This window comes from Andrographis paniculata, unplaced genomic scaffold (genome assembly GCF_009805555.1).
Source record: "Andrographis paniculata isolate CXL003 unplaced genomic scaffold, ASM980555v1 Contig52END, whole genome shotgun sequence".
In the NCBI taxonomy this organism is placed as follows: domain Eukaryota; kingdom Viridiplantae; phylum Streptophyta; class Magnoliopsida; order Lamiales; family Acanthaceae; genus Andrographis; species Andrographis paniculata.
In genome coordinates, this window is record NW_026137587.1 from 888,464 (window position 1) to 960,552 (window position 72,089).

The following is a 72,089-nucleotide window of genomic DNA, read 5'->3' on the forward strand; positions in this document are numbered from 1 at the left end:
CTAATGTTCACGTAGCTAACGTAATTTCATTTCTAATTCCGTCTCTAATGTCATTAATAAGGGAAAAAAGTAAATTTAGAAACAAAAAAGTTTTATTACGAAAATGATTTTTTCTTGTATTGTATGTGCAAATAATGTCGGTAACATAAAAAAAATAATATTTTATATTAATATTAAATTTGTTTGAGAGAATATATGTATATTATATATATTGACAATTGTATATTATGGGGTGTACAAAGTCGACATTATAAGGAAAAATTAATGGAGAAGCCCACCCCTTTATTATAAATGGCGTAAAAGAAAATGTGAGTTTGTTTACGGATTTTAATTTAAATAGTAAATTTTTGAATTTGAATAGTTGATTAATATGATATAAAAAAAAATAAAAATTATGATGTGATTTTTTTAATTGAAAAAACAATTAATGTAAATGTTGTCATTCAAAATATTTTTCTGCATCTTATCCAAATGAATTGTCGAAAATTGGGTGAGTCCTCCCACTCCCTCAAGAAAGGTCTGGAACCCGTCCCGGCAAAAATAAAATTGAAGAGAGAAGCAAGAAACAATACAAAATGAAAGGGAAATAACAAGAAAGCAATCAAAAGCGTGGAAAATGATGAAAGAAAATCAAAGCCGTGGAAGTAAAGTAAAATGATGAAAGAAAGCAAGAATGTAAAATATAAACAGGAAGGAAATAAATTGCTAAGAAAAAATTGATGATGATGTCTACGTCCTCCCCTTGCTAGAAAGTCAATATATATGTTTATACTACTTCTAATCTAATATAAGATTACTTAGCATTTTGCTTTATCCACAATCTACAACTATTCCAAAAAGTTATCAAAATTAAATAACTGATCCGATTAGATTCCCCTTCGTCCTAGCTGCAGTCTCGAATTTGGGCTTCCGATTGGGCTGCTTCAACTTGGGCTTCCTATCAAACTCATGCTCACACAATTGGATCGAATCACTTCCAATGCCATTGTTCTCCGACCGACACATCGCCGCCAATTTCCACCGGTCATTCGCTTACGATTTCCTTGTAATGTGCAAACAACATTCTTTTTAGGTAAACATGTCAGCAGCTTTCATCCGGACGTATGCATGCGAACACCTTTTGTATGCATACATCCTCCAGACGGTATGCACCGCGGGTTAACTTGGCTTTGTTGGTAGCCAAGACTTCGAGCTAACCCGGGCACTTTGTCATAATCCCATGCAAACAGTCCCAAAATTTCTTGATCAATTCGATAAGGAGATTTCTAGAGGTGACATCCAACAAGGCGTTGACTCAAGTAGTCCTGGGATTCGCCTCGCTTCCTAAATTAATTTCATCGAGTAAATCCTGCACCTGCAATGTCGGAACAATCCTACAAATGGGATTCAGGGACTGCTCGTCGTATTTCAGCTTGATAGGCCTCAGATGAGGTGATTGGGTCTTCCCAAGGCCGTGGACTTTGTGCATATTACCGGGAAGATTCATAGTTTCCGTTCCAGAACGGATTAGTCCCCTGTGATTATTCCTGATCTTAGCAGATTTCGGGGTGCCATTATATCATGGAACGCACTGCCAGTAACTAAAACCTCGCTGATCAGATTCTCGTCCAGCGCAATAGTGAAGAATAAAGGATTTAAATGGTGCGCTTCACTCTCTATTGGCTTCTGAAAAATTATGGACTTGGGGGTAATATCCTTGGCAGGGCTATTTTCCTTTATCTATACAACGGGGTAGTCTTTTTCCATTATGATGTCACTCTACAGTGATTGGGGCTGATCGCAATGGGCAATGAAGTAGACAGGCAAAAATTCAACCGTATTTACTATAAAATCACCATGGAACTGAAGTGCGCGGTCGAGGTCATGATTAGAGGCAATAATATTCCAACTAGCTCAGAAAATTATCCTCGTCAAGGACATCAACCTTTGGTTCCTCCCCAGATATCTTCGAATCCAGCATAATCATTGGTGCTCCCTTTATCTTTATTCGGGGTAGCTAGCGAGGTGCTCGTTTCAGCTTGGTGGATCAGCCTCCATTCCCTGTGCTCATTCAGAAGTAAATGTAGGTCGGTGGGAGCTGTTTCCATATTAACAACGAGCTGAGAATCGGCAATAGTTCGCGCATCGCTGCCCTGCTGCTTCGAACTCCATTTGTTTTGATCATTTAGGCGATGCCGGGGACTGTTTTGGCCGTATGCCCACCCCATTTTTTAGTCGGAAATCATCTAGGATCCTTGCGTAATGGCTCCACAAAAGCGATGACCACAGGTAGTCCGTCGAGATTGGGTTCCAAACCTTGTTCACTTGCCAATCTCGCTGCTTGATGCCAACATTGGCGGCGCCTTTTTTGGGATCGGGAAAGCTCCTGAATTTTTTTAAGGAACCTGTTAATTTCCCAACTCCCATCAGCTTGAGCCCTCTTGGGTTGCCGAGTCAGATAAAGAGTGATAACGACTTGGTGTACGGACGAAACTTTCCAAATTTTTCTATTCTCCTCAAAATTTACTTGGTGTTTAAGGGTTCCAACTTCCAACCTGTCCCATACAGGAGCTCAGCATGGGGGACAGCAGGCCCATCCGAAACGTTCGACAATGGGTTTGCATGGCGCCGGAGGTTTTTGAGTTTTCTTCTCCACCAGGGGCTTCAGCTGCCTCTCTTTCTTATGGTGGATTCCGACCACGTTCATAGGGCCAAGTAATAGGTCAATGTCGATCTTCACTTCTGGCCGATCGGCGAGGCGTAATCGGTCTTCTTTGATTGCCTTTTTGCACCATTTTTCAGAATTCAATGCAATTTCTAACGGTATAGCCAAAAATTCCATGCTATTTACAGAATCTTTCCTTTTATTTATTTTTAGAAAGAACTTTGTGTCCGTCCTTCAATTGGAGCTGTTTATCTTTCAACAAATAGTAAAAAATCTGCTCCGTTTTGGCAATATCATGCAAGTACTCCCCCTTTCGGTTGCCCTTCTTTTTATGGAAGGCTTTGATACTGGGTATATATATTCCATTCCTTGCACAATTTCTGTGAGACACACATCATCAGCATCATCATCATAATTCGGCTCACCATCGTTGTTGTCGGGAGTTGTTTCTTCTTTCAAGCCATGGGGTGGACAAGCACTAGGCCTGAAATGCTGATTCCGAGCAACCTGTATGTCATGAAGGATCTATTCTCCAGTGTGTTGCAATTGAGAAGACACCTTGACCATGGCCGCAATGTAGTGCGATGCGGCCGGTAGTGGTAGAATCGGCGGTGGACATGTGCGTTGTTGCGTGTCTTTCATGATCGCTTTGTGGTTGATTCGAATAAGCTTGATTGGAGGATTTGTGGGCTTCTCTGCTGGTCCACAACCTTGAGGAGCCTGCAGAGGGCCTTCGGAAATCTGTAAGCCAGCATTTGGCGGCTGTGCAATCAAAAGAGCCGGTGCCTGCGCTGGCTGCGCAAATACCGGCTGCTGGGTGTCCCCCATACGCGCTGTAAGAACGGATTTCCTCGGGCATGTCTGCTGATGTAGGGGTCTCCAAAGCGACACTGAATCCGGTTAAAAATTATGCAACTAGTTGCGCCGAAGATGAACTCGTCACCGTGCCTGGGAAGCCCGCAGAATTGTGCGTCCCTTGCGGAAATGCACTCCTCAGCTGTCAAAGCACCCCCATGCCCATATCGAGAGTATTGGGGCAATTGGGAACCATGTAGGTGCCCTGCCGAATGTCCGAAAGTAGACCGAATGCGGTGGAGGCGACCAACCACTCCAAGTGATCACTGATCTTTGCTCCCAGACAAATTGAGGCTGTCATCATTGGTGGAAAAAACAATCTGCGGGGCTGCCAGAACAACCGCCGATTCGGGTAAAGGCGCCGTCGGTGCGAACAATGGGTTTTGTTGTCCATGAATAAGTTGTTCTTTGCCCCCGGCGCTTTGACTTCTCTTCAGCGAGTCGTCCATCCTCGTTCAGCGCTGAAGCAGGCTGCTCTTCCTCCGAAACCCAATTCATCTTCGTTGCATATTGTCGGACCAAGAATATCTGAGAAGTACTTTGTCAACAACATCGTTGGATCTCGGAAAACGGACTGCGCTTCCATTGAAATAATATCTTTAATATTTGGTACCAGAACTAGCGGATATGCTTGCCGGCCTCCATCGAAGTAGAGGTAGAGGTCTCCGTATACGACATGTTCTTCAATGTTGTCGGTGGTTGTTAGCCAACGCTGTGTTTCACCTTTGGATTCTTAGCTATTCTTGAAATTTACGGAATCGCTCAACCATGGGTTTGTAAGTTTATGAATATAGATGAATACGATGGGTTCCACTGGGCGTGCCAATCTATTGTCTTTCAAAATATTTTTTGAGAGCTTATCTAAGCAAACAGGCCAAAAATCGGGTGAGTCCACTGGCTCCCTCAAGAAAAGGTCCAAAACCATGTTCGCAAAAATAAAATTGAAGGGTGAAACAAGAAACGAAACAAAGTGAAGGGAAAATAACAAGAAAGCAATCTAAAGCAGGGAAAATAATGAAAGAAAAGCAACGCCGAGGAAGTAAACTAAAGTAAACTGCTAAAAGAAGGCAATAATGTAAAATAGAAATGGGAAGGAAAATAAATTGCTAAGAAAATTTTGATGATGATGTCTATGTCCTCCCCTTGCTAGAAATCATAAATATATATTCATACTACTTTTAATCTAATCTAAATTAGTTAGGGTTTTGCTTTATCCAAAATCTAATAGTATGCTAACTATTGGAAAACCGATTAATTATTTAATCGATTGATTGAATTTATAATTTCCTGAACCGGTTATTCGGTGAGTTAAAATGTATATGGATTGTCTGGTGGTTGTTAATAGTATGGTTTAGACACAAGAGCGCTGCCACCTGCCCGGACAAGATATTGACACAAGTTACGAGCATGAGTTTTGTACCAGGCTCAAAGGTTCTGGTGATAGTGGTGGGCTTACGTTTGAGTTAGGTGAATGCTAGACTTTAAAAAGTGTATTACTCTCTGAAGATAAATCGAAACAACAAAATATATTTTTTAAGCCCAAAAAAATATATATATTTTTGTATAACAAAAACACTACTAGAAATACATAGAATTATCTCGAAAAAATTGTCTTGAAATCAATATAGATACGAGAAAATTTGTTGAAACTCTCGGTAATTGTCTCAAAATTTTTTCCGTGGCCGTTTGATCGTGACAATTTGCGAAGTCATAGAAAGTCGAGACAAATTGTCTTGTTAGATTGACCGATAAAATATTGTGACAATATATTGTCTCGAAAATACTCGCAAACTTTTTCGAGACTATATTTTATCTCGAACAATCATGACAATATCCAAGAAACTATATTTTGTGTCAACAATTGTTTGTATCTCGAAAATCCGGGACAATATCCAAGACAATATATTGTCTCGAATACCCTTGACAATATTCAAGATTATATTTTTCTCTCAAACAAATGTGATAATTTTTTTTTACGTTATAATTTGTATCAAACAACTGTACAAATATCCAAAACTTTCTACTAGTTCGTTTAAAATAATTCTAACATAATGCAATATTATGTTTTATACAATATAATTAATTAATATATTTGTTGGCCTTTTTTATATGACATTTCTATCAAAATTTCGTGCATATCATCGATTAAAACAAAATTACTATCACAAATTATCACATCGTATTTCACATAAGCACACAATAATCAAACTATAATTTTCATAATAATACGTATATATAAAAAAAAAAAAAAAGTTGAAAATTATGTCCCCATCCACAGTGAAGTTCTTCAATCTTTCGTTCTCATCAAAGCTACATCTCCTCCGATAAGAAATATTATTTGTACTGACTAATCTTCTGACCCAAAATTGATAGAGCTACCGAGATCCGTGCTGATATTCTTTCGTGTTCTTTCTTTCCTTCCACTAATCTGATAGTGATAGAGTTGCGTTCAAATAATATTTGCACAAGAAAATCATACATTATTGTCATATGTTTTCAAACAACTATTTTTTTTAAAAGTAGAAAAATAAATCACAGATAGAATTGTACAAATTTCTATCCAAATAAGATAAACATATCTATCTAACTAATTTCAAAACTATCTAAACAATATAAAGAGACTGTTACAAATTTTGGGGGAAAATAATGAGATTGTGTTATTGATCTTCAAAATAAGAGGCCTATATATAGGCAATACAAAACGGACTTGATATACTCAAATCTAAGTAATCTAATATATGGATAAGATCAAATCTAGATATAAATCTACTAAATCTGAAACTGAATATCTAAAATACCTCAACATCCCCTCAAACTCAAGTGGTATAACAGAAACCAACTTGAGTTTGATAAAAAATCTGAATATAAACGCAAAAACTAAAACACAAATAAAAATAATAGTTGACTCTACATTGGAACCGGAAACGAGATGACTTTCTACCCCGGAGCAAAAAATGAGATGACTCCACCGGAGCTGAAAACGAAATGACTCTCCACCGGAGCTGAAAATAAGATGACTCCACCGTTGCCAAAAATAAGATGACTCCACCGGAGCCGAAAAATGAGATGACTCCACCGGAGCCTAAAACGACATGACTCCACTGAAACCGAAAACGACATGATTTCACCGGAGCCAAAAAATCACATGACTCCACCAGAGCCGAAAATGAGATGACTCCACCGGAGCCAAAAACGAGATGACTCCACCGGAGCCGAAAAACGAGATGACGCTCCATCGGAGCTGAAAACGAGATGACTCTCCACCGGAGTCGAAAACCATATGACTACTGAAGCCGAAAACAGAAAAATCGCAAACATCGGACAGATCATATCGCACGCAGGCAACAGACAAAGAGCGGACATATGGCAGATCATAGACAGATTTCCGGCAACAAATAAGCAACGAAAGATGGCAGATCGCATGCAGGCAATAGACAGACAACGACAACTGGCAGATCGCATGCAGCAACAGACAGACAACGACAGATGACAGATCGCATGCAGTTACAGATGGCAAATCGCACGCAACAACATACAGACAACGGACATACGGCAGATTATTTCAGATTGCTCGCAGGCAACAGACAAGCAGCAAAGATTTCAGATTGCACACAGGCAACAGACAAGCAGCGGATAGATGGTAGATTGGAGACGAGACGAGACAGATTTGCAAAAAGACAACTTGCAAAGGCATGATCTCAAAATCACAAGACCTCCGGGTACAATCTAGGTTGAATGTACCCGGAGAAACACGGGTTGGTACGCTATATCTATGGCATGAGAAAAATAGGCTCTGATACCATGTTAGAATTTTTGGGGGAAAATACTGAGATTGTGTTATTGATTTTCAAAATAACAGGCATATATATAGGCCATACAAAACAGACTCGATATACTCAAATATAAGTAATCTAATATATGGATAAAATCAAATCTAGATATAAATCTACTAAATCTAAAACTGAATATCTAAAATATCTCAACAGATACATTTATAAAAACAATACATCTAAACAAATGATTATATACAAATTAAAGAATAAATACAATGCAAATTTAAGTAAACGTGAATGTAAGTGAGTAAATGTGAATGTGGGGGAGAAAAATTATATTGTGGAGTAAAAACTTAGATTAGTGGGAAGTTTTCTAGTCAAAGTTGTTGTAGTTTTTATATTTTCATATTTATTATAAGATATTCGTTATTGTTTTGATTATATTTTAATTTAATTTTTTTATTTTAGATAAATAGATTTAATTAAAAAATAATTATAATGTTAATAAAAATTATTGATTATACTTCCGGTTAACAATGATTGAAAAATAAATATTTTAGTGACTTATTTAAAGATAATTCATATATTGAAAATATTTTTTTTTCGACTTATTTCGAGACAATTCAAACTTTCAAAATATTGTATGTTAGTTATTTTAAGATAATTTCTACTTTTGAACATATTTCGTGACTAGCTTTTAAGATAATTCAAACTCTCGAACTATTTTTTGTTACTTATTTTAAAATAACTTTTACTTTCGAACTATTTTTTTAGATTTATTTTGACACAATTTATGGTCTCGGAATATGTTTCGTGACTTGTTTTCAATTCATACTTTAGAAATATTTTATGTGATTTATTTTGAGACAATTTTTACTCTCAGTGGTTTTTCGAGAATAATATGCAACAATAAATTGTCACGAAACAAATTTTTAGATTATGGGTGCGTTTGGCAATTAGCTGATAGCTTTTAACTGTTAGCTGATTCAATTAGCTGTTAGCTGTTAGCTGATTCAATTAGCTGGTTTGACTAGCTGATTCAATTAGCGGTTTGTATTAAAGTGTTTGCTCGACATTAGCTGTTTATACATAAAATACTAATAAGGACATTGATATGTTATTTTTTTAAATATTTAATTTTGTTCATTTTGGTTTGAAATTTATGAGAATTTTTGTTATTAATTATTGAAAATTATAAAAATATTATAAAATATTTATTTTTATTTTTATTATTTAGATCTGAGAAAATTATTTTTACTAAAAAATAATAATTTTTTATTGAAATTATGTAAAATATAAAATAATAAATTTTCCGTATATATATATATATTTTTATGTTAATTGTTATTTTAATATATATAAATAAATTAATAACCTTTGTTTTTTTATTTGATTTAGTTTTAAATTATATATTTTACAAATAAAATAATTTATATCTAATAATTAATAAAAGTAATTATTTTAAATTTACAAAAAAAATAAAAATATAATTTAATAAATTAAATATATTAAAAATAATTAATAAATACTGCTATAAAAATATATTTATATGTAAAAAATAAATAATTAAGTTTTAAGGGTAAATAAAGAATAAGCAAAATTAAAACGAAAAAGTCTTTCAAAACGCTGGGTAGATGAATTTTTCAGAAATTAGTTTTTTTGCTCTAAAAAGCTATTTCAAAAAGCTAATTTACCAAACACCTAAATTAGCTTTTTGACTGGTCAAACAGTTAAAAGTTGTTCAATAAGCTAAAAGCTCTAAACGCTGTTTCCCAAATACCCCCTTATGATTGAGAGAATTTATCGCGGTAATGTCTCAAATCATTGTTGAGACAATAATTTGTCTTGAACAAAGATTTTGTGACAGAAGATTGTGTCAGAATTTTTTCCGAGACAATTTTTCAAGATAAATGACTACTTTTGTGGTAGTTATAGCCAAAAAGTTGTAGTTACGTGTATATACATATATATATATATGATAAATGACTATTTGAAATTCGAAAATTCAAATATGTATTATGACTGGAATGAAGTTTGGGGTTTATGGCCCGATGTTACTGGAATTTCATTATGTCGGATATTAGTTTTGGCTCACGCATTTAATGCCATACAATTTTGACTCGGGGTTGAGTGTCTATAAAAGGCCTGATTACGATTTGAGTGTTCTAATTTATGGAATTAGAGATTATAATATATAATACAAATGCTATAAAAAGATTTGTAAATTTCAATTAGAAAAGTAAACACTCAAATTAAATGAGAAGTTTGTGTGGGGGCAAAAACAACTAAATTAGTGTTCCTTTACAAAAAAAAAAAAAAAACAAAAACAAAAAAAGTCATTGGAATTAATCACTTTTATGTGTGATTTAAAATATGTGCAAATTTGAATTGAAAAAGAAAAATATTTTTATCATGTTTATTAATGATTGCATGAAATATTATTACATTTTACATATTAAGTCTATCTCACACATTTATTCAAGCAGGTACTTATAGTATGGTGCCTGAATAATTGGTGAGGAGATTAGTTTCAAACCAAAGAGAACAACTCCTCCACATTCAAACTAGGTACAAAATAACTTCAATAAAGCTTATAATAATACTCCAACAGACCATTAATCAGCAAAGCAAGCAGCAATTACAAAACAAAAGTCTGAAATCCCACTCCCCCCACCCCCCCCCTATCCCCCCGAAAAAAAAAAAAAAAAGGAAAGAAAGAAAAACTGCTCTAGTAAATCTCTAACAGCATGAACAGCAGACCTCATGGCTTCAAATTGATGAGAATGTCGGGCTTGTCATAAATTTATGCATTATTATCCGCATGGAAAGGGAGCTCAACCAAACAATTATACCAAAATTTCTTCAGCTGAGGGCCATGCTTGGGATATTCACATTTTCCCAGCTGGTTGGCGATTTTTACAGGCTTCTACTTACCAAACTTAACCCCCTCTAAAGTCAAGATGGGCTTTCCATCAAAATAATACGTTATTATTCACATAGAAAGAGATCCAAACCCAATAATTATGCAAAAATTTCATCGGGTGTGGTCCGTGCTTTTTGTGTTCACATTTTTGCAGCTGTCGTGCAGTTTTTACACGCTGTCACTTACCAGACATAGCTCCATCCCCACTCTCTCTCTCTCACACAATATATATGTATATATGTAATATGTGTATCCTTATTGTCAAAAAAGAAAGGAAGAAGCGCTCTTAAAAAAAATAATTTGAAACGGCTTTATGGAAACAACATAAAGTTATTTTGCGTTACGAAGAGGAAAACTGGTCTGCAGAGGCTACAGAACTATGAAAGAAGATCCAATGTATAAATATACCTCTGAGGATAGGCATCTATATTAAAGCCTTTTGTTTTTTATTCTGAGTTTCACTTTGCTTGTCATTATGTGTAGAGGAAAAGTGGTTGGAATGGGGTTGGAAAAGGGCTCCCAGATAGTCCAGAAATTTCAAATCTTGGGATGCTCCTGTGAGATGTTCCCACCATGATTTTTCTATTTTAGTTGTATATCTTGGTTTATGGTTTTAATCGGAATTTTTCTGATGTGTTGTATGTGAGTTTTTCGGAAGAGATAACCAGATTTTCAGTATTGGCTGATCTGCCTTTTGATGTCATAATGTTTTTGACGCGTTCAGATTTAGGCTTGTTTGGTTTTGTTAGGATCGGGACTCTATTTGAGGTGTGAAAGTTTCCCATTAAACAGGGCATCAATGATGCACTCTCTGTCTGTGTTAGCAATGCATTAATTATGCATTTTCTGGTTGGGACGTGCATCAGCGATGCATTCTCTGGTCATTCCCTCGATCAGTGATGATTTTTTTCACATTGTAGCCAAATTTAGATTGTTTTCGATAGTGATGATTACGTTCGGTGGGGCTTGCCTCGGCTTTCAGAGAATCTGGTGGCATTTATTAGTTGTAGTTGCTTCCAGCGAATCCACCAGAATTAATCCATTTAAAAATGTTTTACATTGGGGAGATTTACCTTGTTTGGCGTTTGAACGGGTTCTAAAATCTTCAGTGGAATTTATCATAGCTTATTAAGGCACATGTCGTTAGTTTTATAAGTCAAATATAGTCTAATAAATGACGAAAGCAAGCTATTATTTTCGTTACATATACAGTATTCCATGGCAGTTAGGTTGGATTCAAGAATGTTTTGTGGCTTTTATTATAATTGGTTAGGGCTAATGCAATAACCATTGTAATTGGTCGCATAGTAGTATAATATGAAGCAAGGGGAAAATTGCAAAATATATTATAAGAGTGTCCATAATTATCACTATGTTTTTACATATTTTGGTTGATGTGTTTGCGGACTATTCTTTCTAAAACTCTTGCAACTTTTATACTTGTGACATACATGAGGAGCACTTGCCAGAACATCCTCCATTTTCTAGTGAGAGCCGGACATGGCATTCTGTAATTATTTATTGTACATATATATAGATAAATATATAATATGTTATTTTTAATTATTTTAAATAGCAATTTAATCCATACAATTAAATTATTACTTGTAAGACTAAGGTTTTTTATTTTGTTTTTAATAGTAAATTTTGAATTGAAATTGTTGTTTTATGTGATATAAATATGTATTGATGTGTGTTTTTAATGTAAAATTAAATTTTAGTGTAATAAAATAAATAAAAAATGCGTTTGATTTGATTTTTTTTTAGGGAAATAAAAGTTGGAAGAGTAAAATCTGATATAAAATCCCCAAATAAACAAAGTCTTAAATTTTTCATTACTATTAGTGGACTTGGTGAATTAACTATAAAGCAACACATAGATATGAATTCGGGTAAAGTAATCATGTTGAAAAGTTAAATTGCAAATATATAGATTTTTTTTTTATTCGTAAAAAGAAATATTAGGAATAGAAAATGTTGGATTTTTTGTCCTTATGGTCCACCCCAATTATGATACAAGATACACACTCGTTTCGCAGCCCGAGCACATTTGGGCCTGGCCTTTGTCCCGACTTCACCGACCGCCCGACTACGTCCCGACTTAGCGACCTGTCCCAACTTCACCGACCGCTCGACTACGTCCCGACTTAGCGACCTGTCCCAACTTCACCGACCGCTCGACTACGTCCCGACTTAGCGACCTGTCCCGACTTGGACCGTCCGCCCGACTTAGTCCCGACTCGGACCGTCCGCCCGACTTAGTCTGACTTCGACCGTCCACCCGACTTCGTCCCGACTTGGACCATCCTAATACATACCCACTGTCCGACCTTATACCTCCCGACCTTGACCCACGTCCTGATCCGACCCGACTAGGATCCGCGTCTTTTTAAGTCACGCCCCTGGTCGTCTGATCTAGGGTTTTGATCCTGTCCGTCTATCCGATCTTATCTGTATATATATACCTGGGGTGAGAGAGGCGCCGTCATTCGAGATATTACTCACTCTCTCTCAAAAAAGCTCACCCTCTCTAGCCTCTCTCTCTCTCGACCTTTCTCTCACTCTCCTGTCCGACGGTGGTTCACGGCGGTTTTTGTGCAGTGTCTTTCCTCCTGTTCTGTGGAGTTCCTTTGGCACTTGTTTCCCCCTGTTTTGTGTTGTTCGTAGCCGAAAGGGGCTCGTTCAACTGTAGGCTTGTGGTTTCTGTTTCCTGTATGCCTTTTACTTTTCTGTGGGGGTTTTTGTGGTTGTGTGTCGTGGTATTGTGGCCGGTGTGCTTGTGTTAGTCGCGATTCGAGTGTGTATGTGTATATTTTGTGTTTCGAGTGGTTAGGGGCTGAGCCTAGCCAAAACTAGTTAAAAGTTTTGTTCGATTTTCTTAATAAAAGTTTAGATCCGTTCCGCATTTTTAATAACAAGTGGTATCAGAGCTCAGTGTGTCTTTTTTTTAGAAAATCGTTTGTCCTTCTCGGTTTTAGTTAGTTTTGGTGTAAATAGTGTAGATCTGAAAGGATCTGGTTGAATCGGACTTACTTTTCAGTGTTCGGTTCTTTTCCTTTTAGATCTGTTTGAAACCGGCCAAGATAACAGTCGATCTGTGCTTTTTTAGCCTCGGTCGAGTGAGATCTGTGAATAGATAGTCTTAATCGCTTCAGATCTGTATAGTCTGTGTTAGTTGAGCTAAGTTTCAGTTAGTTTGTTACTAAACCGTTGTATTTTTTTTAAACGGTTTTGTTTTCAAACTTTCTTTGTTAAACAAAGTATAAGTCAGGATAGTTGCCTCTGTGTGGTTTTAGATCTGTTAAAAATCGTTTGGATCTCTTTACTGTGGAGTCTAACTCAAAAGTTTTGAAAATTAGTGATAAAATCTGTAAGCCAGTCTGTATTTTGCATTGTTGTGTCGGATCTTTAGAGAACACTGTTTTGGTGTTAATTTCGGTGATTCTAACTTTTAGTTAGAAGAGAAACAAATTTTTAGTATTTTTGTTTCTTGAGATTAACCATTGCTAACCCCTATTCTCCAAAAAAGGAAAATAGGCCATTTTTGTTGTTCTCTGTTCCTACCTTTTTTGTAGGAATATTAATTTTTGTTGCTGTGCTTCAAGGGTAATCTCTAAAACTCATCTTTTACAATTACTGCTTTGTGTATGGTTTACTGCTTTGTGTATGGTTTATTGCTTTGGTGAATATTATTACTGTTGTTGTGAATGGTTAATTACTGCATTTAATTTCTCGCCGAAATCATTTGTAAAGGCTATTGTGAAACCAGGTTACTAAACTCTGATCCTCACATCAGTGAGTGATTCTCGAGTACCTCGGTTGAATAGTCACGAGTGTATGTTGTAATAGTTAGGTTATATCTTGTGATTAATTCTTTGTCTGCTGTGATTATCTGTTGTGTGTGATAATCTCTACTTCCTGCTCGACTGTGTGATCTCTTGCCAAATTTTTTAGTTTATGTTTTGTGTGAAAATTAGAAAATAATTTTCTGAAAACTGAGTAATATTTGACTGAAATTAAAATCTGTTTTTCAATATAAATAAAATGGCTAGTCACTCTGGTTTTAGTATTCAACCTTTTGATGGAAAAATGGATTTTGCAATCTGGAAACAAAAAATGAGAAGTATTTTAGTAACTCAAAGGTTGATTAAAGCAGTGGAGCCTGATCATTCGATTCAAGTTCCTCTTGAGAGGAGGGTTGAATTGGATGAAATTGCTTCATCTACTATAATATTACATTTGGCTGATCATGTAATTAGAAAAGTAAGCAAACAAGAATCTGCTTTGGCATTATGGAATAAATTAGATGAACTATACACTCAAACATCATTACCAAGTAAAATGTATTTGTTAGAAAAAATTTTCAGTTTTAAACTTGATTTATCAAAATCAATTGAAGAAAATCTGGATGTTTTTTCTAAACTAAAAACAAGATATTAAACTTACTGGTGATAAAAACATTGATGATTATAGTGCTATAGTTTTATTGAATGCCATACCTAACTCATACTCTGATGTAAAATCAGCTATTAAATATGGGCGAGATTTTATTTCATTAGATGTAGTTATTAATGGTTTAAAATCTAAAGAATTAGATTTACAAACTCACAAGTCAAGTAAGGGTGAAGTTATGTATGCTAGGGGTAGGTCACCTTTTAGATCAAATAAGAAAAATAATTTTGGTAGTAACAAAAACCAAAATAATAATAATAAAAATAGATCTAAAAGTAGAAATAAAAACAGATCTAAAACTCCAAATAAAGGGGGTAGAAGATGTTTTAATTGTGGTGACCCAAATCATTTTAGACGTGAATGCCCTAAAAGAAATAAAAATAACAGTAACAATAGTCAAAAGCAGCAAACTAGTGAAGTAGCCAATATGACATTGCTTGATAAAATGTATGATGATGTTTTTGCTGTTAAGACCGACTGTTCAAATGTGAATATTTGTGCAAATGAATTGCTTATAGATTCTGGTTGTACTTATCATATGACTCCTTTAAAATCAATTTTTAGTGAATACAAAACCTTAGAAAACTGCACTGTTTCCATGGCTGACAACAGTGTATCCAATGTTCTTGGAATAGGAAGTGTAAATTTAAAATTTAACACTGGTTTTGTATTGAAACTAAATAATGTGAGGCATGTTCCTGGTTTATCAAATAACTTGTTATCTTGTGCTGCTTTGTCCGATTTAAAATTAGAGGGTAAATGGGGGAGTAATTGCATGAAAATTACTAAGGGGTCCTTAGTCGTGTTTAAAGCTGAAAAACGTAATAATTTGTATGTTACTTGCGCTGAACCAATAAATGTGCCTGTAAATTCTGTAAATTCTATTTTAGAGAATAGTGATTTGTGGCATAAACGACTAGGACACTTAAGTAATAGAGGTCTAGAAATTTTACATAAAACTGGCTGTTTTGGAAATGTAAAATTTGAACCTGTTGCCTTCTGTGATAACTGTGTTTATGGTAAACACCACAAAGTGCAATTTCCCCAAACCCCTAATAATAATAACCGAAATTTTTCAAAACAAATTATAGACTATTTACATGCTGATGTGTGAGGCCCCGCTAGTGAGCCCACACAAGGAGGGTCTAGGTATTTTTTGTCCATTATAGATGATTTTTCAAGAAAAGTATGGGTTTTTCTGTTAAAAAAACAAATCTGATGTGTTTGAAACTTTCAAAAATTGGAAAGTTAAAATTGAAAATCAAACTGAAAAGAAAATAAAATGTCTTAGGACTGATAATGGCTTAGAATTCTGTAATTCTTGGTTTGATATGTTTTGTCAAGAAAATGGTATTAAAAGGCATAAAACTGTCCCCTACACACCCCAACAAAATGGGGTGGCTGAGAGGATGAACCGGACTCTCTTAGATAGAGTTCGAAGCCTTTTGGCTTCTTCCGGTTTATCCAAGAAATTTTGGGGTGAAGCTGTTGTTACGGCAGCTTACATAATAAATAGATCACCTTCGATTCCATTAAATGGTTTGTGTCCTGAATTTAAGTGGACCGGTAAAAATGTTGATTTTTCGAACATTAGGGTTTTTGGGTGTTCTGCCTTTATACGTACTAATAATGACAAATTAGACCCTAGAGCTGAAAAGTGTGTTTTTCTAGGGTACCCGGAGGGAGTTAAGGGGTATAGACTTTGGTTAAGATCTAGGCCCGGTTTTAAGACCATTATAAGTAGAGATGTTGTGTTTAATGAAAATGAAATGTCATGCTTAAATGTTGAAAAATCTGTGTGGGATAAATCTGAATCAAATGTTGAAAATGTAGATTCAATTAGTACACCAAACGAGGTGGAGCATAATTCTGAGCATAATTCTGTTGGTATTAGAAATGATGAAAGTAATGATAGTCTATCTGATATTCATAATGAAATTACTCCTGAAAATAATTCTGAAATGAATTACAATGTGCCTGAGATTGATAATTTTGTTGAGAATAATAATAATTCTGATTTTGATAGAAATGATCAAAATGAACTAGAGAATTATCAATTAACTAGAGATAGGGATAGGAGAGTCCCTAGATTACCTAGTAGGTTTGGTGATTTTGATTTAACTTCATTAGCTTTTAGTGTGTTTGAGAATTTAGATGGTAGTGAACCTAAGACCTTTAGGGAGGCCATAAATTCTGAAAATAAAACAGATTGGTTAAAAGCTATGAAAGAAGAAATGGATTCTTTATATAATAATAAAACTTGGAGTCTAGTCCCTAAACCACCTAATTGTTCTCTTGTTGATTGTAAATGGATTTATAAGGTTAAACAAGAAGATAGTGGAATTAGGTTTAAAGCAAGATTAGTAGCCAAAGGCTTTACTCAAAAGGAGGGAATAGATTATAATGAAATTTTTGCCCCTGTTGTCAAATTTACCACTGTTAGAATCATGTTAGCTTTAGTTGCCTTTTATGATTGGGAATTAAAGCAATTAGATGTTAAAACTGCCTTTTTACATGGTGAATAACCTGAAGGTTTTATTGAAACAACCTGAAGGTTTTATTGATAAAAATAAAACTAATCAAGTTTGTTTGTTAAACAAGTCTTTGTATGGTTTAAAACAGTCACCTAGACAATGGAATATCAAATTTGATAATTGTATGAAAAATCTTGAGTTTACTAAAAGCAAATTTGATTATTGTTTTTATTTTAAAACTGTTAAAAACCAACCTATTTTTCTTCTCATTTATGTGGATGATATATTGATTATAAGTCCATGTATAAAGCTGATTGATAATGTGATTAAGTGTTTGTGTGATAATTTTGACATGAAATTGTTGGGGGATGCCAAGGTGATATTGGGCATGACAATTATTAGAGATAGAAAAAATTTCAAACTGTTTTTAAATCAATCCTCCTATATTTCGAAAATTATTAAAAAAATTTTCATGTGTGATGCAAAATCTGTATCTGTTCCAATGGCTTCTAATTTTGTGTTAAGTAGGGACCAATGTCCAAAATCTGAGTCTGATTGTGAATATATGAAGCATGTGCCATACTCTAATGCAATAGGTTCCATAATGTACTTAATGGTTAGCACTAGGCCTGATTTAGCCTATGCAATTAGTTGTTTAAGTAGGTATATGTCGAATCCTGGTTTAGAACATTGGCATGCCTTAAAATGGGTGTTTAGATACTTATCTGGTACAATCAGTGTTGGTTTAGTTTTTGGAAAATATACTAAAAATATACAGTTAGAGGGTTTTGTAGATTCAAATTATGCTAATGATAGAGACACTAGGAAAAGTACTACTTCATATATTTTTACCTTGTGTGGAACTAGTGTTAGTTGGAAATCACAATTGCAACATATTGTTGCTCTATCTACAACTGAATCTGAGTATGTAGCAATAACTGAAGCTTTAAAAGAAGCATTGTGGTTAAAGGGTTTAATTACTGAAATTGGTTATTTGCAACATACTGTTACTGTTTTTTCGGATAGCCAGTCCGGAATTCAATTGTGTAAAAATCCTGTGTTTCATGATAGAACTAAACACATTGATGTACGTTTTCATTTCATTCGTGATATAGTATCTAAAGATATAGTTAAATTAGAGAAGATCCCATCTGAATATAACCCAGCTGATATGGGTACTAAGGTTTTGCCTGCAAGTAAATTCGTATCTTGTATGAGATATATACATTGTGATACTTTTGATTAGCCTTATACTACTTAGTGTAGTTGGTAGGCTAATTTAATGTCCTTTCACTAACATTATGTATCTTTGTTGCAGGTACAAGGTAATATAAAATGAAATAAAATAAAATGGGCGATGATGTTCCCCGACCATTCGGACCAAAAGTCAGGTGGAGGATTTGTTGGATTTTTTGTCCTTATGGTCCACCCCAATTATGATACAAGATACACACTCGTTTCGCAGCCCGAGCACATTTGGGCCTGGCCCCTGTCCCGACTTCACCGACCGCCCGACTACGTCCCAACTTAGCGACCTGTCCCAACTTCACCGACCGCTCGACTACGTCCCGACTTAGCGACCTGTCCCAACTTCACCGACCGCTCGACTACGTCCCGACTTAGCGACCTGTCCCGACTTGGACCGTCCGCCCGACTTAGTCCCGACTCGGACCGTCCGCCCGACTTAGTCTGACTTCGACCGTCCACCCGACTTCGTCCCGACTTGGACCATCCTAATACATACCCACTGTCCGACCTTATACCTCCCGACCTTGACCCACAACCTGATCCGACCCGACTAGGATCCGCGTCTTTTTAAGTCACGCCCCTGGTCGTCTGATCTAGGGTTTTGATCCTGTCCGTCTATCCGATCTTATCTGTATATATATACCTGGGGTGAGAGAGGCGCCGTCATTCGAGATATTACTCACTCTCTCTCAAAAAAGCTCACCCTCTCTAGCCTCTCTCTCTCTCGACCTTTCTCTCACTCTCCTGTCCGACGGTGGTTCACGGCGGTTTTTGTGCAGTGCCTTTCCTCCTGTTCTGTGGAGTTCCTTTGGCACTTGTTTCCCCCTGTTTTGTGTTGTTCGTAGCCGAAAGGGGCTCGTTCAACTGTAGGCTTGTGGTTTCTGTTTCCTGTATGCCTTTTACTTTTCTGTGGGGGTTTTTGTGGTTGTGTGTCGTGGTGTTGTGGCCGGTGTGCTTGTGTTAGTCGCGATTCGAGTGTGTATGTGTATATTTTGTGTTTCGAGTGGTTAGGGGCTGAGCCTAGCCAAAACTAGTTAAAAGTTTTGTTCGATTTTCTTAATAAAAGTTTAGATCCGTTCCGCATTTTTAATAACAGAAAAAAATATATTTATCTATTGTTTGGTTCGAGCACGATGAATTGGCTTCTAATCAAGTCTTGAGATTTGAATTGCAAAAACATTTAAAGTTGGGGACGTAGATTTGTTCAATGGCATTAATTGGAATAGATTAGGACAAGCACAATGACAATAGAATGGATTGATCTCAAGGAGATATGGAAGATTGAAATTGTAGAAATGTATTTTCTATTGGCATGCTGTATTGAGACTAGATGTCATTTTACATTAAGAACTTTAATTTTGTGTATTATTCAACAAAAATTGTCCTAAAGTAAAATGGGCATAAAATCAAACAACATAAAGTCATCTTAAATATATGTTGCTATCGAATGTCTAGCATAGACGGGTAATCTTTTTGAGCTTTTTTTGGTATGCTTTTAATCAAGATCGTATTTAACAACTAGTATGCATTTTTTTTTTCCTCTGTCTCACATAGTAGCATATACCAAGGGAATTATGCCATTCCTGTTTAATTGGTTAATTAATGTGGCAACGAGTATACAGTAATAGTGTCCTATGAGCGTAAAAGGCGCCATCTGAGTGTTTATATAACGTATAAAAATGTTTGATATAAACAAAAAATAATAATAAAAATATCAAGTGTTGAACCATTTTTTATGAGAAATTGTATTATTTTTTATTTCCAAAAGTAACAATATATATTTACAATATATAGCTACTAATATTAGTGTGTTTTTTTTTAAAAAAATTAAAAATAAAACATACTCCATTATTTTATCAATAAAAATATTATTTTGTAAATTCAAAAACTTCCCCCCCCCCCATGTAATTATATGTTGGTTTTGCCATTGGCTTGTGACATCAAATTTGTATTGGTCAAAAAAAAATTTGTTTATTTTTGTTTTTGAGCATGTGCATGCATGTGCTAATTATTAGTGATTCTTTTTCATTTGATATTTTAGATGAGTAGTGTGATTTTAGTGCCATATCCTATGGCACATTAATATATGCAATTAAAAAGCTGGATTGTAATCCCGTAAGAGATGACCTAGTGGTGTGAAGGTGAACTCGTGACCGTGAGATTATGGATTTAAATCCCGACGCCTTCAGGTTACCTCGTGCGCACTTTCAGTAGCGGCTTCAGGTTTCCACGTCATAAGAAAAAAGGGTGGGGTTATATCTTCGTTGTCTTTGTATATTTTTAATATATATATTTTTTTATGTTTACACATGAAATGTTAGATTCTTTGAATCAAATATCTTGTGCAAAATTTATATACTTGATTTAACTTGTGTGGTTGAGTATCGATGAACTCATCTTATATTTTATACTTCCTCCATTCCATTGGATTGGTCTCATTTTCTTTTTTGGCCATCCTACCAAATTAGTCTTGTTTTGTTTTAAAATAATATTTAACAATTAATCATTTAAATTAAAATTTTAACTACATTTTATAATTTCTAGCACTCATACTTTAGGATTTGTTTGGTATTTAAACTTGAGTTTTAAATAATAAAATTTAAATTTAAATAATTATTAAAGGTAATATTAATAAATATTGATCTGATATTTTAAATATCAAATTAAGTTTTTAGTGTAATATAAAAAATAAAGTAAATATTTAATTTGATATTCTAAGTTGAAAAATTAGTGAATAGTGTTATTTGAATATGATTTCTTCTTCAAAAAATAAAATATAAAATATACACCCATTATATTTATCACTATGTTCAATTTATGTCTATGGTATAAAAGAAAGTACCACTAAGGTTAAATCGTTTTGGAAATTCTATGTAAAATATTGGTTACACTAAAAATTTTATGATTACGCCTTATTTTTATTCTTATAACTGCTTTTACGTTACTAAAATTAGTTTGATTATTTTGTTATCTAATTGATTGTATTAATTTGTAATTAATACAATTTTTTTTTTCAAAATTAATTTCAATACATAAAATATTCAATATAAAAAAAATTTAAATAAATATTATTTCAATTTTTATTTTTCTTTACCCAATAAAGAATAATTAAAATAAAACTATATTACAAACATTACATACATTAAATCAACTTCGGTGGATTATTCTTTTTAGTGTTTACATAGATTTTGAAAAGATGAATATTTTGAGTTGGGAAATCATATGACAAAAAATGAGCAGTAATAATAATAATAATAATAATAATAATAATAATAATAGTTCAAAATATTTTCGACGGCTTATCTAAGCGAGAGAACCGAAAATCGAGTAAGTTCTCTGGTTGAGGGTTTGGATTTTGAGTTGAAATTTGAATAGTCTAAATTTTGAAGTGGAATAGTTGTATGATGTGATATAATTAGGTATTGATTTGATGTTTTTAATGTAAAATTGATTTTTAGTATAATATATAAACTAAACAATAGGTATTTGATTTGATATTTTTAGCAAAATAAATTTGTAAATAGTAGAAATCAGGAGAAATTTGCCAAACAAACACACCTTGGTGGACAAGCCCAAAGGAGTGAAAGAAGTCTAGTCATGAAGGCCCAAACAAAGAGGAAGCAGCGGCCCGAGGTCTGAAACAATTGAGATCGATGGAGAAAGGTCCAAGCTAACTGCGGAAATCTTTGATGGAAGCATGATTTATGTAATGAATATTTAATAGTCCTATAACTTATGGTATTAATTGGGGATATAAATGGAGCTTTAATGAGTTTTGAAGTAGCTCAGAGTTAAGAAAATTTTGATTAAGGAGATGAAGTGATCCAATGGTGGGTGGAGGTTTCCGCCGTTGTCCTATGGGAGATTGAATGCCATCTTGTCGAGGATTCCAAAAGAAAGAAGAATGCAATCTTAGTACTAAGGGGTTTTAAATTTGTGTGAAAGCTACCTATAGCCTAATCCTCTTAAAAGTGCTAATTTCTGAAGATAATCAGCTCATGCATGAGTGAAAGGATTGGCTCAGGAGGCTATCTTTCCAAAAAAAGATTGGCCATCTATATCTATTAGGACTAGACAAGCTAATTTGAAGGACTTTCCACCTCGTAAAACGGCCAATAAGATAAGAAGGTTGTTTCACCTATCGAAGGACAGTTCCTCCTCTTGGAGCCCATGATCCTTTGGAATAGGAAGAGGAAAATCATCAAGATTGGAGAAGGAATCTTTGACAAGGTTATCGTCATAAGGGAACTAGGATTTTGGATCGATTTCAAAGTCGGACTTGAGAATGGAGGACAAGAAAAGAAGAACAAATGCAACTAAAAGTGGGAGCAATATGCAAAACCAAGTGTGGGGGAATACAAAGTTATTCTCTCAGGTGCAAAAGCACATAAGTAGTACTAACACCAATCCACAGGACAGATAAAAACCGTACTCCCAAGAAGGTTTTCTTGACCTTATGTTCCGCAACTAGAAAATGATCCAATACATAATGGACTTCTTGTAGAAAAATGATAAAAATATCAAATGTTCTTCGAAGTCCAATACAGCCAAATAGTATTTTATTGAGTGGCATGCTGTTCTACCCAAAAAGTGCAACTGTAGGAAAAATTGGTAAAGTCCAACCTAATATGGAGATGATTCAGCCCGAGAAAGTTATAATCAGCCCAAGGGATGAATCAGTGGGTTCTGTAAGAAGATGACCCATGGTATGATTTCAGAAGGATATAGTTTAAGGGGAATCAAAGCATGAGGCAACTCAAAAGAATTAGAATTGAAGGTTTTAAGTCTTATTTGAGTATTCATTAACTGTCCTTGAGGAATCATTAATGAAATCAAGATAGAATCAATAAGAAGGGCAAACATAAGGTAGTTGAAAGGTGCACGAATGGCTGTTGTGAGAGTTACTCAAGGAGATGGTAATGGAAATCAAAGAAACATTAATGAAGAAGGGAGTTACTCGAGCACTTAATGAATGTGAGTGAAGATCGGCTTTAAAAGCCAGAAGGGAAGAGAATAAAAAGACGACGACCAATACACCATAAACTTATTTCTTTCCTTTGTTTTCATTTTCTTTTCTTTAGTTTTCCTTATGTTACTCTGGCAATGCATTTCTTTTAGTTTTAATTAAATGCAAATCATTTACTTTATTTTGCCTTCTTTTCATCGCTCTTGCTTTATTTATGTTATTTTAATCAATCCTTCTTTAATTTTTATTGCCTAATTGGATAAAATTCAAAGGACCATGTCTATTTTTAATCATAGAAATTGAGAGAAAGAGAGCAAGGGGTGAAGGAGAGCAGGGAGTGAAGCAGCGTGTTTTTCTCCCCAGCAAGCTGCCGCCGCCAACAATTCTTTTCTCCTTGGAATTTTTCTCCTCCATTTGGCCTCTTCTCTTAAGGTAAGTGGGATTACCTTAGATAAATGATCCATTATAATTTCTAGATCTATTTCTGTGTAATTTTAGTGTGTCATATTTTTGTTTATTTTTGTTTTTGTGCAGGTGCGATTATTAACTATGAATGATTCATTCTTCATTTTATATTTAGATGAATAGCTTTTAATTATTTTGGTAAATTTTATATTTTCGTTTATTTTGTTTTTGTGCATGTGCGATTATTAATTATGGATGTTGCAAGTGCAGCTCTCATTCTCATAAGATTTTCATGCTTCTTGAAGATAAATTGATGCTAGTTGGTCATTTCACCTCTCTCTCATCGTATTGCACTTTAATAAATGCAATTAATAGGCGTGGATGGATCTCTCTGCTACTGGGGTAATGTATCAGCTTCATGTCAAGGAAATGATTAACAAAATAATATATTTTTCTTGTCTTATACATGTTGCTTAAAGTTAATCAATTAAACATGTGAAATGGATATTGTTGATTTATTACATATCACGCTCACATTACACGAGTCAACATTCAAAAACTTGTGGTTGTATTTATATTTTTACTTGATTGTGTCGTGTGAGTGTGAATATGTAATAACTCAGCAATATCCATTTCACATGTTTAATTGATTCAACTTTAAACAACATATATATAAGACAAGAAAATTATATTAATTTTTTTTCAATCCTTTTGGTGACATAAAATTGATACATTATCCAAGTAGCAGAAAGATCCATCCACGCCCGTTAATTGCATTTATTAACATGCAATTGGATGAGAGAGAGGTGAAATGACCAACTAGTATCAATTTATCTTCCAGAAGCATGAATGTCTTATGAGAATGAGAGCTGCACTTGCAACATCGAGCTCATTCACCTATACGATGTGCTACTTCATGAAATATAATGCTTTGTGAAAATTTTACCAAAATAAAAGCTATTCATCTAAAATATAAAATGCTGAATGAATCGTTCATAATTAATGCACGCACATGCATGCACAAAAACAAAAATAAACCAAAATATGACAAGTACAAATAATATCGCACTAAAATTACATTGGCATGTGTCTCGAAATTATAACGAATCATTTATCTAAGTTAATCCCACGTACCTTAAGAGAAGATGCCAAATGGAGGAGAAAAATTCCAACGAGAAAAGATGGTTGACGGCGGCAGCTTGCTGGGGAGAAGAGAAACACGTTGCTTCACTCCATGCTCTCTTTCTCTCTATTTCTATGATTAAAAATAGACTTGGGCGCTTTTAATTTTATCCGATTAGGCCCAAAATGACCCAATAAAAATTAAAGAAGGATTGATTAAAATAACATAAGTAAAGCAAGAGCGATGAAAAGAAGGCAAAATAAAGTAAATGACTTGCATTTGATTAAAACTAAAAGAAATGCATTGCAAGCGTAACATAAGGAAAACTAAGGAAAAGAAAATGAAAAAAAAAGGAAAGAAATAAGTTTGTCTTTTTATCCGCTTCCCTTCTGGCTTTTAAAGCTGATCTTCACTGTGCTCGAGTAACTCCCTTCTTCATTAATGTTTCTTTGATTTCCATTACCATCTTCTTGAGTAAGTCCTATAACAGCCATTCTTGCACCTTTTAACTACCTTATGCTTGCCCTTTTTTTTTATTGTATCGTCATTTCATTAATGATTCCTCAAGTACAGTCAATGAATACTCAAATAAAACTTATAGCCTTCTATTCTAATTCTTTTCAGTTGCCTCATTCTTTGATTCCTCTTCAACTATATTCTTCTGAAATCATGCGATGTGCACCTACAAGATATAATGCTAGATGAATTTTTTTACCAAAATAAAAGCTACTCATCTAAACTATCAGCTGAAAAAAGAATCACAAATAATAGGACATGCATGCACATGCTAAAACCAAAAACTTATGACCAATACAAATAATATCGCACTAAAATCACACTGAAATGCTTCATTAATTGATATTAGTTGAATGTCATTTATTTGGAATCGGTTGAAATTTCTTGAATATAATTTGTTTGAAATTGGTTGAAATATATTGAATTTAATTTGTTTTGTTTGAAATATGTTGAAATTGACATGTATTGTGATTGAAATTGATTTAATTTAATTTGTTTAGTTTCGAATGGGTTAAAATAGGCCTAATTTAATAATTTATTTGGAATTGGTTGACGTCGATTTAAAATAATTTATGTTAAACAATTAGCTGAAATCAATTTAATATAAGTTATTTAGAATCAATTTATTGTAATTGGTTTTGATCGGAATTAGTTTACTGTAATTTGATTGTAATTGGGAAATGAATTAACGAGGGATTTTGCAAGGAATTCAATGAGGGAATTGACAAGAGATTTAGTGAGAGAATTAGTGAGGGATTCTAGCAAGGGATTTGCGAGGAAATTAGCGACGGATTTAGTGAGGTGATTTGCAAGGAAATTAGTGAGGGAATTAGCAAGAAAATTACTGAAGGATTTTATCTAGGGAATTAACGAGGAATTTAATCCACTGAAACACCTAAAAAAATCGTAATTAAATCCCTCAAAAAATTCCTGGCTAATATCCCTAGCTAGCTATAATTTTGCGACAGGCGAAAAAGAATCGGTAAGTGTTCCAACGAAAGGATCTCCAGAGAATTGTTTTGCGTTAGAAATTCCCTCGCAAATTCAGTTTATTTAGGGATTTTATCGCTTAGGAAAGGAATAATTCTCTCACTAAACTATAAGTTTTTTTTGTAGTGGCACATAGGACACTATTACTATATACTGATTGCCACGATAATTAACCAATTAAAGGGGAATTGCATAGTTCCCTTGGTATATGCTACTATGTGAGAAAAAAAAAAAGAAAAAAAAGAATGCATACCTGTTTGGTGAATATGATCTTGATTAAAAGCATACAAAAAATGACATTCTTAGCTTGAAATGATCAATATATATTTAAGATGACTTTATGTTGTTTGATTTTATGCCCATTTTACTTTAGGGCAATTTTTTTTTTTTTAATAATACACAAAATTGAAGTTCTTAATGTAAAATCACATCTAATCTCAATACAACATTGCAATAGTAAATACATATTCTACCATTTCAATCTTCCATCTCTCCTCGAGACCAATCCATACTATTGTCATTGTGGTTGTCCTTATCTATTCCAATTAATGCCATACAAATCTACGTCCCTAACGTTAAATGTTCTTGCAATTTAAATCTCAAAACTTGATTAGAAGCCAATTTATAGTGCTCGAACCAAACAATAGATAAATATATATTTTGCTATTCTTAATATTGTTTTTTCCAAAAAAATAAAAACAAATCTATATAGTTGCGATTTATTTTTTCAACACAATTACTTTACTAAGTGAATTCACATCTCAAGTGTTGTTTTATAATTAAACCACCCAGTCCACTAATTGTAATGAAAATTTAAGATAGTTTATTTATGGGATCTTATCTGATTTTACTATTCCAACTTTCATTTCCCTCAAAAAAAAATATATATATATATATATCAAAACAAACACTAATATTTTATTTATTTTATTTACACCGCAAATATTCAAACAACATTAAATTTTAATTTTACATTCAAAACAATACATACTTTATCACATAAAACAACTATTTCAATTTAAAATTTGACTATTCAAAACCAAAATAGAAAATCATAATCTTACAAGTAAACACACCATAGTAATAATTGAACAGATTATATGTAGAAACATAGTAATTATGGACGCTTCTATAATTTGCTTCATATTATACTACTACGCCACCAATTAAAATAGTAATTGCATTAGCTCTAACCGATTATAATAAAAGCCACAAAAGATTTTTGAACCAAACGTAGCTGCCATGAAAAAATGTATACCTAACGGCAATTATAGTTTGCTTTCGTCATTTATTGGACTATATGTGATGTATAAAATTGACGACATCTCCCTTAATAAGCTGTGATAAAATCCACTAAAATTCTAGAACAAGTTTGATGTCCCCAATGTGATACATTTTTACTCAACTAGAAAGTATTCTCAACGCTCAAACCTAAAATAAAAAGAATCAATGCTTGTATTTTTTTTAAATGGATTAATTCTGGTGCATTGGCTGGAAGCAACTACAATTAATAAATGCCACCAGATGCTCCGAAAGCCGATGCAAGCCCCACCGAATGCAATTAGCACTATCGAAAACTATTTTTCACAAATGAGAAAATCCAAAATTTGAAACAATCTAAATTTGGCGAACGGGAAAAAAATAATCACTGATCAATGGAATGACCAGAGAATGCATCGCTGATGCACGTCCCAACCAGAAAATGCATACTTAATGCATTGCTAACACAGACAGAGAGTGCATCAATGATGTCCTGTTCAACGGTAAACTTTCACACCTCAAATAGAGTCCCGATCCTAGCAAAACCGAACAAGCCTAAATCTGAATGCCTCAAAAACATTATGACATCAAAAGGCAGATCAGCCAATACCAAAAATCTGGTTATCTCTTCCGAAAAACTCACAGACAATACATCGGAAAAATTTGGATTAAAACCATAAACCAAGATATACAACTAAATAGAAAAACCATGGTAAGAACATCTCACAGGAGCATCCCAAGATTTAAAATTTCTGGACTTACCGGGAGCGTTTTTATTCTTCCTACCCCATTCCAACCACTTTTCCCCTGCTCATAATAAGAAGCAAAGTGAAACTCAGAATAATAAACAAAAGGCTTTAATATAGATGCCCATCCTCAAAGGTATATTTATACGTTGGATCTTCTTGTATAGTTCCGTAGCCTCTGCAGACCAGTTTTCCTCTTCCTAACGCAACATAACTTTATGTTGTTTCCACAACGCCGTTTCAAATTTTTTTTTTTTTTAAAAGTGCTTCTTCCTTTCTTTATTGACAATAAGGATGCACATATTACATATATACATATATAGTGTGTGTGAGGGAAAGAGTGGGGATGGAGTTATGTTTGGTAAGTGACAGCGTGTAAAAACTGCACGCCAGCTGCAAAAATGTGAACACAAAAAACACTGCCCACACCCAATGAAATTTTTGCATAATTGTTGGGTTTGGCTCTCTATCTATGTAAATAATAACGTATAATTTTGATGGAAAGCCCATCTTGACTTTGAAGGGAGTTAAGTTTGGCAAGTAGAAGCCTGTAAAAATCGCAAATCAGCTGGGAAATTGTGAACAACCCAAGCATGGCCAACACCTGAAGCAATTTTGGTATAATTGATTGGTTAAGCTCCCTTTCCATGTGGATAATAATGCATAAATTTATGACAAGCCCAACATTCTCACCAATTTGAAGCCATGAGGTCTGTTGTTCATGCTGTTCGAGATATACTAGAGCGTGAATATGTAATAAATCAGCAATATCCATTTCACATATTAATTGATTCAACTTTAAGCAACATATATATAAGACAAGAAAATTATATTATTATTTTTTTTATCCTTTCGTTGACATGAAATTGATATATTTACCGAAGTAGTAGAGAGATCCATCCAAGCCTGTTAATTGCATTTATTAACATGCAATAGGATGAGAAAGAGAGGTGAAATGACCAACTAGCATCAATTTATCTTCCAGAAGTATGAATGTCTTATGAGAATGAGAGCTGCACTCGCAACATCCAGCTCATGATTCACCTATACGATGTGCAACTTCAAGATATAATGCTTTGTGAAAATTTTACCAAAATAAAAGCTACTCATCTAAAATATAAAATGCAGAATTAATCGTTCATAATTAACACACGCGCAAGCACAAAAACAAAAATATGACGAGTACAAATAATATCGCACTAAAATTACACTGAAATGTGTCGAGAAATTATAACGAAATTTATCTAAGTTAATCTAACTTACCTTAAGAGAAGATGCCAAATGGAAGAGAAAAATTCCAACGAAGAAAAGAACGGTTGACGGCGGCAGCTTGCGGGGAGAAGAGAAACACGCTGCCCTGCTCTCCTTCACCCCCTGCTCTCTTTCTCTCTATTTCTATGATTTAAAATAGACATGGGCCCTTTTATTTTTATCCAATTAGGCCCAAAATGGCCCAATAAAATTAAAGAAGGATTGATCAAAATAACCTAAATAATGCAAGAGGAATGAAAAGAAGGCAAAATAAAGTAAATGACTTGCATTTAATTAAAACTAAAAGAAATGCATTGCAAGAGTAACATAAGGAAAACTAAAAACAAAGAAAATGAAAACAAAGGAAAGAAATAAGTTTGTGGTGTATTGATCGTCGTCTTTTTATCCTCTTTTCTTCTGGTTTTTAAAGCTGATCTTCACTCACATTCATTAAGTGCTCGAGTAACTCCTTTCTTCATTAATGTTTCTTTAATTTCCATTACCATCTCCTTGAGTAAGTCCCATAACAGCCATTCTTGCACCTTTTAACTACCTTATGCTTGCCCTTTTCTTGATTATATCGTCATTTCATTAATGATTCCTCAAGTACAGTGAATGACTACCCAAATAACCTATACAAATAAAATGGCACTAAAATCACACCGAAATGCTCCCACCTTAGGAAACATCATGTCACAAGCCAATGGCAGAACCAACATATAATTAGAGAGGGGTAAAATTTTTTAATTTACAAAATAATATTTTTATTTATCAAATAATGGAGTATATATTTTAGTTTTAATTTAGTAAAAAATAATAAAATACAGTGACATTAGTAACTGTATATTGTAAATATTTATTTTTACTTTTTGAAAAAAAAAAATACAATTTCTCATAAAAGAAAAAAAACAGTTTAACAAGTGATATTCTTATTATACATACATATTTAAAAAAAACAAATAAATAAAATATGGGTGAGGGTGGGCAAAGGGGTGCTTGCACCTTAGGCTGCAATCATGAAATTACCTTATTAACTAGGAAACAATTCAAATTCACTATTAACTGAAAAATCTTGTAACTTTATCAATCACTCTCAACATCACTATGTCCTCTTTCCTTAATTGATGTGTTTTGAAAAATGCTCTCCATGAGCCACTCAGATGGCGCCTTTTGCGCACATAGGACACTATTACTATATACTCATTGCCACGTTAATTAACCAATTAAACGAAAATTGCATAATTCCCTTGGTATATGCTACTATGTGTGAGAGAGAGAAAAAAGATGCATACCTGTTTGGTGAATACGATCTTGATTAAAAGCATACCAAAAATGACATTCTTAGCTCATAAAGATTACCCGTCTATGCTAGATATTCGATAGCAACATATATTGAAGATGACTTTATGTTGTTTGATTTTATGTCTATTTTACTTTAGGACAATTTTTTGTTGAATAATACACAAAATTGAAATTCTTAATGTCAAATCACATCTAATCTCAATACAGCTTGCCAATAGAAAATATATATTCTACAGCATACCAATCCATACTATTGTCATTGTGCTTGTCCTAATCTATTCCAATTAATGCCATGAACAAATCTACGTCTCAAATGTTAAATGTTCTTGCAATTTAAATCTCACGACTTGATTAGAAGCCAATTCATAGCGCTCCAACCAAACAATATATAAATATATATTTTGCTATTCCTATCTTTTTTTTCCAAAATAATAAAAACAAATCTATATAGTTGCAATTTATTTTTTCAACACAATTACTTTACTGAGTGAATTCATATATCAAGTGTTGTTTTATAATTAATTCACCCAGTCAACTACTTGTAATGAAAATTTAAGATTGTTTATTCGTGGGATATTATCCTTATTTTACTATTCCAATTTTATTTGGCCTAAAAAACATCAATTCAAACACATACTTTTTATTTATTTTATTACACTAAATTTTAATTTTAAATTCAAAACAGTATATAAATACGTATTTGTATCACATAAAACAACTATTGTAATTCAAAATTTGACTATTCAAAACCAAAATAAAAAATCATAATCTTACAACTAAACACACCATAGTAATAATTTAATTGTATAAATTAAATTGAAATTTAATATAATTAGAAACAAGAGATTATAAATTTATCTATATATATGTACAATAAATAATCACAGAATGCCATGTAAAGTTGCGAGTTTTTTAAAAGCAATAGTGATAATTATGTACACTTTTATAATTTGCTTCATATTATACCTACTATGCGATCAATAAAATAGTAATTGCATTAGCTCTAACCGATCATAATAAAGACACGAAACATTCTTGAACCAAACCTAACTGCCATGAAAAACTGTATACCTAACAACAATTATAGCTTGCTTTTGTCATTTATTGGACTATATGTGATGTATAAAACTAACGACATCTCCCTTAATAAGTTATGATAAAATCCACTAAAATTCTACAACAAATTTGATGTCCCCAATGTGACACATTTTTACAGTTTGAATATTATGACTTAACTAGAAAGTATTCTCAATGCTCAAACCTAAAAAAAATAAAAATCAATGCTTGGTTTTTTTTTAAATGGATTAATTCTGGTGCATTGGCTGGAAGCAACTACAATTAAGAAAAGTTTGGTTGTACTTTCTGAAAACTAAAGATGAGGTGTTTGGAAAGTTGAAAGAGTGGAAGAATATAGTTAAAAAATGGACGGGTAAACAGGTCAAGACTCTAAGAACTGATAATAGGTTGGAGTTGTGCAACGCTTCATTTGATGATTTCTGAAAGGAAAAAGATATAGTGAGGCACCGCACTGTACGACACACACCACAGCAAAATGGGATTGCAGAGGGTATGAACGAAACCCTCATGGTGCGTGCTAGGTGTATGCGCATATTTGCTAGCTTATCTAAGCAATTCTAGGCTGAAGCATTTAACACAGATAACTATCTGGTTAATAGATCTCCATCAATTGCGATTGACTTAAAGACTCTTTAAGAGGTATGGTTCGATAAACCCTCTGATTACTCTAATCTCAGAACATTTGGAAGCCCTGCATACGCTCATGTGAATTATGGTAAACTGGACCCGAAGGCGGTAAAATGCATATTTCTAGGGTATGCAACATGAGTCAAAGATTATCGACTGTGGTGTACAGAAGATAAAAATCGTTGTAAATTTCTTATTAGCAAAGATGTAACCTTTGATGAATTTGTTATGCTTGATCAGAGTAGAGGTTGTAAAAGTATTACAGATACAAAAGATTGTGGTGCTGACCAGAAGGTGGAGTTTTGAGACTTCTGACAAAGTAGTGTTAGAGGAAGAGCAGCAGGATGATACTATTGATCAATCTGGTCAACCAGATCAATCAAAACCTTAAGGGAAACTGGTTGAGCAGGAAACTAGTGACACTGGTATTGAGGTTGAAGATTACAAAGCAGTTAGAAAGGGATAGAGAGATATTAAGGATGCATCAATACATGTGACATGGATTCTGTGGCTTATGCATTGGCGGTTGGTAAGATCTTGGCTCTGATGATCCAAAGACATGCAAAATTTGTGGAGAATAAAGACGCAGAAAACTATATTATAGAAATGAATGAAGAGATGCAATTTCTTGAAAAGAACAAGACTGGGGATTTTATTACATTAAAAAAATGGGTGAAGCCAGTGTGATGCAAGTGGATCCTTAAAAGAAAAGAGGGAATTCCTGATATTGAACCTACTAGGTTCAAGGCGAGACTGGTGGCAAAAGGGTTCTCAAAAAATGAAGGAATCGATCACCATGAAGTTTTTTCTCCTATGGTAAAACACAAAACCATTGAAATCTTTTGACAATGATAGGTGCTTTTGATGTGGAGCTGGAGCAGCTTGATGTAAAATCAACATTTATTTATGGTAATCTAGAAGAACGGATCCACATGTCTCAACCAAAGGGGTTTGATAGTTCTAAAGAAATCTCTATATGACTTGAAGCAGTCTCTGAGGCAGCGGTACAAGAGATTTGATCCTTTCATGGTGTCTAATAGTTATACCCGTAATCAGTTTGATAACTGTGTTTACTCGAAAAAGGTTTCTATGGATTCATTTGTGTATCTTTTGTTGTATGTGGTTGATATGTTAATTGCAGCTGAAAATATGGTTGTAATTAATGACTTAAAGGCTCTACTAAAGAGTGAGTTTGAGATTAAGGATTTTGTGTGGCAAAGAATATACTGAGTATGGAAATTTGGCGTGATAGAATAGAAGAACGGCTATGAGTTTCTCAAGGAAAGTATATTGAGAAAGTTTTTATGGTATTCCATGTTGATCATTCCAAATCAGTAAGTACTCCTTTCGCGGAACACTTTAAACTTGATCAGACTATTATACCGATTACAGATGAAGAGGTTAACTACATAAAGATAGTTTCATATTCAAGTGCAGTTGGAAGTTTTATGTATGCGATGGTACGTACAAGACCGGATCTCGCTTATGCGGTTACTGTGGTGATCAGGTTTATGGCTAATCTGGGTAAAGCTCACTGGAGAACTGTAAAGTGGATCATGCGATATGTGAAAGGAGTGTCTCATATTTGTCTGTTATATGATGATAAATGTCATGATGATGGTCTGGTTGGCTATGCAAACTCCACTTACGGGGTGACTTAGTGAAACAAAGATAACTGACTTGCTTTATCTTTATTCTGTTTGGATGTATAGTTAGTTGGAAGTCTACTTTACAACCTACGGTTGCACTTTCAATGACTGAGTGATGCGAACTTGCCAATGATGACAGTTCGGATCGATTCCACAAGAATAAGTAACAAGAATATTGGAGATTTGGATAGAGTAAGGGATGGATGGCTATATATATATATCTCTATATTAATGGAGATAAACTGGACTCTCTTGAATTGAGAGGTAGTCGGGAAGGCAACACGAGAGATCAAGCTCACGTCTCACAATCCTCTAAACAAGCTGACAATACAAGCTGAGGCAAGAATAGTTCCAGTACTATTCGAGAGGCCACAACTTGTTTCAAATCACTCGAAACAACTCGATTTGGGGATATGAAGCTGTAACCGAATCACTCAAGATTACACTTAAAAAATGCACAAGAATCGCTCTTGAAAAAAAAAACCAGTTTATAAAATCTCTTTGTGGAATGAATAATCCTTACAATGATAATCATGGCACCTTTTATAAAGGAACCATGGAAATTTAAAAACAAGAAAGTACACTCTTAAAGGAAATAAAATCATATAAGGAATAGTTATTATAATTAGTCTTATTTAGTATTATTGACCCATAATTCATGGCAATCCCATGATTATTGGTAATCCCTTAATCTATGGAATTCCTTCATTTAGGGGATATTGATTCATGGGATCCCTTCAATTAGGGATAGTAATTTAGGGGAGGTCAAATGCCTTGTAAGATGCTCCTGGCCTTATGGTCCTTGGGACTTGTGGTCCAATTTCCAGAAGAATGCATGGTTTATTTTGATCCTCGGTGTAGAGTTCAGCAGTGGCATCCGTTTGAAGTTTGGCACACTTTGGTATTGCCAATTGAAATTTACGGGCTTGGCTCTTAGTGATTGGTCCATGAGGAATTATGATTGGGTCCGATTCCGTCATGATGGTCACGTCACTGAGGCGGAATACATGTCAATAACTGAAGGTATTAAGTAGTGTATCTGATTACATAGTCTGGTGCAGAGTTTGGGTCTGAAGGTGTAGAAAACAGTGTTATTCTTTGATAGTAAAAATGCTTTGATTTTGGCTATCCAATGTATTACGAGAGAACCAAGCATATTGATGTAAGGTTGAATTTTATCCGTGACGTTCTGGAGGTGATGTTTTGGAGGAAGACAGGTTTTCTATTCAGAATATAGTTACAGAACACAATCCAGCTGATATGTTGACAAAGACGCTACCAACTGAGAAGTTCGAGCACTGCTTGAACTTGGTGAATATTCGCATAAGGTAAAGTCCCCTCGGGGCATCTGACGGGAAGAAAACGACTAAGAGAGATACTGAAGACCTTTGGTGGTTGGAGAAACTCCAAGTCAAGGTAGAGATTGTTAAAACAGGACTTGGATTTAGCTGTCTATCCGACCCGGAATCAAAGCGAAAAGGTTGTTTCAATTGACAGGGTTTGTTTTGGCCCATCTTAATAAATAATAAATGGGCTTAGGGTTTAGGGTATTTTGGGGGTGCTTATAAATAGAAAGCTAAGATTCTTAGCCGTATCGTATGATTGTAACCCTCTGAATCAGTATAATAAAATTTCTCCGATTCCTGTCTGTAGACGTAGGTTGACACACCATCACCAAATCACGTAAAACCTCTGTGTTCTTTATTTACTTTCTTGTATTCTCATAACAGTCAAGTTTTGTTGGTGATAGTGGAGGAGCAGCCTAATGGTTGCTGCATTAAACTCTTGTCTTGTAAGGTATGGACTCTGTCTACTCTACTATGTTCTTTTGTTGTTTACAAGTGATTGTTATGATGAGAATGCTTTCGAATTCGTGTTGGCCGTTGTCATCGTTATAAGCTAGTGGAAGTTAGACTGTTGCTTTTCTTACACCAGCGCAAAGAGGAGATGGCTAATAGCCAACTATTTTTATATGTTGTTTTTCAAGTTGCAGCAAGCATATAATGGGATTGTCCTAAAAGAGGAGATGGTGACAAGAAGCATTGTGGCACATGGTTTGTGCCCTAACCCTGAGTTATATATGTATATATACACACGCATTCGCTCTTCTTGCATATGATTGCTTAATTCTATTTCTTTTTGTATGTTTAATTATATAGTTGAATTAAATAAATGAGGTAACATTTGAATAATGCATTTCAATTATGTGATGGAATATTTTAGTTCAAATATTTGATAAATACTAGAAGCACTTGTTCACTTTATGGAATAATTTCATAGTCCTATTAACCCTACACAATTGGTAAATGTTTTGTTCTACATGTGTTTCACGAACAAAACTAAGTTTGTTATAAAATCTTTATTTGTTCCCAAAATTATCAAATGGGAATGTTCTTATTGTTATCTAATTCACTATATTGAAGAAGTGCATTTTCTTCTGTTGTATCGGTTTCATAAGTTGGAGTTCTAATCATGATGTCACTCACTCACTCGGCTTGCATCTTGTTATAAATTGAGTTTTAAATATTGAAATGCTTTTTTTAACTCTCTATGTTATGTTCCACTTCCTTACTGCTTGCTTGCGTTGCTTGCATTATCACATGGTGATCTGAAATACATGGGATTAGTTGCTGCAAGCATTTGTTCATTATGATGAACATTATCTCCCTATAGTGCTATTGATCATTCAACAATGGTATAAAAAAACAGAAAATCTCAGAATTCTAGCCTTGGAAATTTGAAGTATTAATTAAAATGAAAATATGAATCTGTTGAGTTCAGGAAGAAGGTGCAACCACAAGCAACCTTGCTCTGACTTTTTCCTTTTTCATTTAAAAAAAATGTAATTAATGGCCCATGATCTGCATTGGTTATTATTATCATTATTATTATTATTATTATTATTATTATTATTATTATTATTATTATGTTGTTGTTATACACCACGTAGTAATATATACGTAAGTATGGTGTATGTGTTCGATGGATCCTACGTGGCTTTTTAGATGCAACTACTTGAATTTTTTTATGCCTATAAATATGTACAAACTAAATATATAAATTCATTCATGATCACATCTTTCCACTATCCAATCTCACAATCTCTCAATCGATCTATCATTCAATTCATACATTCACATATAAATACATATATATATATTATATATATCCACTAACATATGATATAATATATTATACTCACATCCTTATATCTGTACATATTAATACTTACCAACTTATATATTATATTTATTATATAACACGTTATCAGCACGAAAACTCTTGTCTATTTTGTTTTTGAAATGCATCTGGTTTTTATGGGCCTTGTTCATACAATTGCTAGTGAAAATGCGGCTACTAGCCAAGATCGGGCTAAGGCTATTATTTTCATTCGTCACCATCTGGACATTCCTTTACAGTCTGAATATTTGACGGTGAAAGATTCACTTAATTTGGGAAATGAATTGAGGGAGAGATTTGGGCACTTGAAATATATCACTCTTCCGAAAGTCCGACATGATTGGCTTAACCTGCGGTTGCAGGATTTTAAAATTGTTACAGAGTACAACTCTGTTATCTATCAGATTACATCTCAATTGAAACTCTGCGGAGAAAATATTACTGAGAATGAAAAATTGGAAAAGACTCTCTCTACCTTTCATGCTTCTAATGTTGTGCTGCAACAGCAGTATCGTGAGAAAAACTTTAAAAAGTACTCACAGCTCATTGCATATCTTTTATTAGTTGAGAAGAATAATGAGTTATTGATGAAAAATCATCAGTCCCGGCCCACTGGTTCTAGTCTGTTCCCCGAAGCGAACGTGACATTTTCTGAACAAGGCCGTGGACGTGGTCGCGGTCGTGAGAGTCAACGCGGTCGATATACCCCTTACAATCACTGCGGTTTTGACATTAGCAGGAAGCAAAGTAAACCCCAATATGGGGATATAGCCGAAAAGGCTAAATAGGAAAAGAGGCAAATCAACATTTGTAATCGGTGTGCCATTGAAGGCCATTGGGCCAATACCTGCAGAACAGCCAAACACCTAGCCGATCTTTATCAAGTCTCACTGCAGAAAAAAGGGAAGAGGGTCGAGACTAATCACATTGATAATGATGACGACACCGATGATGGTCTTTTGGATTATGACACAATGCATCTTGATATAGCGTATTTTGTCATAGATCCAGCAAACCCCCAGTGATAGACATATTATGTCATTTTACATATTTTATATTTTGTAATATTTAAATTATCGCATATTATCTTTTTGTAATGTATTTTGTAATACTTACATTTGTCTTTATTAATACTGCGTTTATTTATATTTGAAGGTTAAATGGATGCCAATCAAAACGATGCAAATATGTGTTTCATTGACAGTGCAACGACACATACTATATTGAAAGATAAAAAATATTTCTCCCATTTGAAAAAGGAAAGAATAAATGTCAATATAATAAGTGGTAGTGCAAACTTAATTGAAGGCTCTGGAGAAGCCATTATATTTCTCCCAGCAGGGATGGAAATTGTGATACAGTATACATTGTTGGCCACTAAAGCTCGAAGAAATTTACTGAGCTTTCATGACATTCGGGAAAATGGTTATCACATTGAAACTATGAGTGATACCGATGGTGAATTTTTATTGATCACCAATATCATTGATAAAAAGAAATGCATCATTGAGAGATTACCCTCACTCTCTACTGGCCTATATTATGCCAGATTAGGTGTTGTTGAAACACACCTTACGGTAGATCAAAAGATTACCGATTTTCAAATATGGCATGATCGCCTTAGGCATCCTGGCAGTATAATAATGAGGCGAATAATTGAGAATTCGCATGGCCATTCATTAAAAGGTCAAAAAGTGTTTAACTCAAATGAATTAACCTGTGTTGCCTGCAATCAGGGAAAATTGATAACCAGGCCATCGTCAGCTAAAGTAGGTATTGAATCACCTATATTTTTGGAAAGAATACACGGGGATATATGTTGACCAATAGACTCACCATGGGGGCCGTTTAAATATTTTATGGTGCTTATTGATGCATCTACCAGATGGTCATATGTCTGTTTATTATCTACTCGCAATATGACATTTGCGAGATTGCTTGCCAAAATTATTAAATTACGGGCACAATTCACCGATAATCCAATTATGACTATACGTCTTGATAATGCTGGTGAATATTCATTGAATGCATTTGACGATTGTTGCATGTCGATTGGAATTAATGTAGAGCACCCAGTTGTTCACATTCATACACAAAATGGCCTGGCAGAATCACTTATTAAAAGATTGCAATTGATTTATAGACCATTACTGATGAGATCTATGTTGCCCGTTTCAGCTTGGGGGCATGCAATCTTACATGCAGGAACACTCGTAAGAATGAGGCCGACAAGCTATCATAGCTATTCCCCTATGCAATTAGTATTTGGTCACGAATAAAATATATCTCATCTACGTATTTTTAGGTGTGTTGTTTATGTTCCTATTCCACCCCAAACGTACAAAACTGGGTCCTCAATGTAGATTGGGCATTTATGTCGGATATGAATCGCCGTCAATTATAAAATATCTTCAACCTATGATGGGTTATTTATTCACTGCAAGATTTGCAGATTGTCATTTTGACGAATCATATTTTCCGACATTAGGGGCAGATAGAAATGAACCGAAAGGGATCTTAATTGGAAAATCCCATTGATTTTTTGTGATCCTCGTACAAAGCAGTGTGAACTAGAAGTTCAACACATTATACATTTGCAAAATATTGCGAATCAATTACCAGATGCATTCAATGACTCGAGTAAAGTCACTTGACCATATATTCAAGCTGCTAATACTCCGGCTAAAATAATTGTCCCTGATGGACAAATTGGAAGTGCTAATGAATCAGTGACATGCGTGAAGCGTGGTAGACCACTTGGTTCCAAAGACAAACATCCTCGAAAGAAAAGAGGAATTAATGATGATAATCATGAAAATATCAGGAATGACATTAATAAACCTCAATCTAAAGAGGAAGTTAACCCTGAAGTAATTGCTCCAGAAGAGCACGATCTTGAAGAACATGATGAGATTATTGAAAACTCAATTAACTATGTTAGTTCAAGAAAAATGTTGGAACCGTAAAGAGGCAATTATTGATAATGCCTTCGCATATAGTTTAACACTAGATATGATGGAAGAAAATGAGGATCCAGAGCCAAAATCGGTTCATGAATGTTGGCAAAGAAATGACTGGCCAAAATGAGAACATGCGATTCAATCAGAGCTTGACTCATTAAACAAAAGAGAGGTCTTCGGACCAATTGTTCAAACACCAGATGGTACAAAATCAGTTGGATACAAATGAATGTTTGTACGAAAAAGAAATTAGCATAATGAAATTGTGAGATATAAAGCCCGTATTATAGCTCGGGGATTATCACAAAGACCTAGAGTAGATTTTGATGAAGCATACTCTCCAGTTGTCGATGGAATAACATTTAGATACCTTTTGAGCATAGTAGTGCGAGAAAAGCTCGATATGCGTCTTTTAGACGTAGTTATTACATATCTTTATGGCTCATTGGATACTGATATTTGTATGAAAGTTCCTAAAGGATTCAATATGCCTGAAGCATACAAATTAAACCCAAAGAAATCATATTCCATCAAATTGAAAAAGTCATTGTATGGACTTAAACAATCAGGGCGAATGTGGTATAACCGTCTCAGTGATTGTTAAATAAAAGAATGTTATACTAATGATCCAATATGCCCATGCGTCTTTATCAAGAAAAATGGATCAAATTTTGTCATTATTGTTATATATGTTGATGATCTCAATTAATTGGAACTCCTAAAGAGATCCAAACTGCAGTTAAATATCTAAAGAAAGAATTTGAGATCAAATATTTTGGAAAGACAAAATATTATCTGGGATTACAACTGGATCATGTGAATAACATAATATATTTATCCATCAATCCACATATACCCATAAGGTATTAAATCAAATTTATATGGATAAATCTCACTCTCTGAGTACACCAATAGTGGTCAGATCCCTTGATCTCAGTAAAGATCCATTTAGGCCAAGAGAAAAAAATGAAGAAATAGTTGGCCACGAGGTACCATATCTCAGCGCTATTGGCGCATTAATGTACCTTGCAAATTGTACCAGACCAGATATATTTTTTTCAGTAAATCTACTAGCCAGGTTTAGCACATCCCCCATAAAGTGCCACTAGAATTGTATCAAGCACTTTTTTTTTTATCTTGAGGGGACTCATGACCTCGGTTTATTTTATTCAAGTGAATCTTGAAATGAATTAATGTGTTATGCTGACGCTGATTATGTGTTTGATCCACACAAAGCAAAACCTGAAACTGACTATTTTTTTACTTCTAGTGGAACCACAATTTCTTGGAAATCTGCTAAACATACAATAACAACTACTTCTTCAAACCATACTGAGGTTTTAGCAATTCACGAAGCCAGTCGTAAATGTGTTTGGTTGAGGTCTATGACTCACCATATTAGGAAAATTGTGGCTTGATCACTGATGATAAATTACTTCATACAATATTATTTGAAGATAATACAGCTTGTATAACTCAATTAAAAAGAGGATATATTAAAGGCGATCGGACAAATCACATATCTCCAAAATTCTTTTTCACTCACGATCTTAGAAAAGTGGTAAAATTAATGTGCAACAAATTCGATCATCTGAAAACTTCGCAAATTTATTCACGAAGGCGCTACCGACTACAACATTCAACAAATTGACACAAGGAATTGGAATGCGTCGGCTGAAAGATATCAAATAAAGTCCAAAACAAGGGAAGCGTATTAATACAAGAATGATGTACTCTTTTTCCTTCACTATGATTTTTTCCCACAGGGTTTTTTCATAATAAGGTTTTAACGAGGCACATTCTTTGTATAAAAGCATCCAAGGGGGAGTGTTATACACCACGTAATATATACGTAAGTATGGTGTATGTGTTCGATGGATGCTACGTGGCTTCTTAGATGCCACTACTTGAATTTTTTTATGCCTATAAATATGTACGAACTAAATATATAAATTCATTCATGATCACATCTTCCCACTATCCAATCTCACAATCTCTCAATCAATCTATCATTCAATTCATACATTCACATATATACATATATATTATATATATGTATCCACTAACATATAATATAATATATTATACTCACATCCCTATATCTATACATATTAATACTTACCAACTTATATTTATTATATAACATATGTTGTATATTGCAATTGCTTGACATTTATCATTCTCTTTTCTTGTCTATTTACATAATTTTCATCCAACAAAACCTAAAATTAATTATTGCTTTGGCTTCTTTCTTCTTCCTTAAAATATTTTTGCATTTCACTTGCATATAGGGGACCAGTACACAACATAGCTATGATATGACTTGAGAGAACAAACATGTTATGGCACGTATGAGATGATGTGTGGTAATTCAGGTTGGAAAATTGTGGAGTTCTTATAAATCGAAAGTTTTACATAGCTCTATGTAACCTTACTTGATTTTCTTTCTATAAGGACATCATAATCCAACATGTACCCTGGTAATGGATTGTTATTGTTACCTTTGTAATTTGCTTTCATTTTTATATGTTGTATTTAATATATTTTTTGTTTTGTGGCAGTACATTTTCTTTATATCTTGAGAGGAGTGTGCGCTTTACACAACAGTTTGTGTTGTTTGCACCACAAACAGTTTTTGTGCTTCTAGAATATAAATTGCAATTTTGCCTTTATTTTTGGTATTATATTACTATGCGACTAACAATAGTAATTGTATTATCCCTAACCAATAAAACTAAATTCCACTAAACATTCTTTATACCGACCCAAGTTTCATGAAAAAATGTAACATCTAATGACCGTCGTAGCTTTGTTTTGACATTTATTGACTATATGTGACATATAAAACTAACGGTATCTGCCATAAGCTATGTTAAATCTCATTGAACATTCTAGAACATGTTCATCGCCAAACAAGGTCGATGTTCCCAATGGCAAAATTATTTTTCAATTTGAATATCATGACTCGACTAGAAATTGATTCTCAACACTCAAACCTAATGAAAACCATGGGTTGGATATTTATTTATTTATTTATTTTTGCAATGTACTAATTCTAGTGCATTCGTTGGAACCAACTACAATTAATAAATGCCACCGGATGCTCTGAAGGGAGAATACAAACTCAATGCGCATTCCAAGCACAAAATGCATACTCTATGCACAACCAACGGAGTCAAAAAGTGCATCAGTGGTGCCTTGTTCAACCAAAAACTCACACCTCAAATAGAGTCACGATCCTAACAAATTAAACAAGCCTAAATCTGAATGCCTAAAAAAAAATATGATATCAGACGGAAGACCAACCAATACCACAAATCTACTTATGGTAGGAACACACTACCATAATATTGACTTTTTGTAGTCGTAAAAAGTTCGTAACAAAAGTCCAATTTTCGTGAAAAATAGTCTTTTGTGCCGAAGGCAGGGCTAGTGGAAGGTATGAGATGATGTGTGGTAATTCAGGTTGGAAAATTGTAGAGTTCCTATAAATCCAAAGTTTTACATATCTCCATGTAACCTTACCTGATTTTTTTTTTTTTATAAGGACATCATAATCTAACATGTACACTTGGTAAATGGATTGTTATTGTTGCTTTGTAATTTGCTTTAATTTTTATCTATTGTATTTAATATGTTTTTGTTTTGTGGTAGTACATTTTCTTTATATCTTTGAAAGTGTGCGCTTTACACAACAGTTTATGTTGTTTGCCCCACAAGCAGTTTTTGTGCTTAACGAATATAATTTGCAGTTTTCCCTTATTTTTGGTTTTATATTACTATGCGACCAACAATAGTAATTGTATTAGCCCTAACCAATGCCAATAAATTCCACTAAACATTCATGAAACCGACCCAAATTTCATGAAAAAATATACATCTAATGACCGTCGTAGCTTCGTTTTGACATTTATTGAACTATACGTTAAATATAAAACTGACACTGTCTGCCTTAATAAGTTATGATAAATCTCATTGAACATTCTAGAACCTGTTCAAGAGCCAAACAAGGTCAGTGTCTTCAAAAAAAATTTCAATTTGAATATTATGACTCGACTAGAAATTGATTCTCAAGCTCAAACCTAATGAAAACCATAGGTTAGATATTTCTTTGTTTATTTATTTATTTTTGTAATGTACTAATTCTAGTGCATTCTCTTGGAACCAACTACAATTAATAAATGTTACCAGATGCTCTGAAGGTAGAATACAAACTCAATGCACATTTCAAGCACAAAATGAAACTCAATGCACAACCAACACAGTAAAAAACTGCATCACTGATGCCTTGTTGAACAGAAACTCACACCTCGCGATCCTAACCAAATTAAACAAGCCTAAATCTAAACGCTTCAAAAAAAATTATTACATCAAACGGAAGACCAACCAATACCACAAATCTAATTATCTCTTCCGAACAACTCATATACAATACATTGAAAAAATTTGTATTAAAACCATACATGAAGATATACAACTAAAATAAAAAAAACTATGGTAGGAACACACTACCAAAATATTGACTTTTTGTACCTGTAAAAAATACATAAAAAAAAACCTAATTTTTGTGAAAAATAGTTTTTCTGTATCATTTGACCGCTACGAAAAGTCGAATAACAGAAAATCGTTACAGCGAAACCCGTAACAAATAAGTGCCGATCAACGAGCTTAATTTGCATGTATTAATTATATTTGTTACATTTTCTTGAATACGAACAATGGCACGATCATGTTTTGGCAATGAAATTTGTCCATAACAAAAAATTCAGCACAAAAATAATTATGTCATCAAACTTTTTGTGACGAAATATATCGGTAACAAAGTCTACTGTACAAAAGTGACAGTAGCAGACTGGCAAATGAGTCAGCAGACGCTGCTAACCCAAAAGAAAGCCCGAAGGGCAAAGCAAAGACAAGACACAAACCCCCAGCTCACCCCACCAGTACTTCACTTGATCCTGAGCTTCTAGAACCTCTACTTTCCCTCAGCTCTAGCCTTCGCCATCGCAGCCTTGTAATCATCATAGAAGTCGCGGCCCATCGCATAAGACGGGAAGAAGTCATTCTTCAGCTTGCTGAGGGAGTGCGAATAAAGAAGGGACTCCCCGCCACTCTGCCCCCCAGACACGGTCACAGCCTCATGCTGCCTGACGAAGAAGCCATAAGCGACTGCAACAATGGACGCAGATCGCTTGACCACCCGCACCATGTACTCCAACGCCTCGGCGCGGCTCCGCAGCACGACTCTCCCGTCCACCTTCGATTCGATCGCCACATCAGACACAGCCCCTCTGCCTGCACTGTTGAACTGCTCCAAGGCCGCATATGCGTTCTGGAGCACAGAATACTCCACCTTACCGCCGTACATCTCGTATGCTGTCTTAATCCTGTCCAGAACCGCCAGGTAGGCCTGCGCGGCTTTAGCACTCGGCTCCATCGCAGGCAGCCGCGCTGCCACAGACCCCAGCTGGGCCCTCAACAAGTTGGCCTTCACCAGCTTCGATCTCTGCTGCCTCCTCTTTCACAATGTTGGCCACTGGATGGCCAGCCTTGTGCCAGAGCAAATCCCTTGCAATGTCCACGTGTTCGGTCCACCAATCCTTGACGTCCTGTGTGCGCCACACCTGCTTCTCGACCGGCAGAAACACCTTAAAGCTCTGTTTTCCTCTGTCCAAGAGGTAGTGGTGCCCGGTTATCAGGGAGTACCCCTGTAGAGGGAGGATGGCCTGTGCCGACCTCACAATACACTTGAGAAGGGCTTTCTCAAGGTCAGTGAGCATCAAGGGCGTGGTCAGCCAGTGGAGCGCCTTGACAGTGGGCCTGCCCTCTGCAGCAGCCTTCCCTATGAGCTTCTGGCAAGGCCTACCCTCTGAGTCCATTCGATCTCGAGGACAGCGGGAACCACCTCTGCAGTGATGAAGTTCGACGGCCTCACGTCAAAGTTGGCCGTGAGGACGGCCTGAGTCGCACCAAGCAAGAATCCTGCCGTCCTGATGGCCTCGTCGCCCATGCTGGCGGGGCGTTGAGCGCGATGCGGAACAGGTGGCTCTTGATGTAGGCGTCCATGTGCTTGATGGCATGTTCACATGGCAAATTTGCGACCGGCACCCACCTGTAATGCACCGGCACAGTTGACCTCTGCAGATATGGGACGATGGTCGCGGTGTCCCCATTGAGCAGGTTGTAGGTCGGGAGGTCCTGGACCTCAGGTATGCGGGTCGCGAGAATGCACCCCTCGGCACCTGCGGGTATAGGGGCGTCATAAGGCGTGTCGACATACACCGCCACTGGGCCCCGGGCCCGACCGTGTGCAGCAGCAGCAGAACTCTCGCTCACAGTCGACATGATGAGCTATAGTTAACTCGGGTTGTGAGGAGGAGGATTGATTTGGTATGTGCTACAGATCCAACTGTGTGACAAATAATTAAAACCATAACTTTAGTATGACAAATCCAAACAAACTAATGTAAATTCAGCGATGTTCATAGACGTGCCAATAAACAGTACTTTAAAGCATACCAACTACGACTTGGAAGACAGTCAACTAATTTGAAGTGTTGGTCTTCTCAAATCCCTAAAAATGATATGGGACTCATACTCAGAAGATCCTGGCTTGGAGGATATAAAGAACTAAATCCTCAGGAGATGGTGACTTGGAGGAATCCTTTAATATAAAGACAGGAAACTAACTGAAAGAATTGAGTTATGCTAAAACAGCACAACAAATTGTCCTCTAAGAAATCAAGAATATAAAAACTGAACCTAAAAACAACCACCACCACAACTCTATGCACATTAATATGTACTAACATTCATGTAAGTGTTATCTACATTCATAATTGCAGCTTTTCCATTATGTGTTGCCAATTGTTCATTGGATTCTTCTTTGGCAGCTTCGAACTTGTAATCAAATTTCTAGTAATTCAGAGACAGTTTGAAGGAGTGACTGAAAGCCATTTTGTCCATCTTAACATTGCATGTTCATTGGACATTGTCTCTTGCAAAATAGTACCATGACATAAGAAAATGGAAATACAACCTGCTAGCACAAAAAGAGAAAAAAGCCAAACTTACTGATGGTGGAGTTAGCTTGACTGAACGTAAGGGAAGCCTGAAATGAATTATAAAGCTTATAATAGTTTGTTATGTTCCCAAAAAAAAAAATCAGTGTTGTTAGTCATCACAGTTACACAACTGCTTCCGTTTAGAATACTCAAACAGGTTTCGATCGCGAAGTCATGATTACAATATTAGACATGCATTAGAATAACCACTTATCAGAAGAAAGAATACATGCAACATACCAGGCATACAAACTTACAACTTTTAGTTAGTTTCGCCTTCTCCCTTCTAGAGTAATTTACCGAAAATAAAAATTCATAATATGACTTTACAAAGTAGTTATGTCAACATTAACTTATTTTCAGATTTGAAACACGATTGACATAGAAAAATCTGGCCTAACAGTGCTTGATTTTGTCTCATAAATTCATATACGAAAAATTCTCTATTCTTGTAAAGTGTAAACAATTACATTAAGTATGAAATGATAATCTTCTTCTAGAATTGGAATTTCTATATTGTTTCATCACCAATCAAAAGCATTAGAAAAATTTAGTTTACATAAAGATATACAATCATCCATAAAAAAGATAAAATAGAATAAACAGAAAGAACATCTAATAAACCGAAACATATACTAAAAGTGGAAGAACAAGAAACAAATTCTAGGGCCAAAGTATCCAGTAGCTCATTACTCTTCATGATGTAACTTCCTAAAATTTATCACAAATCCACAATTATTAACAGCTGTACGAAAGCGAAACCATAAACTTTTAATGCAAACAACAATTATTACAAACATTTCACACCAGCAAGGATCAAGTGAATTCAAGCATACTTAAAAGGTATACATCACACAATTTGACAAGAAATACGAATTATGAAACAAATTAAAGCTACATTAACATGGTACTGAATTTTCAATCTTCCAACCCAAAAATTCTCTTTATTTCACCAAGTTTACTAACAACCTCCAAACCATTATTCCTCAAGTACAACACATTCTGTTTCACATTTAAACCGTAGACTTCAAAATCCACAAAAATATGTGTTAGCATATTTTTATATATGTTTTTTTAGGCCCACATATATATATGCCTATATTTAAGCACTCTCCTTTTAGGTTAATATACATTTCTATTTTCTGCAAATATTCAAACAATATGAATGATTGAAATTAAAATAGCATCCAATTCTATCTGCTCGAATGAATTAACCATATATATCAATAACTAAAATAAACTTGGATCGAACAAGATATGTCTTAATTCATGAAATTCATACAAGCATATTTAAAATTTTGAAAATGCGGAATATTTTCTTACCAAATAACTTAAAAATTTTGATATTCTCATGTTGTTGTCTTCAATGATTTCTGATCGCTTCGAGCTCGGAATTCTTGTGTTCACATTTCACCAACAATCGAAGCCGGCTGTGGATTTGTGCAGCGCCATTCCCAGAACTGAATGGAGGAGGTGAAATCACCGTGAGAAGGAGAAGGGAGGGGAGCGGGCCGGCGCGGTGGACAACGGTTGAAACCAGCGGCAGGCGCCGCAGACAAGAAGTCGGCGGTTCGCGGCTGTGGGTGGCGACGGGGGAGGCTGGGTCGATGGTGGTCGTCGGGTGAAGAAGCTGGTCGTTAGAAGGTGAAAACGGCAGCAGCGCGGGGTGGCTGGTGGAATACAACTCCGGTAGGAGTAGGGACCGCAGGGTGAAGGGCAAGGGGGTTGAGTGGCAAGCGAGCGGTATATTTTGAAGGTAAAATGGATTGAAATATTGTGATTTAATTTATTTATTTTTTAATGTAAAATATATGTTTAGGTTGTTACGAAAAAATTATTTTTGTTATACGATGTGCACGTGGACAATAATACATGCTATGCGAATGCAACCTGTACTACAATTTCATTGGTCTATATAAGAGGTGTAATTGCTATATATATATTTGTTGTTGTCAAAATAAAACATATTCAACTTTCTTTGCATATTTTCTTTCTCTCTCGTCACTTCACTTCTCAAACATCAATTCATCGTTACCATCTTATATACATACATATAAATATATATACATATATATTACATATATATAATATTGTTTATTTCTACTACATATACGTATATATACATTAATTATATTATATTAATATTTATACAAATTAGTGATTTACGGTAGGATAATCAATATTCTTATTTTATTATTCCTATAATATTAATATTAATATCTAATATTATTATGAGTACTAAAATTGCAAAATAAAAATTTGTCCTACTTGTCATTTCTAGCAAAAATTATCTATCTTGGGCTATGGATATTGAAATGCATTTACAATCGATGAGCTTGGGTGAAACGATTGTGAGAGGCAATAATGTCACCAATCAAAGCCGAACAAAGACAATGATATTTCTCCGACATCATATCGATGAAGGGTTGAAAATGGAATATATCATAGTCACGAATCCCTTGACTTGTGAAATAAACTAAAAGAAATATACTTCCAAAAGCCCAAAGCAATTGGCGTAATTTGATGTTGCAAGACTTCAAATAAGTCACTCAATATAATTATGTCATATTCAGGATTAGTTCACAGTTGAACCTATGCGGCGAGAATATTAATGACACTGATATGATGGAGAAAATATTCTCCACATTCCATGCCTCAAACCTGCTTTTACAGCAATAGTATCGACAGGGAAGCTTCAAAACATATTTAGATCTTATTGTTTGTCTTTTATTGGTAGAACAAAACAACCAACTGTTGTTGAAAAATCATGCATCCACGCCAACAGGTTCCAGCCTATTCCCTGAAGCGAATGCGGTACAATCTTCAAATCCAGATCGTGGAAACAACAAAGGCCGAAGATATGGCAGAGGCCACAAACGCCACCGTACCCAGCCTTGTAGAAATAATGCCAAGAAACCATACAAGCCCCTGAAGTGGTAAAATGAAGAGCATAAAAGAAATTATGAAGATAAGTGTCACATGTGCGGCACAAAGGAACATTGTTCTTGTGTTTGCAGAACGCCTAAGCACTTGGCTGATTTGTACCAAGCATTGCTAAAAGGGAAAAGTACGTCTGCTGACGTAAATATCTCTGAATAGAAAAATGATGACACATATGATGATGTCCTAAAGAACACCTCTGCTGATGTAAATATCGTTGAACAAAAAAATGATGACACATATGATGGTTTCCTGAAGCGAATGCGGTACAATCTTCAAATCCAGATCGTGGAAACAACAAAGGCCGAAGATATGGCAGAGGCCACAAACGCCACCGTACCCAGCCTTGTAGAAATAATGCCAAAAAACCATACAAGCCCCTGAAGTGGTAAAATGAAGAGCATAAAAGAAATTATGAAGATAAGTGTCACATGTGCGGCACAAAGGAACATTGTTCGCGTGTTTGCAGAACGCCTAAGCACTTGGCTGATTTGTACCAAGCATTGCTAAAAGGGAAAAGTACGTCTGCTGACGTAAATATCTCTGAATAGAAAAATGATGACACATATGATGATGTCCTAAAGAACACCTCTGCTGATGTAAATATCGTTGAACAAAAAAATGATGACACATATGATGGTTTCCTGAAGAACACATCTGATGACGTAAATATCGTTGAACAAAATAATGATGACATATATGATGATGTCCTAAACAACGATCTTATGCATCTTGATACAAGAGACTTCATTGAGCACCCTCAAGGTGCCAAATGATTATGTATTTTATTGTTTTATTACTTTTTATACCCCCTCTACTTTTTATTATTTTCCTTTTTTGTATCATTTTGTATTCCATCGGCTATGTTAATATATTGTCTTTTTATTTGTTTTCTTCTGAAACGAATATGAATTTCATGTGTCAAAATACTTATTATAAAGAGGACAATATTTGCCTAATTGATAGTGCGACCACGCACACGATATTGAAATACAAAAGGTATTTCTCCCACCTGAAGTTGGAAAAATCAAAAGTCAGCACAATAAGTGGTAGTGCGACAATTGAAGACTCGAGAAGAGCCTTTATATGTTTTCCTGAAGGAATCAGACTTGAAATACAAAATGCACTATTCTTGAGTAAAGCTCGAAGAAATCTGCTGAGTTTCACTGATATTCGTAGAAAAGTATATCATATTGAAACAATGAACAAGGAAAAAATAAATTTTTGGTGATTACAAATATCATCAATGGAAATAAGTGTAGTTGTGAAATTGCCTTTTTGTTTGTATTACGCCAAAAGAAGTGATGTTGAAACATGTGCAGTAAATCTGAAGTCTACGCAATTAAATGAATTTTGATTTGAAACGATCGGCTAGGGCATCCTGAAAATATTTTAATGAGACGAATAATCGAAAACTCCATTGGTCATTCATTGAGAGATCGAACAATCAAAAGATCTTGAATTCAAATAAATTCGCGTGTGCTGCATGCTCACAAGGAAAATTGATAATTAGGCCGTCACCAACTAAAGTTGGGACTGATCCCCCATTATTTCTAGAAAGAATCCAGAGTGATATATGTGGACCTATAGATCCACCATGTGGACTATTTAAATGTTACATGGTGCTAATTGATGCATCAACTTGATGGTCACACGTATGCTTGCTATCTACGCGTAATATAGCATTTGCAAGGTTACTTGCACGAATAATTAAATTGCGAGCATAATTTTCTGATTATCAAATAAAGAAAATTTCTCAATAATTCTAGTGAATATTCATCACAAGCATTTGACGATTATTGTATGACTTTGGGAATAACTATTAAACATCTTATTCCTTATGTTAACACCCAAAATGGCATGGTAGAATCCTTTATAAAAAAAACTACAATTAATTCGAGACCATTATTGATGAAATCCAAACTTTCCGATTTTGCCTGGGGACATGCAATATTACATGCAGAAGAACTTGTGTGAATTAGACCGACAAGTTATCATAAATACTCCCCAACACAATTAGTGTTTGGAAAAGAGAGCAATATTTCTCATTTGAGGGTTTTTAGATGCGCAGTTTACATACCGATTGCACCATCTCAACGTACAAAATGGGCCCCCACTATCGTTTGGGAATTTTGTTAGGTAAGAATCACCATTGATAATTAAATACCTCGAACCACTGACGGATGATCTATTTACTATGCAATTCGCAGACTTTCATTTTGGCGAAACAAATTTTCCGACATTAGGGGAAGAACATAATCAACTAAAAAAAGGAAATTTCTTGGAAAATACTTATCAATTTCCTGGATCCTCATTCTCAACAGTGTAAATTAGAAGTACAAAGAATTGTACAATTGCAACAAATTTCAAATAAATTACTGGATGTATTTAATGAATTCAGCAGAGTCACCATGGCATATATTCCTGCAGCAAATGCTCCTGCAAAATTAAATGTCCCAGGATGAAAAATGAAACGTGCCAATGAATCCTCTACGCGCTTGAAGCGTAGCAGACTTGTAGGTTCCAAGGATAAAAATCCCCGAAAGAAAACGATATTGATTAATGATTCAATCCCTGAAGAGGATGCTCCTGAGGTGCCTATCTCACAAGAAAATGAAGTTATTGTGAATTCAATTAAGTTCATCGCTACAAAGAAAAGTGGAACCGAAAGGAAACAATCATTGATAATGCTTTTGCATATAACATGGCACTTCATATAATAGAAAATGACGAGGATCCCGAACCAATATAAGTTGATGAATGTAGGAAAAACAAAGATTCGCTAAAATAGAAAGATGTGATCCAGTCTGAATTAGACTCGCTGGCCAAAGAAAAATATCTTTGGACCTATAATTCAAATACCAGAAGGTGTTAAGCAAGATGGGTGTAAATGAATATTTGTTATAAAGAGAAATGAAGACAATAAAATTGTCCGATACAAATCAAGACTTTTAGCCTAAGGATTCTCACAAAGACTTGGGATTGATTATGATGAAACATATTCCCTAGTTATGGATGGTATCACATTTAGATACCTCGTAAGCCTAGCAGTGCATGAAAAACTTGATATGCACCTTATGAATGTAGTCATTGCTTACTTGTATGGCTTACTGGAGAACGATATTTACATGAAAATCACTAAAGGATATGACATACCTGAAGCATGCAAACCAAATCCCAAAGAATGTTATTCCATAAAAGTACAAAATTCTTTTTATGGACTTAAACAGTCTAGACGCATGTGGTATAATCGCCTCACTGAGTGTTTAACCAAAGAAGGTTACACTAACGACCTAATATGTCCATGTGTTTTCATAAAGAAAAATAGGTCAAAATTCGTGATCATTGCAGTATATTTTGATGATCTCAATATTATCGGAACTTTTGAAGAGCTCAAATCAGCCGTGGAATATCTGAAAAGGGAATTTGAGATCAAAGACTTTGGAAAGACAAAGTTTTTCCTTGGTCTGCAAATTGAATATTTGAATAATGAAATATTCATCTACCAAACCACTTATACCTAGAAGGTGTTGAAACAATTTTATATGGATAAGGCACATTCATTGAGTACTCTAATGATCGTCAGATCACTTGATCCTAACAAGGACCCATTTAGACCTAAAGAAGATTATGAATGGATACTTGGTCCGGAAATACCATATCTCAATGCAATAGGGGCACTCATGTACCTAGAAAATAACACAAAACTAGATACTGCATTTCCAGTAAATTTACTGGCTAGATTTAGTCCATCTCCTACAAAACAACATTGGAGTGAGGTTAAGCATATTTTGTGCTATCTTTAAGGGACGAGTGACTTTGGCCTATTTTACCCGAGTAACTCTCGACACGAATTATGAGGCTATGCTAATGTTGGATATTTGTCTGATCCACATAAAACAAAATCGCAAACCAGCTATATATTTACATGTGACGATATTGTGATTTTCTAGAGATCCACAAAGCAGACAATAACTGCCACATCAACAAATCATGCCGAAGTATTGGCTATTCATTAAGCTAGTTGAGAGTGTATTTGACTGAGGTCAATGACCCATCATATTGAAAAAATTGTTTGTTAATGTCTGAATAAGAAAATTCCCCAACAGTCCTATATAAATACAATGCAGCTTGCATTGCTCAGTTAAATGGTGAATATGTTAAAGGAGATATAACAAAATATATTTCACTAAAAATTTTCTTTACTCACGACCTTGAAAAGAATGGTGAAATCAATATGGAACAAATCCGATCATTTGACAATTTTGCAGATTTATTAACCAAGGTCCTACCGACAGAAATATTCAACAAATTGATGAAAGGAATTGAAATACGTTGGCTTAAAGATCTCAAGTAAAGTCCAAATGAAGGGGAGCAAATTAATACAAGAATGATATAATCTATTTCCTTCACTATGATTTTTTACCATAGGTTTTTTCAAAGTAAGGTCTTAACGAGATACATTCTTTGTATAAAAGCATCCAAGGGGGAGTGTTATACAATGCACATACGTGGACAACACATATATATTGTGTGGATACAACACGTACTATAATTTCATTGGCCTAATAGATTGTTTATTTTCATCCATTAAGAAATGCGGTGTAATTGCTATATATATACATATATACATCAAGTATCAACACATCATTACCATCTTATATACATACATATAAATATACATACGTATATACATATATATAGTACATATCAATATACTCCCTCCGTCCCTTAACAATTTATCTATTTTCTATTTTCGTCCGTCCCATAACAAAATATCCATTTCATTTTCTAGTAACTGTATTATCTACCTAACATTACAAATATCCTTTCAATTTACATATATTACACAAATGACATTGACTTTATATCATACAATACTAATAAGGGTAATTTAGTCTTTTTACCTTTATTTCTACTACATTCTAATATAATACTAATATTTCTAAAACTCCGTGCAAAAAGTAAATTGATAGATAGATATGAAACGGAGGGAGTATAATATTGTTTACACCTACTACATATATATACGAAATATATTATATTAATATTTATAAAAAAATGATTAACAATAGCGATAATCAATATTTTATTTTTGTTATTTATTCCTGTAATATGAACATTTACAGCAGTTTTTTTTTTTTTTTTTTTTTCTTATAGTAAAAAGGTTTATCGTATTTTTGTATTTTTTTACTAAAAAGTATAAACTAATAATTATTATATACTATATTATTTAAATTTGTGCTCCAATATTTGAGCACATATTTGGATGAAGAAAGTAGTAGTTATTTTTAATATGATGATTCTTATTTGACTTTTAGTATTTTTATATTTTTTTTAATTGTAACTATAAAATTTCATGACAAAAAAAAAATTATAATGAAAAATGTTGTAACTAATAACATCATTTATCACCAATAATTTTTTACGATCATCATATTTACTTATTATTATTTTTTTGTTGTTATGGACTAGCATGCATAAAAAATATATTTATGACGATATGTCATCATAATTGTAGTTGTTGCCGATAAATTATTGAAACAAATAAAAGTAAAATGTTAACCAAATAAAAAAAATTTATATGAAAAATTTCGTAACTAAAATAATTTTTTTACTACGGACATATTGTTATGTACAGTATAACTGCTACAAAATTTCAGTTCTTTGGTAGTTATATCTCAGCAGAACATTGTTATATTGAAGTTTTTGTACTTGTTGGGAGCCCTTTATTCTTCTTACCCCATTCAAACCACTTTTCGTTGATACAATGGAAAGTAGATGCATACTCAAAACCCGCACATAATAATAAGCAAGTGAAACTCATAATCAAATACAAAATACTTTGATTTAGAAGCTTCACCTAGGAATTAGATTTATTTGTTGGATCTTCTTTGTATAGTTTTAGAGCCTTTGAAGCTCCGTTCTCCTCCTCTCATGCAACATAACTTTCTTTATTTTCGCAAAGCCATTTCAAATTATTTAGTTTTAGCAGTGCTCCTTTCTTTTCATTGCCTTCGGTCTTGCTCGAGATTTCCTTTTCTTTCTTTTATATCATATTATTTATGACAATTATGATACAAAATCTACATATATATGTATGAGACAGAGAGACAGACATAGGGAGTGGGGAGGGGGTTATGTTTGATAATTGACAACTAGTAAAAACTGCAAGACAAATGTAAAAATGTGAACATCAAAACACAGGTAACGCCCGATAAATTTTGGCATGATTGTTGGGTTGGGCTCCCATTCTATGTGGATAATAATATATATTTTTTTATGGAAATTCCATTTTAATTGGGGAGGAGCTTTTGTTTGGTAAGCTGAAGTCGGTACAAATCGCCAATCAAACTGGGAAAATGTGAACATAAAAAATATGGACCACACCAGAAGAAATTTTAGTATAATTGTTTGGTTAAGCTCTCTTTGTATGTGGATAATGATGCTTAACTTTGATGAAAATCCTAACATTCTCATCAATTTGAAGTCATATGGTGTTCATGCAGTTTGAGATAGACTAGAACAAATTTTTTTTGTTTGTTATTTTTTTGGCCGGATAGGTGATTTCATTATTTTTGTTTTTGGATTGCAAGCTTGCTTTGGTGATTATTGGGTGTTAAAATATTATAATAAGCTTTCTTAAAATTATCTTGTACCTTGTTTGAATGTGGTGGAGTTGTTCTTTTTGGTTTGAACCACACAAGTTTTCACATTGTTTAAAAGAATTTTCCATGATAACATCATTGTCTTGCATAATTTAATTTCCCATTCAATTTGTTATCAGTCCTCGTTGCAAAATCTTGCAAAATGGGATTGTATAATCCAATCAATAGTGTAATTAGAGCTTAGTTTAAATTATTGGTCTATGAAATTGCTTAAAGGATTGAGGAGTATACAAGGAGGATAATTTGGTCATAATTGAAGTAATTGTCTTTATTGAAAGATATAGCTCTCCTTATGTTTTAGTATAAAACATACAAAATATTTTATGTTTTATTTATTTCATATAATTCTTTATGTTAAATTAAGTTATGCATAAAACACCTTATTCGTCAAAAGCTGATATTTGATTGTAAACATACACCTACTTATGCAACTTTTATACAAATAAAAGAGATTAAATATATTAAATAATTTTTCTTGAATTATAAATAAAAAAATAAATAATTGATAAATCATTATATATATATTGTAAAACTTAGGTAATAGATCATCTTCAATTTTTTTTTTTTTTTAAATGATTGGTTGATATGTTATTTATTTATTTATTTTATTTTTTAAAAAAATACTATTTAGAAAAACAATCATATTAATTTTCATAAAACTTGAATAATTAGGTATGTGTTTATATCTAAATATCAATTTTGCATGGAAAAAGTGTTTAGTGTATATTTCAACTTAACGCGATAAATAAAATATGATGTATTTTGTGCATTTATACTAAATTACAAGGAGGTATTATAAAATTTCAACTTTATTGAAAGGATAGTTGAAAAAGTTTTATTATTTGTGATAAATATAAATTTCTTAGTCTTTGGTGCTCAAAAGCTTGAATATATGTACGAGGAATTTTTGTTTTATTTTTATTTTTATTTTTTACTGCGGGTTTGATAGTTCATATGTGGTAATGTCTTTAACTACATTTGAAATGAGATATATGATAGGAGATTATGGGAGAATATTATTCCATCAACGTGATAACAAACATATACTGCATATTTTCTCATTTTAAAGTATACGATGACACTTATTTTTGACATATTTTTCAAATAATTTTATAAGCATATAAGATTACTTTTGATTAAATTTATACTTAACTATGCCAAAATGCTTATGTAAACATGTTCTTACTCATTTTGTATATGTTGTCATAAAAAATCATCACCGACGGCTTAATCGAAAAATCCTATAAGAATTGATTTGTTCGAATGATTCTCAGGTCTTCTTAAGAAAGGTTCTGGGCTATCTCGTGATGATCTTGTGAATATTTCGATGAAAAGGCAAAAATTTGACTAGATAATGTAAGATAAATGATGGAAATTGAAGAAAGAAGGCTGGAATTTCATTAAAATTGCAGAAAAATTGAAATAAAGCTGTAAATTGCTTAAAGAAATGAAAGAAAATTAATGCTGAAAAGCAAAAGAATGCGTGAAAATGAAGAAGAATGATGAAGAGTCTTGTTCCCATATTTGGAAGGTCATTTTTATTCCCCTAGATGTTGATCCATAATCTCTGGATAAGGACATTCTTCTTTGGATAAACTCTACCCATTTTAATTTTCCTAAAAATCTCAACCTCTTTTCCACTAAACAACCTTCTCATATGGGCCCACTTTTGGAAACACGTTTAGGTTCATAGGATTGGGCCAATCGAATTAGCAGACCAAGAAGCTATTGGGCTAGAGATTGCTTGCTTTGGGTTTCTTTACATTAGGTCTGCCTTCTTCTCTTTGAATTTTTTCAACAAGTATTTGACCTTCCTCCTACAAAAAAGCTCCCCGCGTCACCTTCCTGATCTAGTCCACACCTGGATCTACTCTCATAGGTTGTTGTAAGGCTAGGCTAGCCCAAGAAGGTAAAACGATCAGCTCTTCTCTTTAGACCTTCTTCATAAGCATTTGACATTCCTTCTACAAAACAACTCCCCACGTCACCTTCCTGATTGAGTCTATACTTGGACCTACTCTTATGGGCTGCTGTAAGGCTGGGCCGACCTGAGAAGATGAAAAGATTTATTCATTTTGGACCTTTGATTACAAGATCTTCGTTGGGGCAGCTGGTGATCTAGGCCTTTTATTTTTCATGGATTACAAACCCCCCCCCCCCCCCCCCACAAAATTATTCGGACAAAAATAACTTTGTAGTCCTAATAATTTTGTTAAATACTTAGTGTTTAGACCATCTACCTAACCTTGATTGGTCTTTCCCCCGTTGGGGACCACTTATCAACCCTCGCATCTTTGGGAGCTTATGGGAGGACGGCCTTCTACACCATATCATTTTTCAGGAATGTCTGGGGCCGTGCATATTTTTGGAAGGCTGATTCGGCCTTCTCTTTAATGTTTGGAACTACCTTTGGATTAAAACACCTTGAAAAATGTATATGGGGCCTGATACAGGCCCGTTCTTGACCTTTATTAGGCCCGGGACAAAATTAGAATATTGGGCCCTTAAATATATTTCTTATATAATAATAATAATAATAATAATAATAATAATAATAATAATATAATATATATATTTTAGTATAAATGTATTAATAAAATATTTTTTTATATATTAAAAGATCAAAGTATAAATATAAAATTAATGTGACATATTTAGTATAACATAAAAAATTTAAAAAAAAATATTTTATTTAATATTTTTTAAAGAATATTTTTATAAACAATCAAAAGTCTTTAAAACAAAATTTTCAAACAAAAATATTTATTAAGGGTTTGTTTCTTTTGATTGGTTTAGGAAAAAAATTGGTTTGAATTTGATATTAAAATAATGTTTGATGAAATATTTGTGAGAGAGAAACGCATAGTCCTAATAGTAAAAATTAAAAAGTTTAGATTAAATAAACAAACTCAATGTTTATATAATACACAATTTTTTAAAACTACTACTAAAAAATATAATAAAATATACAAATTTAAACATATAAATATAAAAATAAAAATAATAAGAACATAAAAATATTACTCTATCATATCTTTTTAATTTTACATAATTCACAAAAAATATAAAATCATAATATTAAATAAACACACTAAAACATACAAATAAATAATTTAAAAATTAATGTAAAAATTATTTATTTAAAAAATAATTATAAAATAAATTTTTTATTTAAATTTTATTTTATACATTCTACAAAATAATAATAATATATAAATTAATATATAGGAGTATATATATATATATATATATATTATTGGGGCCCCTTATGGGCCCCTAGAGGGAATGGGCCCTGAGCAAGGGCCCCAGGGCCGGGCCTGGCCTGATATGACGCCTTTGTAGGCGCGCACTGCTCCACCAAGCTCCTTGAAAACTCGGAATCTCGTTGTTGTCCTACGCATCATAATTTTTGAGCTTCCAAATCAAGGCAATAATTTTCTTTTCTGCAGGGTGTTGATCCGTGTCATCTGTAGAGCAGCCTCATCCCCAAATTGACTTCCTTCAATGGGTCTTGCGCCTCAAATAGTGGGTTATCTCATTGGATCGGAGTAAATTTTATCTTCGCGTTGAGCCAAAAGAGGCGGTTGGGGAGAAGCCCTTGCCTGCCCATCATAAGGGTGGGCGGCGTGAGTTTTAGCTTGCATGAATGGATAGCCGGACTTGCCTGCTCTTGCCTCCAGATCTTGCAAGATTAGGTCATCATTCGGCCTCCATTTTTTCCTGAAGCCGATGGCATAAATCTTCCTGATCTAATTTTAACATTCCAGTAGCCACCGCATCTTGATCGTTTGGCTGCCGCTTCCTTGCTTGACCTTCCTAGTCTAATTTCGCCCTTCCGATGGCCACTGCATCCTAATTGTTTGGTTGCTGTTTCTTTTCCTGACCTTTCTGGTATAATTTTGGCCTTCTAGTGACTACTGCTACTTTGTCACCCGACCTTTCTGATGGAGGCGGGCAGTCAGGTGTTATCACTACATTCTTCTTTTTTAAGACCTGTTGAGACGTCTTGACCTCTGCTCCTTCTGAGGGTTTAATCGACCTTCTGTTCTTTGAGGTTCCATCTTCCTATTATCTCATCCAGATTCTAATCCCAACCTTCCAAGCCTCGTCAGATGTACTCTGATATCTTTTCTTGGTGCAAGGAAAGGTTTGGTATCAACCTTCATTTCAAGCTTCTCGGCCAGTCGGAGGTGTCCTTCCTTGATGGTCTTTCCCTATGACTCAGCTAGGATGGTCTCCTCTGATTCATCATCGATTTCGGTAGATTCTTCGTGGGCATGAGCGGGGTGAATTGCACTCTAAAAATTCTTATTCCGGGCTGATTGAACGTCTTTCAAGAGTTGTTCGGGCTTCACGGTTTTGGATGTGAATTGCTAGAAATTGTAGTATTCTTGGAGGACCAATTTCTCACGCAAATGACGTGTCATCTTATTTATCACCACTTTCACAACCCGGTCCTCCGGTACATGAACGTGACATCTAGTTTCTGACCTTCCGAATCATTCTAGGAACTGCTTGAACGATTCCTTGTTTCGCTTATCGCCATAAATCCTATGAATTGCATTCTCAATCACTTGTGGATTTATGACGGGATGTGACAGCGGCGCCATCTCTGTCTGCCCCTAAGTTGTTTTGGAGCTGCCTGCACGGGCGAAAAATTGCATAACACCGGTTGCGGGAAGGCCTGATGAGCAGGTTACCAATGTTGGGAACGAGCTCAGACACCTTTCGTGGGTTTTTTGAAGACCTTTGGCTGCTGCGATGGCGTATTTTTGGAGATCAGGATTGCTGTCTGAATAGGAGGTCCATAGCTCTGTTGTAACCCGAAAATAGCAGGGAGCTGACCTTCTCTAGGAGCTCCCTGCCCCTCAACATATTGGGATGGTGTTGGGACTGATCCTCTTGGTTCCCAAGTCATTCAAGAAGGCGTTGCCATCGCTTCTTGAGTGAGAGACTTTTGGTTTGGTTGCAAACCGGAACTAGCAGAGGCATTAATTTCCGCCGGGGCTAGCTGCTCTCCAGTGTACTCGAATGGTGCTGGAACAGATCCTCCTGGTCTCCATGATGTTCCAAGAGGTGTAGGGATAACGGATGGTGCTTGAGCTATTGTCGTTCATGCCCCCAAGGCGTTGGAAGGCCCTAGTCTAGGCGTCGGGTTTCCCTGAAGGCCCGGAGCGAAAGTTGGAATGCTTAGTGTTTTCTCAGAAAACAAAGGATTTGTCTGCCAATGAGGGGCTGAAGGAACTGACCCAAAAGTTATTCCGAAGCCGTCAATCAGAGGCAGCCTGAAGGAGCTCTGCCTATTTGATTTTAGGACTCCCTGAACTTTTAGATATTGAGTGACGATCCTCCAGACCCAGTAACCTTACCGAAGAGGGTGACATGTCCGTATTTGAGCATTTGGGAGGTCAGATTTGTTGTAGAACTGGTTTTCAGGTCTGCAGGAGGTCAGATCTCTGGCTGGCTACAACTGACCTTCTAGGAATTTCCTTTTTGAGTTTCCCCCTCTAGAAGCAGCACAAATTCATTCCCAATAGTCAGTTCCAGAACGTCGGTAATGTACCGCGATAGTCCCAAGGCGTATCCGTGAAGGGAAAACTAAATTTTACTATGGATCTGCTCCAAAAGAATGATGGCTGTAAGGCTGATAATCTGATCCGGCTTTCCAGCGGCAGTAGACGCCTTGTCATGTGGAGCGATTTCAGACGTTTGGCGAGATGACGAATCACCGAATGTTTCTTTATTTTTAGAAATCTCTGTGATTTTTGGCTGTGTCAACTTTCTTTCCCGGAGTTGCATCCAAGATTGCAAGACGTTGGAGTCCCACTGGGTGTGCAATTTTGTTATCGTAAAAAATCACCAACAACTTATCCGAAAAAGCATGTCAGAATTAATTTGTTTGAAGGGTCCCCGGTGTCCTCAATAAAGGATCTGAGCTATCTCATGATGATCTTGTGAATAACGCGACGAGAAGGCAAAAATTTAAATTGAGAAAGTGAGATAAATGCTGAAAATTGAAGAAAAAAGATTGGAATTTCATTAAAAGTGCAGAAAAATTGAAATAAAGCCGTAAAGCGATGAAAAAACTAGAAGAAAATTAATGCTGAAAGGAAATAATGTGTGCAATGATAAAGAATGATGAAGAGTCTCGTTCCCATCTTCGGAAGGTCATTTTTATTCCCCTCGATGTCAATCCATAATTTGGACAAGACATTTCTTCTTTGGATAAACTTTTTACCCATTTGAATTTCCCTAAAAATCTCAATATCTTTTCCACTAAACAAACTTCTCATCTAGGCCCACTTCAGGAATCACACTATTGGGCCTTCATAGGATTGGGCCAGTCGAACTAGCAAGCCAAGGAGCTACTAGGCCGCAGATTGTTTGCTTTGGGCTGCTTTATATGGTGTCTTTCTTTTTCTCTTTGAACCTTCTCCAGAAGTATTTGACCATTCTCCTACAAAATAGCTCCCTACGTTACCTTTCTGATCAAGTCCACACCTGCACCTGCTCTTATGGGCCGATGTAAGGCTGGGCCGGCCTGAGAAAGTGAAAAGATTTGCTATTCTCTTTGGACCTTCTTCACAAGTATTTGATCTTCTTCTTAGGGTGTGTTTGGAGGTTTGGATTTTGAGTTGGGATTTGAATAGTAAAAATTTTGAATTTGAATAGTTGTATGATGTGATATAAATAGGTGTTGATGTGATGTTTTGAATGTAAAATTGATTTTTAATATAATATAAAAAATAAAAAATAGGTGTTTGATTTGATATTTTTGGGGGGAAAATTTTGGATGAATAGTAGGATTTTGTCTAAATCCTACAAACGAACACACCCTTAGAAAACTTCTTACGTCACCTTCCTGATCAAGTCCACATCTGGACATGCTCTTATGGGCTGTTGTAAGGCTGGGTCAGCCCAAGAAGGTGAAAAAATCTGTTCATTTTGGGCCTTTGGTTACAATATCTTTGTTAGGCCAGTGGGTGATCAAAGCCTTTTCTTTTTGATGGATTACAATATAATTTTATATGTCTTGATATATTTAAGTATTTCCTATCATATTATGTGAAGATTTCTGAATAAATGAGCTCACGTGAGCATGTCTAACAAAATGGCAATTTTTGGGCCAAGTTGTGAGGTCACGATTGTTAAGATCGCGGTTTAAATTAGCAAGTAAGAAATGGTTGAATCATCTGTGAAGTATAACAACACTAACATGGCTTTCCCTCCAAAAGGTAATTTACCCTAATCCATGTAGTAGGAAAATCAAGCTTGCATATTTGTATCTGCAAGAATGAACGGTTGAGAATAGACGCCCAAACTGGAAAATTGTAACCGATAACTTGCTAGAAGCTTTGAAAGCATCTTTATAAATAGGGCATGAATTGTATCATTTGCAACAATTCAACATTATGTAAGGTGCAACTACTTTATAAGATCTCAAGCTGTAGAGCTCCAAGACGTTTAGCACAGGTGGTTGGCAGCACTCGTGACAGGAGTCGCGTGCATGCCACCCATCCTATTTACTTTTGGCACTTAGATAATTTTACTACTTTCATGTTGTAATCACAAACCTTAATTCCTAGTGATAATTGAAATTTTATTATTCTCTATCTTGCCAGCATACATAAATGACATATGTATACGATAACTATTTTGCAAGTACCTTGCATAAACTTTGGCAAAAATGTGAATATAAGTCACCTAACCTAATCTAGTTAAAATGTTTCAAAATGATTCCACACAACTAAGTAGGTCCAGGATTCAACACAAAAGCGGCTTAGTAAGCACATTTTGACTTAGAATAAAAGGTGAAAGTAGGTAGTAAATGGATCTCTCAAATAATCAGTCTTGAGTGTTTAGGAGATTGACACAATGGATGTAATAATATATTTTAGAAATTAAACATTAGTTCAATAATCGATAAATAGCATACCTTTCCATGATTGTCTATAGGCTAGAACAACTCAGTGTGATTGTGAAGCACATTAGCAAACAAAAGTCTGATATATCCACTTGCACGCGACACTCTTCCCACGTAATTTGTATAATATATATTGCAAATAGTTTCATCCCGAGGACATAATTCCTTCTTATTTTCACATATGTATAGACTAATTACTCTCAGTAATCATTATTCCACTTCGGCCATAAACATCCTCACGAGATAGCGAACATTCATTCAGCAACATTCAAACCTCCATCTCCATGCGAAACCACTATAAACTTCAATTGCCACTCACCACACTCCATCTTTTTTTTCGATTTTTGTACTTAAACTTGCATGCACTTCTATTTAAGTTTTCTCTTAATGGTGAATGCCTTGACCCTGAGGTCGACCCAACACTCACCTGATAACATGATAAAAAATATTATTTGATGGATGCTTGTAAACTACAATATAACACATCTTTAGTTCTCCACCAAGACATTTCTTATCTCTTGAATCCAATTCATAAACAAAACTTTCACTAAAAGTTAACCATCAAAATTATTGTGCAATTCCCGTTGCATTCATTTTTTATGATGTACTTAACTGAAATGTTAAGTTTTATGATATTTATTGAAGTATGTTTCTGGCATATGTAGGAACTATGTTAGGAAAATTTCTGCAAAGATTAACGATATAACTCTATATCCTTTTAACCATAATATCAATAAGTAAACCATGAACTCTAACAACAACAACCCTGCCAAAGTTTCCCTTGTGCCACAAGTGCGCAAATTGAAAGTTGGATATGTACCGCCACCAGTTCATCTCATACGCCTTCAAACTCTTCAAACTGTCCATTAAGGTATGACTGAGCTGCGTGAGCATGTCCTTTGTTCATGTATTTACAGATCAATTTTCCGTATATGGCAAAATATTTCAAGTTTGACTCGTTAATTTAGAGAAGATACTTATTCGCTGCGAAAAGTCGAACATGAGAAAATGTCATTTTATGGTAACTATACATAGGTATTTAAGTTGTTAAAGACAAAATAAGTGTTATCACAAAAAAATTGTCCCACCTATAAAATGGTTATGCGAATTTTACTTGGTCATGTTGGATGTTATCGTTATATTATCAAGGATTTTAACAAAAAATTTATGGCTTATTACATCTCTATTTTACAATAATGTCCTTTTTATATGAAAATTAGTGTCATGAGTCATTTCGAATTCTCAAGGGGAAAGTAATCTCATCACAAATTATTAAGGCACCATATTGGAAGTACTTGTTTGAAGCAGTGTGTGATACTAGAGATGCGGTAGTAGAAGCTGCGATTGGTAAGAAACTTGATCAGAAGAACCATGTAATTCATTATGCAACTAAGTCTCTGGATATTGCTCAACACAATTATACTATTACAAAAAAAAATTGTTAGTGATTGTCTTCGCGTTCAAAGTATTTTTATCATATATGGTTAGTTCAAAGACAATCGTCTAGATTGATCATTTTCCATTGAAATATTTGATGGATAAGAATGATTCAAGCCACACTTGATCTATTGGGTCCTCTTATTTCAAGATTTTGATATCGAACATTGCAAGGAGAGTGATAATCCAATCACTGATCACCTTAATAGACTCCCACCAGACTTACAACCTTCAAGTATTAATTAATGCTTCCTGGGGGATAAATTGTTTTCCTTGCAAGCTACTGCTCTATGGTTCATGCATTTCGCCAACTATCATGTGAGTTGTATCATACTTTCTCATCCCAATTACAACACTCGAAAAAGATTTATGTATGCAATTATTTCTACGGCGAGCGTACTTACTCCATTTTGGAAAAGATGGGATTATTAGGCGATGAGTGTCTGAGAATGAGATGGCTCATATTCTCCATGAATGGTACGTCTCCTTCTTTTATAGTCATTTTGTGGGCCATTGAGTAGCTGCAAAAGTTCTTCAATCAGGATTTTTTTTGCCAACTTTACTCTAGGATGCCCAAAATTTTGTCAAGCAATGTGATATATATTGACGGATTCGGAATATCTTAATGCATGATAGAATGCCAAAAAAGAGATTCTGGTAGGAGATTCTGGAGCTCTTTACACAAATATTGCAATTCCTGTAACAAAATCCAGACAAAAGAAATATTTTCTCATTATGTATTGTTTCGAGGACTTTTATTAGCAACAAAGACACCCACTTTGTTTATCGGTGTTTCACTGCACTTATCACTAGGTACAACATTCTCCATAGCCTTGCCACCCCTACCACCCATCAACAAATGACCAAGTTGAAGCGAGGAATTGTGAGGTGAAGCATATCTTGCAAACTATCGTCCATAGAATAGAAAAGATTGTTCTCTAAATTAAAATATGCATTTTAGTCCTACCATACTACATTTGAAATGCCAATGAGAGCGTTGTCATTTCTCGTTGTTGATGGGAAGTCCTCAAATCTACCTCTTGAGCTGGAGTGTAAAGCTTATTGGGTTATTCAATTTATGAATTTTGATCTTCTACCAGCTCAAGAAGATTGAAAAAACTATCTAATGGATTTGGATGAGTTCGTTCCCTTATATATGAGAATGCTAAAATCTTTTAGAAGTGGGCTCGTTTCTATCACGATAAACAAAATGCCATATGCACTTCGTTGAAGAAGTCAAAGTCCTACTTTACAATTCTATATTGCATTTATTCATAGGAAAACTCAAACCGTCTTGGATCGGGCCATTCATTATCAAATATGTGCTACCTAATAGAGCAGCACGAATTTACAATCCAAAATTCTCATATGATAATAACTGGTATATTTTGAATGGCATTTTTTGAAAATGTAAGTCAAAGGATTATCCATGTTCAACGATTCAAGAACTCAAAATCTAACTCTTTCAGCCATGAAAGATTGAAATCCTAGTCCCATTTGACAATTGTTCAAGGATGAACAAGGATTGAATGTGGAGAGGAGAAGATCGTTCGAGAAAACTGTATCCATCGTAGTATCTTTTTTTTCCAACTCTACTGAAATTTTTTCACAAATATTGCACCTCGTAAACCTATTTTTCTAGAACAACTTATTGCTTTCATTTGCATTTTAATTGGCTTATTCTTTTTTTAGTTAGTTTAATAGCTTTTTAGATTGATTTCTAAGAATTTCAATGCTTACGTTTTGCAAGTCGCATAATATAAGGCACACCACTCTTGAGTTATTTAATTCTAGCCATATATTCTTTGAATAATACAAAATGTCCACCGTGGGGGGCGGGGGGTGTTGAGACCTCAATAACCCTTTAGTTCTCTCCCCTATTTCAACCGCTCGAAAAATGAATTCACTCTCTCCCCTAGCTTACTCTCTTCCTACTTTCTATGCAAAATTTCAGGCACTTCTAAGTAATTCGAGGTACCTAAATTCAATTCATGGGGTAATCTTTGCATTTAACCTCAAATATTTGACACTAGAAGGTACCCAATTGATAGAACAATGTTCCCCGTTCACTTTGTACCTATCTCATTTTAAGTTTCTATTTATGTATTCTACATGAGAAGCTTGTTCGTTCATATCTATTTTTCCCTAGGGAACTTTATGTCAGATATTACACTTTCTTATTCTTCTACATTGAGAATCAAAGTTGGTTCCTTATTACATTGCTCGCGTTACCGATACTCTAATACTTTCTTGGCTAATCTACTTTTTTCCTTGTGTCTTGGAGTGAAGTGATATCCTAAGATTGATAGAGAAAAACATCTCAACAAAACTCTATCATCTCATTGTCACAATTATAAAACCACCTCAATCGCATCTATATCATAATATAGAATTGCTTTCCAATGATTAGTTTGTAGGTGTGCATATTCCAAAGCTTGTGATCATTGAACGAAGAATGCAAAGGCATACAAGTTATTTTATTTCCCCAGTATAATATTTAAGGTGAGAAAACTTTTTCGTCATAAATAAAGACATGGACAATCTCTGAAGGCGAACAAGTGCACTTTACTGCCCCGAACAAGATTAGTCCCAAAAAGACTACTACTTATGGGTAGAGTATGGCCGAGAACTAAATTTTTCACATATAAAAGAAATAAGATTCTAGTCGGCCGACGAAGCAAGATTGGTTGAGGCACAAGTTATGTAAGTTTTGTGCGAGCAAGAAGAGGTCGAACTTAAGGCTTCCATCTCTTCATCAACCACATCGTCCCCAGCAATAGGAACATAAGCAACAAAAAAAGTACACTTATCTAGTTGGTTGACAAAGCAAGAATAGTAACACTAAAAGCTTAGAGCTACTTCGCAGGGCAACATGCCCTACTCATCATAGGAGTCATGTGACCGGCCACACCACACCCCCATTTACTTTTCCGTATTTGATAAATTTATTGCTTAAATAATGCAATTGCCAAATTCCATTCCTTCTAATTAATAAAATAAATTTATTCTTCATCTCACCAACACCCATATAAGATAAATACTTCGTGAGGTGCCCCACGCAAAATTTGATTATAAAAAAGATAGAAGTCATTTAGTGTAATCTAGTTAGAAGGTTCCAAGAGGACTCCATGGCACTAGGTAGACCCAGAACTACATATACTCTAATGTGAAAGTGACCCCTTGATCTTAATGTAACTTAGAAAATATAGTAATAGGTAGGTAGCAAACTAATCTTTCGATTTATCGATCGTGAGTGTTAAAGAGAACAACTCGTCGGTCAAAAAAATAATTTCAGAAATAAGACATTAGCTAAATGAGTGTTTATAGATTAAAAAAAATCATTGTATTCGCGAGTAAATAGCGAGCAAAAGGTCTATACAATCACCTTTATAAGAAATTCTTCCGCACAAAGTGTATACATATATACTCGAAGGTAACCTTTCCCCTTTTGCCACCCTTTATTAACTTATCAGCACTTCTATTCAGTAATCCACATCACACACAAACTTCACTCAAGAATCGTGAACCATTACTCATCAGCATCCATTATTCCATTGCATTATGATTCCATAATGCTATTCACCCGAAATCCACTTGACTCCACTAACCATTACCTTGTTTTGTGAATTTATTTTTCTTAGTGTAATTTTAGCTCAATATAATTAAATTCTTATTTCGTGAGTAGATATACTCGCATAAAATTCTAATATAAGATTTTTTGTCAATATTAAATTCCTTATGATTGATCTGGCATTCACTAATTAAGATTACAAAAATTTGAATTTGAAAATACTTATTGGACTACTACTACTACCAAAAAAAAAAAAAAACATACCACTCATATTTGTGAAATTCATACCAAAAAATAAAAAAATAAAACAATCCATCAGTAAGTTTTGGTGCATTCATGACAACACTCTATACAAGACAAAGAAGTTAACTAATGATATTAAGAATAACTAAAAACTATATAATTAGGTTGAGAGAAAGTGTTGTAGTCCAGGAACACAAAAAGGTATATTTGAATATATTAAACACAAATTTAACCAAATTAACCTCATTTGAAAAACTTTGGTTGTAGACATACACTAGTGAAACCACGCTAAACGTTACTAGAAGAATACCAGGTGAAGAAGAAATACAAACAAAATAGATGAGGATATGGTCCTTATGCATGGTCACACAAGCAAAATATAAGAGAATGTGTTGCTTGGCCATGGTTATGTTTGGTGATAAAAATTCCTCCAGAGTGTGCATGGTTATGCTTAAGTAGGGTATCCTGTGCTGCCTCACCAAAATTTTGCCCCATTATGTTACCATCCTATAATTACATTCACTAGTAGCTTGGATTTCCCTTTAAATTCAATTACATCAATCCACCATAGGAGGAACATCAACCTTCCAGTTTTTTAATCTGTTAGCTTTAACGGTTGAGAATCAAAGTGATAGGGGGATATTAGCTGTCAATAATTGCCAACTTTCTAGAAGCTCAGCTAATGCCTATAAATAGTAGTTGATATGATCATATGTAACATTCACCATTCATTTTTCATTTTTCACCAACTCTGAAATTCGAGAACCTTAAGTTCTAAAAGCTCTAAGCTACTTCGCAGGGCAGCATGCACTACTCATGATAGGAGTCATATGGCCAGCCATACCACACCCCCATTTACTTTTCCGTATTTAGATAGATTTATTTCTTGAATAATTTAATTGTTAACTTCCATTCTTCTGTAATTAATAAAGTACGTTTATTCTTCATCTCATCAACACCCATAGAGGATAACTATTAGTGCCCCATAAGGAACTTTGATTAGAAAAAGCATATAAGTTATTTAGTGTAATCTAGTTAGAAGGTTCCGAGAGGACTCAATAGTACTAGTTAGATCTACGACTGCATATACACTAATGTGAAAGTGACCTCTTGATCTCAATTTGACTTAGAAAATATAGTAATAGGTAGGCAGTAAACTAATCTTTCGATTTGTTGGTCGTGGGTGTTAAAGAGAACAAATCGTCGGTCATATAAATTATTTAAGTAATAGGACATTAGCTAAATAATTGATGGCTTATTTACCTTTCCAAAAGTATCTATAGATTAAGAAATATCATTGTAGTTGCAAGTAAATAACAAGCAAAAAGTCTCTAAAATCACCCTTATGTGAGGTTCTCCTGCACAAAACATATACATATATCTTGAAAAACTTCACCCATCGGAGGGAAACTTTCCCTTTATTACATCCCTTATTTACTTATCACCATCTCTATTCCATAATCCACATCACATGCAAACGTCATCAAAATCCAATAACCATCACTCGTCAGCATCCGTTATTCCATTGCATTATGATTCCATATTGTTATTTACCCGAGATCCACCTGACTCCCCTAACCATTACCTTATTTTTTGAATCTATTTTTCTTAGTGTAATTTTACCTTAATTCAATTCAATCCTTATTCCACGAACAATTAGACTCGCATGAAATTCTTATCAATTTTTTTTTTTCAATATTAAATTCTCAATGATTGATTTGGCATTCACTGATTAAGATGTGAAAAATTAGAATTTGAAAATACTTTATGGACTACAACACAACAAACTTTTAATTCTCCCTGAACACACATATTTATGAA

At 34.5% G+C, this 72,089-nt stretch overlaps 1 protein-coding gene and 1 long non-coding RNA gene across 2 annotated transcripts; both read right to left on the reverse strand.

Moving 5' to 3' along the window:
* Nucleotides 1-27,673: 27,673 nt before the first annotated feature.
* LOC127254679 (uncharacterized) lies at nucleotides 27,674-29,750 on the reverse strand. The gene is made up of 4 exons (XR_007839473.1): nucleotides 29,639-29,750; nucleotides 29,069-29,419; nucleotides 28,524-28,979; nucleotides 27,674-28,436 (listed from the first exon to the last, which is right to left on the reverse strand). It is a non-coding gene; the product is annotated as an uncharacterized LOC127254679 (long non-coding RNA).
* A 16,064-nt stretch (nucleotides 29,751-45,814) lies between these two features.
* LOC127254672 (uncharacterized) lies at nucleotides 45,815-49,216 on the reverse strand. Its single transcript, XM_051279899.1, has 2 exons — nucleotides 48,809-49,216; nucleotides 45,815-46,830 (listed from the first exon to the last, which is right to left on the reverse strand). The coding sequence occupies exon 2, from the start codon at nucleotides 46,298-46,300 to the stop codon at nucleotides 45,842-45,844; it is 459 nt and encodes a 152-aa protein (XP_051135856.1). The 5' UTR covers nucleotides 46,301-46,830; nucleotides 48,809-49,216; the 3' UTR covers nucleotides 45,815-45,841.
* Nucleotides 49,217-72,089: the final 22,873 nt, after the last annotated feature.

Excerpts from the sequence above, each read along its gene's own strand:
- LOC127254672 (XM_051279899.1), bottom strand. The coding sequence starts at position 46,300 with ATGGACTCAGAGGGTAGGCCTTGCCAGAAGCTCATAGGGAAGGCTGCT.